The 72089-nt window shown below is 45.6% G+C and overlaps 1 long non-coding RNA gene across 1 annotated transcript; it reads left to right on the forward strand.

Annotated features, from left to right (window-relative positions):
* Nucleotides 1-31476: 31476 nt before the first annotated feature.
* LOC138772859 (uncharacterized) lies at nt 31477-57457 on the forward strand. The gene is made up of 5 exons (XR_011359837.1): nt 31477-31578; nt 46930-47053; nt 55089-55247; nt 55360-55428; nt 57280-57457. It is a non-coding gene; the product is annotated as an uncharacterized lncRNA (long non-coding RNA).
* Nucleotides 57458-72089: the final 14632 nt, after the last annotated feature.

Genomic DNA, 72089 nt, shown 5'->3' on the forward strand with positions numbered 1-72089 from the left:
GTAATACTGCTCCTATATACAAGAATATAACTACTATAATACTACCCCTATATACAAGAATATAACTACTATAACACTGCTCCTATATACCATAATATAACTACTATAATACTGCTCATATATACAAGAATATAACTACTGTACTACTGCTCCCTATATACAGGAATATAACTACTATAATACTGCTCCTATATACAAGAATATAACTACTATAATACTGCTCCTATATACAAGAATATAACTTCTATAATACTGCTCCTATATACAAGAATATACTATAATACTGCCTCCCATGTATCCTTCCCTACAGATATATAACATGTGGGCGGCCTGGTGAGTGAACACTCATTTGTCTAATAGTAACTTCATACTGTGCGGTCTCTTCTTTGTACAATTCCCACATCAGTCCCTGCGGTGAGGAGTCTAACATCTGGCAGCCAAGCTTTTGACGATATCTACTCCGGTCAGTGTTTTATCTCTATGTACAGTATCCCGCAAACCTGAGGTCGGGCTGCTAATACCAGATACTGACTCTTCGTTGATAGAAAACCTTTACCCAACTTTATAATAGAGAGAACCAACCTGACCGCCCCCCCCCCCCCCCCTTACTCCCATGGCTGTTTGGGACATTAGCCCAGGAGGCATCTGGCAGATGTGACTTCCAGGTGTAATAAGCCTGAGATGTGAACTTAAACACTCTGTTCTGCTTAGAAACCATAATATGAACCCATCAGTCATGTTTGGAAAAAGAAACCAGCCAGGGAGAAGGGTTAAACTCTTGTCCCTGTAGCTGTTTAGCCCTTCTCGCTGCTGTCTAAGCCCATAACATATCTAAGATCTCCAGGCTGGTTACACTGTATTTAATAGACATAGACAGTAATTGGCTCCAAAGAAAAATATTCCGACAGATGCAGAGCGGCCTGCTCTCAGCCATGCCTCTGACTGTGAGGAATCACATCACACCCACCGAGAGGAAGAAGTCAGTTTGCTCTCTGTGAAGGGCCCGGTGGGTGATCGGCACTCAGCAATTAGTTGGGTCAAACTGCTGGAGCTTCCCTGCCCAGTGACGGGAAGACGTGCAAGAAAATCCCGTAAACTGAAGTTAACATCTAATTGTGACAATATGTATCCATGGATGAAGTCAACCAAGGCCTAAACCAAGACGTCTACGGAAAGAAATGGAGAGAGACGTGTAGGGAATGGCCCCATGAGTTGAATAGAATGTCTTAGATGGTATTAAAGGATTGTGGGAGGGTTAACTAGAGAAGTGCTAACTATGATATTCTGGGGGCGGCAAGAAAAGGATTGGTGACAGCCATACCATGTCTATAGTGCTATAGTGCCAGAGGTGCTCCAAGGTGGGATAAGAGTACAATAGGGGATATTTGATGACTGGGTCGTCCCCTGTTAAAGATGTGGCATCAGGCCTTAGGAGCTATTCCTCTGAACTTAGGTGCAGGGGTACGGTTATAGTTTGTAGATAGAGGGTACAGCTCAGGAAAACATTTAAGGTTATTAGTGACCTGAGAAGGGACTATGTGTAATGTTAGACAGCAGTGGAGGGGGTATATGTAGGATAAGTAGAAAGAGACAACCAGGGTATGTGTGGGGTAAATTGAGGGAGGTTACAAGGTAATGTGTTAGACTAGTAGAAAGAAGATACATTATGTGTAGTGTACTCCTGCAGGAATGGGGGCTGGGGTATCAGACGAGGCTCCAAACAAAAGAGTGCCCTACAGGCAAGCAGTGGGGCCCCTGTTAGAGAGATAGGATATGCCCTCTCCATTGGGCAACTGTGCAGCAGCACATGTAGGGTTAGTAGAGATGATTGCAGGAGTACATGTAGGGTTAGTAAAGAGGAGTGGGGGGTATGTGTAGGGTTAGTGGAGGTAAGTGCAGGAGTACATGTAGGGTTAATAGAGAGGAGTGCAGGAGTACATGTAGCGTTAGTGGAGATGAGTGCAGCAGTACATGTGGGGTTACTATAGATGAGTGCTGGGGGACATGTAGGGTTAGTGGAGATGAGTGCAGCAGTACATGTGGGGTTACTATAGATGAGTGCTGGGGGACATGTAGGGTTAGTAAAGAGCAGTGCAGGAGTACATGTAGGGTTAGTAGAGAGGAGTGTGGTAGTACATGTAGGGTTAGTATAGAGGAGTATAGGAGTACATGTAGGGTTAGTATAGAGGAGTATAAGAGTACATGTAGGGTTAGTAGAGATGATTGCAGGAGTACATGTAGGGTTAGTAGAGAGGAGTGTGGGAGTACATGTAGGGTTAGTATAGGAGTACATGTAGGGTTAGTATAGAGGAGTATAGGAGTACATGTAGGGTTAGTAGAGAGGAGTGTGGGAGTACATGTAGGGTTAGTACAGAGGAGTAAAGGAGTACATGTAGGGTAAGCAGAGTGCGGAAGTACATGTAGGGTTAGTATAGAGGAGTATAAGAGTACATGTAGGGTTAGTAGAGATGATTGCAGGAGTACATGTAGGGTTAGTAGAGAGGAGTGTGGGAGTACATGTAGGGTTAGTATAGAGGAGTATAGGAGTACATGTAGGGTTAGTAGAGAGGAGTATAGGAGTACATGTAGGGTTAGTAGAGAGGAGTATAGGAGTACATGTAGGGTTAGTACAGAGGAGTAAAGGAGTACATGTAGGGTAAGCAGAGTGCGGAAGTACATGTAGAGTTAACAGAGAGGGTTGCAGGAGTACATGTACAGTTAGTAGAGAGGAATGTAGGAGTATGTGTAGGGATAGCAGAGAGATGTGCCTTTAGTATTAGTAAGAAAGATATCGGGTAGATGGAGCGTTAGAAGGTGTAAGGTGAGAAAGTAAAGAGACGTATTGTGTACGACTGGAGAAACTGGAATCCACATTTCGGAAGCAATGCTTTAGTGAGTTGCCCTATGGACAGGGCATATCCTGCCTCTCTATCAGGGGTCCCACTGCTTGCCTGTATGGCACTCTTTTGTTTGGAGCCTTGTCTGATCCCCCAGCCCATATTCCTGACACCATAAAAGTGACTGTGTTACAGGAGACACTGCAGTCAGATTACAGGACTTTCTAGTCGTCCAGTAAAGGTGAATCTTCTCATATGAAGAATCACTCATCCATGAAAGGGTTAAGGGATTGCGGAGTTCTTCGAGCTGCCATTAATTTGCATCTATTACTGCACCCAGCGTGGTCCTGTCATCCCAGGCTGAGGGATTTGAGTGTCACGGACCTGTAACTTATATACATACATATTCTATTAATTGACTGCATTATACCACTGCAGGTTCTGCCCAGGCCTTGACGCCACTCTGCGCTACCAAGGTTAATTTCAGAGGTTCCGGATGGAGAGACACATTCACTTTGTACAGAAGTGAGATGCTAATTCTGCTTCATTGGGGTTTCTGTTAAAACTCTTAAAGGAATTGTCCAGAATTTTCTTTTAAAAAAAGGCAATTTTTTTGAAACAGCACCACACCTGTCTGGAGTTTGTAGCTGACATATAGAAGAACTGCAAACTCAGGCACAACTAGATAGGTAGATAGATAGATAGATAGATAGATAAATAAATGATAGATAGATAGATAGATAGATAGATAGATAGATAGATAGATAGATAGATAGATATGCAGTGTCCCAGAACAGATTATTTATTTGTCACTTTATCTCTGTACCTTTATTATGGCCAGTTCTGTTCTGGAAAGCTATGGTCCACTGCAAACTGTGTGTATTGTGTCACCCCTCTCAGTGTTCAGGTCTGCTATTCCATTCATTTCTTGTATGCATATTCAGTTATCAGTGCCTAAGGGTATTATGTCGCCCCAAGTGTTCAAGTATGGTACTTCTCATGTATATTCAGTCCTATATGCCTAATGGTGTGATGATGCAATGGCTTGGTGTCACGTGACTGCCCCTGCTTCCATGGTAACCCCAATGACCGTCGAGCTTTGGCCGGGAATAACATGTGACTTCCTGTCCTACCTCAGTCCTGTCTTCCACCTTCAGGGGGACAGGGTGTGTGTTGCTGCTGCTCCTGTGTCACAGGAGCGCAACCTTGCGGTACCTGCTGCTGCACTTACCAGAAGTGTTCCTGGCTATGTTCTATTTTCAAGTTCTCATCCGGAGAGACTGCTGCTACTAGTTACCACCGATATAATACACAACTACCATTGTTTATGAACCTTGGCATTGGTGTGATGATTGGTGCCCTGACTAAGGACAACTAAGAATCGCATGCCTAGTCTCCGCTCGGTAAGGAGCCCGGTTTCCAGCTGTGACCCCTCGTGCCTAAACTGTGACAACCATCTAGCTAGCAGCTGCCCCGGTTCCTGCCCGCAACAACACCTCTCAGCGGAGTGGCCCCTAGGGGCCCGAGCATCGCAGATAGATAGGAGATAGATAGAATGATAGATAGATAGATCTGGATAGATATATGTTAATTTTATAATAATCCTCTCTCCTTTGTACATTATACCGCAGTAGTGCTCAATGACTGCTGATAATGCCGTATTTAACCCCTCACTTGCTGCACTATTCCTTCTTCAGTCTTATCATTCTTCCATTCCTCATTTTGTCCTATTTTACAAGGCATTTAAAGAACATTCCCAGAATGCCGTTCTCCATCTGCGGCTTTGATGTCTGCACTTGTGGCAGCTTTGCTGGACTTTCTCAGCGTTCACACCGAGAGGGGAAACTTCTGAAGCCTGTCTGATGCTGGAATCCATTGGTGCCAGACACCTATGGTTTTAACGCAGGCTGCCATAGAGCGTACACGGCACAGCGGCCCGGAGGGATTCATTCCACGGCTCGCTTGCATTTTACTGAATGTCGTGACTGTGATCTGCAGTTTGTCTCGGCCACAGGAACCTGACACTTTGTCATGGTGAATTTTAGACTAACTTGTAGATGGATGACAGGTCCGGATAATGAGTGCAGTGAGTGACAGCTCCGCACAATCCTCTATATCTACAGGAGATGCAATCAGGAGCAGGTAGTGATCAGCCAAAGGATACAGATCTACTGTCCTACCACACAGCTCCTCCAGGGGGCCCCACACACTTCTGTCCTACCACACAGCTCCTCCAGGGGGCTCCATACACTGCTGTCCTACCACACAGCTCCTCTAGGGGGGCCCACACACTATGTCCTACCACACAGCTCCTCCAGGGGGCCCCACACACTATGTCCTACCACACAGCTCCTCCAGGGGGCCCCACACACTACTGTCCTACCACACAGCTCCTCCAGGGGGCTCCATACACTGCTGTCCTACCACACAGCTCCTCCAGGGGGCTCCATACACTGCTGTCCTACCACACAGCTCCTCTAGGGGGGCCACACACTACTGCATACCTCCCAACTTTTGAGCAGAGGAAAGAGGGACAGTCACGGTAATGTGCCACGCCCCCCCATAGCCACGCCCCCCCCAAACGCATCACCTGTTACCATTACATAAGAAACAAATATTATCACCAGATCTTCACCGCATAGTGACGTATCCCCCCCTTATACTATTACTACATAACATCCAGTATACACAGAGCAGTACTCTCCCTCAGCAGTCACCATATAGCGGTAGATGAGGCTGTACACCTGCAGACCTTATAGGTGATTGTATTGCAGGTATTCAGTGAGTTCAGTTAGTATCCCTTTAGTATGCCCCTTAGTACCCTCTTAGAATGCCTCTTAGTATCCTCTTAGTACCCCCTTAGTATGCCCTTTAGTACCCCCTTAGTATGCCCTTTAGTATCCCCTTAGTATGCCCCTTAATACCCCCTTAGTATGCCCCTCAGTACCCCCTTAGTATGCCCTTTAGTACCCCCTTAGTATTCCCCTTCGTACCCCCCTTAGTACCCCCTTAGTATGCCCCTTAGTACCCAATCTCGTGGAGCTTCTGGTGCAGGCTTCCATAGTTGCAAACAGTATGACCCGGTAAGCCCAGACCCCATCGGGGTAAACCCCGCCCCCCGGCGCCCACCGCGGGGCTAACTAACCAGCAGAGTACACAGGGAGAGAGGAGGAGAGACGCCATGGACAACAGGAAATATGGTAAGTATAATGGATCAGTCTCTTACCATATTTCTAGTTGTCAATGGCGTCTCTCCTCCTCTGGCCCGGTGTACTCTGCTGTTTAGTTAGCCCTGCGCAGGGGGCAGGGCCTCCTGCGGTGGGGGCAGGGCTTACCGAGTTATACCTATGGGCTTCCTTTTCCAGCTCCACAGCACCTGAACTCTTCTCACATCATCTGTGCCAGGCAGAAGAAGAGTGCGGGCCCGCGGGGGTGGAAGAGGAAGCCTGCACCAGAAGCCTGTGCATCACCTCCTCGGCCTCCTCAGCGTCGGGAGCGGTGTCAGGGGGGGGGGCATACGCCCGGCCAGTAGGTGTCGCTGTGAGCGCTCATTAGGAGCGCTCACAGTGTAAGGGCCGCTGTCTGCACCCGATGCGTATGCCGGGGCCGGGGTGGAAGACAGCGGGACACATGAGGGCCGTTTCGGGACAGCGGGACATCACCCCAAAACCGGGACTGTCCCGCTGGATCCGGGACGGTTGGGAGGTATGCTACTGTACTACCACACAGCTCCTCCAAGGGTCCCACACACTACTGTCCTACCACACAGCTCCTCCAGGGGGCCCCACACACTACTGTCCTACCACACAGCTCCTCTAGGGGGCCCCACACACTACTGTCCTACCACACAGCTCCTCCAGGGGGCCCCACACACTGCTGTCCTACTACACAGCTCCTCCAGGGGCCCCACACACTACTGTCCTACCACACAGCTCCTCCAAGGGGCCCCACACACTACTGTCCTACCACACAGCTCCTCTAGGGGGCCCCACACACTACTGTCCTACCACACAGCTCCTCTAGGGGGCCCCACACACTATGTCCTACCACACAGCTCCTCCAGGGGGCTCCATACACTGCTGTCCTACCACACAGCTCCTCCAGGGGACCCCACAAACTACTGCCTTACCACACAGCTCCTCCAGGGGGCCCCACACACTACTATCCTACCACACAGCCCCTCATATCTATCTATAGAGGATACTGCAGTTATGGTGTCATATACGGCTGCTACAAGAACAGTAAGGTGGTAAATGCATTGATCCATGTCCTGTTATGTTCTAGCCGGGTGTCGCCCCTCTCCCTGTGTTAGCGGGGGTCCGCAGGATCGTCTGACCTGTCATGGAGGGGTCGCTGTGCGCTGAGGCTGAGCAGACAGTGTGAACAGACATAACTTCAATGTAAACATGTGTCATTTCTTACAATTAAAAGGCCGACCCTGGAAAGCATCCAAGGTGTCTCGTATTCGTCCAGCCTGCTCTGACAGTGTGCTCTCGCTGGGCAGGACAATGCCACTCTTCACAGGGCCAGACAGTGGAGGAAACCCTCCGAGCCTCCCCCTGCAGAGCGGCATTAATCATCCAGCTGACACTATGTATATAGAACAACACTGCTCTTTTCTCCGGCCCTTAGTGTTCATGGCGGTGGAGGCCAACACACGGCCACGGTGCGCCAGAGACGACGGGCACAGATGAAATCCACCTCTCACTGTATTATAGAGCTGCATTCCTTCCCTATAGAGCGTCCATTAGGGAACTATTGACATTTTTAAGGTTAAAAAGAAAAAAAAATCTACCTGTAAATTGTATGTGTGATTCTATAGACAATGTAATAGAATAGTATACAATTCTGTGGGCTATGGCATGATAGCAATGTTCAGTGTATATAATGTAATGTAAAATTGTTACAGTCCCCAAAGGGGACATAAAAAGTATTAAATAAAGAAAAAATATAAAAAAGGTTTTAAAAATACACCATAGCCCCTCCCCCAGTTAAAAATTAAATCATCCCTTTTCCCATTTTATAAATAAAACACATAAAAATAAATGAACATATTATATACTGTAGTGTGCGTAATTGTCTGATCTATTAAAATAAAACAATATAAAAATTGATCAATACATCTCATCTACACAAATAATAAACGCAATAATAAATACTAGAGATCATGGCGCAAAAAAATTGACACCCCATACAGCCTAAGGCTATGTTCACACTACATAAAAAGTACGCCCGTTTCTGCCATTGACAACAACGACCTTACTTTGTACAGTGTGGAACACTGCCTTATCTGCTATGGGATCCCGGCCGGAGCGTATACACATAGTATACGCTCCGGCCGGGACCCATGCGGCGCAGCAAAGAACTGACATGTCCGTTTTCTTTGGCTGCAATTCAGTGAATTGCAGCCGCAGAAAGACCGGTCAGTTCACACAATGAAGTCAGCGGCTCCGGAAAGATCATCCGGAACAGCCGGTCCAATACGTAGTGTGAACATAGCCTAATAGGTGAAAAAATAAAAGCGCTATAAGAGTCACAATGGGGCCTTTATAATCACCTTACAGTAGAGCTCCTCCAGTGTCTCCTCTCTCTGCTCTGAGCCCCAGAGCTATGGGAGAGAGCAGCCCCTTGTGGCAGGAGGCAGAATGACGCCTTTAGCCACAACTGTATTAACGGAGCAGGAAGTCAATGTCTCCTGCTCTGTCAGTGTCACAATGAAAGGGCACCTGACAGCTACTGGCTGTGGCAGCTCCCAGTGCGAGGGACAGGGAGAACTGTGGGCAGGCTGGGGTTGCTGCGGGACATGTGTGGGTGTCCCGGGACAGCGGGACATTACCCCAGTCGGGTCATTACCCCAGTCCCGCCGGATCTGGGACGGTTGGGAGGTATGTACGGGGGGTCCAAAAGTATGTGGACAGTATGCAGGCTCGGACCGGGCCACCGGGGGACCGGGGAATTCCCCGGTGGGCCCCAAGCAGTTGTAGGCCCCGCCCCCCAGTAAGGGGACACAGGGCTGGAGACCACATCAATGTGGTCTCCACCCAGCAAGCCCAGGGGGGGGGCCCCCGTGCTCCTGGGGGGGCCACTCGGCCTCCGGGTGCCGCACCTTGCCTTTTAACTGGAAGCAATCGCATTAATCGCTTCCAGTTAAATGTAGCAGGGTTCCTATTGACAGCGCGAGAAGCCATAGGCTTCCTGCCCTGTCAATCACTCTTGTGACCGCAAGCAGCGTTCTGCTTGTGGTCACAAGCGTGCCCCCCCGTCCCCGTCAGATCAGCAGCTCCCTGGTCCCGGGCTGCGCCACCACTGAGCTCCGTGTGCGTGCCGCGGCGGCTGGGACTTCCGGTACAGGGTGCGCATACCGGAAGTCCCAGCAGCCGCCGCAGCTCACAAGGAGCTCAGTGGTGGCGCAGCTCGGGACCAGGGAGCTGCTGATCTGACAGGAAAGAGAGAAGAAGAGACGCGAGGCCGACGGGGGAGCGTGTTGTAAGGTGAGTTGTTGTTTTTTTTTTTTATCAGAGGGGGACAGCACTGGGGGCTATAGAGGGGCTGGACAGCATGAGGGGGGCTATAGGGGGATGAACAACACTGGGGCTATAGAGGGGCTGGACAACATAAGGGGGGCCTATAGAGGGGCTGGACAACATAAGGGGGGGCCTATAGAGGGGCTGGACAACATGAGGGGGGCTATGGGGGGATGAACAACACTGGGGGCTATGGGGGCCTGGACAACATGAGGGGGGTTATGGGGGGGATGAACAACACTGGGGGCTATAGAGGGGCTGGACAACATAAGGGGGGCCTATAGAGGGGCTGGACAACATAAGGGGGGCCTATAGAGTGGCTGGACAACATGAGGGGGGCTATGGGGGATGAACAACACTGGGGGCTATGGGGGCCTGGACAACATGAGGGGGGCTATGGGGGGGATGAACAACACTGGGGGCTATAGAGGGGCTGGACAACATAAGGGGGGCCTATAGAGGGGCTGGACAACATAAGGGGGGCCTATAGAGGGGCTGGACAACATGAGGGGGGCTATGGGGGGATGAACAACACTGGGAGCTATGGGGGGATGAACAACACTGGGGGCTATGGGGGGGATGAACAACACTGGGGGCTATAGAGGGGCTGGACAACATAAGGGGGGCCTATAGAGGGGCTGGACAACATAAGGTGGGCTATAGAGGGGCTGGACAACATAAGGGGGGGCTATAGAGGGGCTGGACAACATAAGGGGGGGCTATAGAGGGGCTGGACAACATGAGGGGGGGCTATAGAGGGGCCGGACAACATAAGGGGGGCTATAGAGGGGCTGGACAACATAAGGGGGCTATAGAGGGGCTGGACAACATAAGGGGGGGGGGCTATAGAGGGGTGGACAACATAAGGGGGGGCTATAGAGGGGCCGGACAACATAAGGGGGACTATAGAGGGGCTGGACAACATAAGGGGGCTATAGAGGGGCTGGACAACATAAGGGGGGGGGGGGCTATAGGGGGGTGGACAACATAAGGGGGGGCTATAGAGGGGCCGGACAACATAAGGGGGCCTATAGGGGGGGTGGACAACATAAGGGGGGCTATAGGGGGATGGACAACATAAGGGGGGTTATGGGGGGATGAACAACATAAGGGGGGCTATGGGGTGATGGACAACATAAGGGGGCTATATGTGGGATGGAAAGGACTGGGGGCTATATGGGGGATGGAAAAGATTGGGGGCTATATGGGGGATAGGCTACATAAGGGTCTATATGGGGGATAGACTACATAAGGGGGCTACCTATATGGAGATGGAAAACATAAGGGGGCTATATGGGGGATGGACAGCACTGAGGGCTCTCTATATGGGGGATGGATAACACAAGGTGGCTACCTATATGAGGCATGGACAACTCTGGGGGCTATATATATGAGGGATGGACAATACGGGGTGCCATTTATAAGGGGGGCAACACAGGGGGACATCTATAAGGGGGACAATACAGGGGAGGCCATCTATAATGGGGACAACAGAGGGAAGGCGATCTATAAGGGTCACTACACAGAGGGGGACAACAAAGGGGCCATCTATAAGGCGCATTACATGGGGGGGAGCGTATACAATTGGGCATGCACAGGGGGGGGGGGGCATCTACTATTTTGGACTACACAGAGGACAGGGATAAAGAACCTTGGCTCTCCATATGTTGCAAAACTACAGCTTTTGCTTCGGCTGTCCAGGCATGATGGGAGTTTTGCAACAGCTGGAGAGCCGAGGTTCCCTACCCCTGATATAGGGGATGCACAGAGGTTGTCATCTACTATAAAGGGATTACACAGAGGGGGCTCTCTACTATAGTAGATGCACATGGGGCCATCTATATGGAGGACTGAACAAGGGACCATCTATAAGGTGTCTACAGAGAGGGGGGCATATACTATAAGGGATATATATGTCAGCCTACCCACTAAATGAGAGTGTAAAGGGGCCAATACAGATGTGCAGTGTGTATAGAGATGAGGATGGTGCCAGAGTGTGGAGCCTAATATCTTTCTCTGGCAGATTCTGTGGATTCGTGGCTCGGAGAAGTTCTCATAATGGCCCAGAGCAGATGGAGAAGAAGATAATAAGGGAAGAACTCCGATCAGAGAAGACGTCCCCTGTGAGTCACCTGATATAACTACAGTGTAATGTATATGGTGTACAGAACCTGTGTAGGGCTGGGTCAGCCTCTATATGACTGTATGAGGTGATAGTGATCTGTGTACAGTGGATTATTTAGTAGCAGCGGTGGTGTTAGTATGTGGTGGTATTAGTCAGTATGTGGCGGTGTTAGTCAGTATGTGGTGGTATTAGTCAGTATGTGGTGGTATTATTTGTTACTTTTTATGTGGTACTGTGTTTTATTGGATTTAGTATACTTTTGGTCAGTAACGATATGGTGGTTGTGGTGTAGCGGTAATATTTCCTTTCTATATACTGGTTATTGGTCATAGTACACAGGATTTGGTCAGTAACAGTATGGTGGTAATATGTGAGGTGATAATATTTCCCTCTTTTATACTGGTATTATTGGTAATATCAGTCTTGGTATACTGGATTTGGTCAGTAACAGTATGGCGGTAATATGTGTTATTGGTGGCTGTACAGGCTCGGACTGGGCCACCGGGGGACCGGGGAATTCCCCGGTGGGCCCCGAGCAGTTGTAGGCCCCGCCCCCCAGTAAGGGGACACAGGGCTGGAGACCATATCAATGTGGTCTCCACCCAGCAAGCCCAAGGGGGGCCCCCGTGCTCCTGGGGGGGCCACTCGGCCTCCGGGTGCCGCACCTTGCCTTTTAACTGGAAGGGATCGCATCAATCGCTTCCAGTTAAATGTAGCAGGGTTCCTATTGACAGCGCGAGAAGCCATAGGCTTCCCGCCCTGTCAATCACTCTTGTGACCGCAAGCAGCGTTCTGCTTGCGGTCACAAGCGTGCCGCCCCCGTCCCCGTCAGATGAGCAGCTCCCTGGTCCCGGGCTGCGCCACCACTGAGCTCCGTGTGCGTGCCGCGGCAGCTGGGACTTCCGGTACAGGGTGCGCATACCGGAAGTCCCAGCAGCCGCCGCAGCTCACATGGAGCTCAGTGGTGGCGCAGCCCGGGACCAGGGAGCTGCTCATCTGACAGGGAAGAGAGAAGAAGAGACACGAGGCCGACGGGGGAGCGTGTTGTAAGGTGAGTTGTTGTTGGTTTTTTTTTTTTATCAGAGGGGGACAGCACTGGGGGCTATAGAGGGGCTGGACAACATGAGGGGGGCTATGGGGGGAATGAACAACACTGGGGGCTATGGGGGCCTGGACAACATGAGGGGGGCTATGGGGGGAATGAACAACACTGGGGGCTATGGGGGCCTGGACAACATGAGGGGGGCTATGGGGGGGATGAACAACACTGGGGGCTATAGAGGGGCTGGACAACATGAGGGGGGCTATGGGGGGAATGAACAACACTGGGGGCTATGGGGGCCTGGACAACATGAGGGGGGCTATGGGGGGAATGAACAACACTGGGGGCTATGGGGGCCTGGACAACATGAGGGGGGCTATGGGGGGGATGAACAACACTGGGGGCTATGGGGGCCTGGACAACATGAGGGGGGCTATGGGGGGGATGAACAACACTGGGGGCTATAGAGGGGCTGGACAACATAAGGGGGGCCTATAGGGGGGCTGGACAACATAAGGGGGGCCTATAGAGGGGCTGGACAACATAAGGGGGGCCTATAGAGGGGCTGGACAACATGAGGGGGGCTATGGGGGGGATGAACAACACTGGGGGCTATAGAGGGGCTGGACAACATAAGGGGGGCCTATAGGGGGGCTGGACAACATGAGGGGGGCTATGGGGGGATGAACAACACTGGGGGCTATAGAGGGGCTGGACAACATAAGGGGGGCCTATAGGGGGGCTGGACAACATGAGGGGGGCTATGGGGGGATGAACAACACTGGGGGCTATGGGGGGCTGGACAACATAAAGGGGGGCTATAGGGGAGATGGACAACATAAGGGGGGGCTATAGAGGGGCCGGACAACATGAGAGGGGCTATGGGGGGATGAACAACACTGGGGGCTATGGGGGGCTGGACAACATGAGGGGGCTATAGAGGGGCTTGACAACATGAGGGGGGCTATGGGGGGGCTGGACAATATAAGGGGGGGCTATAGAGGGGCTGGACAACATAAGGTGGGGCTATAGAGGGGCTGGACAACATGAGGGGGGGGCTATAGAGGGGCTGGACAACATGAGGGGGGGCTATAGAGGGTCCGGACAACATAAGGGGGCTATAGAGGGGCTGGACAACATAAGGGGGGGGGGCTATAGGGGGGTGGACAACATAAGGGGGCCTATAGAGGGGGTGGACAACATAAGGGGGGCTATAGGGGGATAGACAACATAAGGGGGGTTATGGGGGGATGGACAACATAAGGGGGGCTATGGGGTGATGGACAACATAAGGGGGCTATATGTGGGATGGAAAGGACTGGGGGCTATATGGGGGATGGAAAAGATTGGGGGCTATATGAGGGATAGACTACATAAGGGTCTATATGGGGAATGGACAACATAAGGGGGCTACCTATATGGAAATGGAAAACATAAGGGGGCTATATGGGGGATGGACAGCACTGAGGGCTATCTATATGGGGGATGGATAACATAAGGTGGCTACCTATATGGGGCATGGACAACTCTGGGGGCTATATATATGAGGGATGGACAATACGGGGTGCCATTTATAAGGGGGGCAACACAGGGGGACATCTATAAGGGGAACAATACAGGGGAGGCCATCTATAATGGGGAAAACAGAGGGAAGGCGATCTATAAGGGTCACTACACAGAGGGGGACAACAAAGGGGCCATCTATAAGGCGCATTACATGGGGGGGGGCGTATACAATTGGGCATGCACAGGGGGGCATCTACTATTTTGGACTACACAGAGGACAGGGATAAAGAACCTTGGCTCTCCATATGTTGCAAAACTACAGCTTTTGCTTCGGCTGTCCAGGCATGATGGGAGTTTTGCAACAGCTGGAGAGCCGAGGTTCCCATATCTCTGATATAGGGGATGCACAGAGGTTGTCATCTACTATAAAGGGATTACACAGAGGGGGCTCTCTACCAGGGGCGGATTAACTTTACCATAGGCCCCGGGCTGCTCACCAAGCCTGGGCCCCCCCCACCCCACTGTAACTATGGCAGCACTAGCCTGGCGTTCATAGTACAGGACAGATAATGTCATGATGTCCTGATTTGTGCAAAATTGCCATAAAAAAACAGTGATTTTTTGCAAATCATGGCGGAAGTGTAGCCAGGAGACAGTACACCATTGAAAGTATAAGTCTTTTTGGGTGGTCATGGGCCCCCCAGGAGCTCAGGGCCCCGGCTGCCGCCCAAAACGCCCCTATTATAATCCACTACTGCTCTCTACTATAGTAGATGCACATGGGGCCATCTACATGGAGGACTGAACAAGGGACCATCTATAAGGTGTCTACAGAGAGGGGGGCATATACTATAAGGGATATATATGTCAGCCTACCCACTAAATGAGGGTGTAAAGGGGCCAATACAGATGTGCAGTGTGTATAGAGATGAGGATGGTGCCAGAGTGAGGAGCCTAATATCTTTCTCTGGCAGATTCTGTGGATTCGTGGCTCGGAGAAGTTCTCATGATGGCCAAGAGCAGATGGAGAAGATAAAAAGGGAAGAACTCCGATCAGAGAAGACGTCCCCTGTGAGTCACCTGATATAACTACAGTGTAATGTATATGGTGTATAGAGCCTGTGTAGGGCTGGGTCAGCCTCTATATGACTGTATGAGGTGATAGTGATCTGTGTACAGTGGATTATTTAGTAGCAGCGGTGGTGTTAGTATGTGGTGGTATTAGTCAGTATGTGGTGGTATTATTTGTTACTTTTTATGTGGTACTGTGTTTTATTGGATTTAGTATACTTTTGGTCAGTAACGATATGGTGGTTGTGGTGTAGCGGTAATATTTCCTTTCTATATACTGGTTATTGGTCATAGTACACAGGATTTGGTCAGTAACAGTATGGTGGTAATATGTGAGGTGATAATATTTCCCTCTTTTATACTGGTATTATTGGTAATATCAGTCTTGGTATACTGGATTTGGTCAGTAACAGTATGGCGGTAATATGTGTTATTGGTGGCTGTATCACTTTTGTATCTAAGTATACAGTGTTATCATGCAAAGAAAATTGTCTTATAGCGCGATTATACAGGCCAATTATCGGTAACAAGCGCTCCTAGGAAGCCCCATGTAAAAGTGCCAGAGATAAGCTGACAAGCAAATGTCCCATAGTCGGCTGATTTGATCTTTTGTGCATCTGTACAAATCATTGCTGGCGTCCGCACATCTCAGTATATTCCTGCCCTGCTGATTAGCAATGGTTTGCTGCTCTACGCTGCCCCATATCACGCCGTGTAACTGGAGCCTTATTAATGTTACCATAGATAAGTATGGTGGCAGAAGGGTGGGCCCCAAGTATGATTTCCCCTGGTGGGCCCAAGGACTCCAGTCCGACACTGTGGCTGTATCACTTTTGCATCTAAGTATACAGTGTTATCATGCAAAGAAAATTGTCTTATAGCGCAATAATACAGGCCAATAATTGGTAACAAGTGCTCCTAGGAAGCCCCATGTAAAAGTGCCAGAGATAAGCTGACAAGCAAATGTCCCATAGTCGGCTGATTTGATCTTTTGTGCATCTGTACAAATCATTGCTGGCGTCCGCACATCTCAGTATATTCCTGCCCTGCTGATTAGCAATCGTTTGCTGCTCTACACTGCCCCATATCACGCCGTGTAACTGGAGCCTTATTAACCCCTTAAGGTCAAAGCCTATTTTCGTTTTTGCGCTTTTGCTTATTCCATTTTAAGTTTAAAAGTCCATAGCGCTTGCATTTTTTCACCTAGAGACGTATATGAGCGCTTATTTTTTGCGAAACCAATTGTACTTTGCAATGACAGGCATTATTTTTCCATAACATATGCTGCGAAACCGGAAAAAAATCATTTGCGCTGTCAAATTAAAAAAAAAACAAATTTGTTTTGATTTCGGGGAGTTTTGCATTTACGCCGTTCGTCCCATGGTAAAACTGACTTGTTATGCATGTTCCTCAAGTCGTTACGATTACTATGATATATAACATGTATAACTTATATTGTATCGGATGGCCTGTAAAAAATTCAAACCATTGTTAACAAATATACGTTCCTTAAAATCGCTCCATTCCCAGGCTTATAGCGCTTTTATCCTTTGGTCTATGGGGCTGTGTGAGGTGTCAGTTTTTGCGCCATGATGTGTTCTTCCTATCGGTACCTTGATTGCGCATATACGACTTTTTGATAGTTTTTTATTACATTTTTTCTGGATTTGATGCGACCAAAAATGCGCAATTTTGCACTTTGGAATTTTTTTGCGCTGACGCCGTTTACCGTGCGAGATCAGGAATGTGATTAATTAATAGTTCGGGCGATTACGCGCGCGGCGATACTAAATATGTTTATTTATTTATTTATTAATTTATATTTATAAAATGGGAAAAGGGGGGTGATTTGGACTTTTATTAGGGGAGGGGATTTTTTATTAATAAAAACACTTTTTTACTTTTTTTTTTACTGTAACCAGAAGCCCCCCTGGGGGACTTGTATATACATAGCACTGATCTCTCATAGAGATCAATGCTGTCTATATACACAGCAAAGATCGATTAGATCGGTCATAGATTACTATGGCCTGCTGCAGGCCATAGCAATCTATTGCCGAGCCGGGATCAGCGTGGACGCTGAGGCCCGGCACGGGCAGAAGAACGGATCTCCCCCCCGCGATCGCATTGCGGGGGGGAGATCTGTCCCACTAGACACCAGGGACGTGAGGTCTGAAGCCTCTAAATGCAGCTGTCAGGTTTGACAGCTGCACTTAGAGGCTTAATTAGCCGTCGCGGCAACGGGACCCGCGCCGGCTAATAGAGCCACTGCCCGGCTGCACGTGTCAGCCGGGATCAGCGCCGTTCAGAGCGCGGTCCCGGCGGGACCCCGCTCTGAACACCCCGAGCGGCACCATGACGTATCAGATACGTCATGGGTCGCTAAGGGGTTAATGTTACCATAGATAAGTATGGTGGCAGAAGGGTGGGCCCCAAGAATGATTTCCTCTGGTGGGCCCAAGGCACTCCAGTCCGACACTGACAGTATGTGTAATAGGGTTGTGAATCAGGGCAGATTTATCAAACATGGTGTAAAGTGAAACTGGCTCAGTTGCCTCTAGCAACCAATCAGATTCCACCTTTCATTTCCCAAAGAGTCTGTGAGGAATACAAGGTGGAATCTGATTGGTTGCTAGGGGCAACTGAGCCAGTCTCACTTTACACCATGTTTGATAAATCTCCCCCTTCTTAACCCTGTTACACATAAGGCCACATGTATCATCCGGCGAACGGATGATTTTCGGCGGAAAGTGCCGATTTGCGTATTTTTTTATACGCAAATGGCCGATTTGCGAATAAAATATTCGCAAATCGGCACTTTCCGCCGAGTACGCCAGGAGGCGGAAAGGGGGCGGAAAAGGGGCGGAAAGCGGGCGGAATGGAGGGCGCGGACTCAGAGTCCGCGCGATTTATCATCCGTTCCGCCAAAATGTACGCCGAAAACCTACTCCAGTCCTCAGCTGGCGTAGGTTTTTGGCGGTGCGCAACGGCGCGCACGGGATTTATGTAGAGGCAGTCCGCCTCTACATAAATCTCCGTAGCGCCGGAGCTGCGGGGGCATTTTTACGTCCGGCGTAAAAAACGCCGGACTTAATAAATGCCTCCCATACTGTCCACCTACTTTTGGACCACCCTGTATATAAAATGTAATGTAAGACAATATAATATACATAGATTGTGGTATATAATAGATAATTATAATAATATAATATACAATGTAACAATTTAATGAAATAACATGGCATATAACGTCCTGTAATGTAATTGTATACAGCGTAGTATAAAGTGACGTTATAGAATGTGATATAACAGTGTACAATGTAAGATAATGGAATGTTCTGGAAACTCATATCTTTTAATGTGTCGGTAATAGAACGTAATGGAATGTTTAGAGAACCTAATAAGATGTTATGCAATGTAATATTAACATGATCTAATGCAATTACCTATAGGAAATTATTATCAATGCAATCCTATCTAATCTCATAATGGGATTGATTGGAATATAATAAAACATAATCCATGATGGAATACAAAGAAAAAATAAAGGATAACAATACAATGTATAAAATAATAGTACAAGAACATTCAATGTATGATATAAACACACTAACAAAATAGAATACAAGGTAACACAGTGCGATGTTATATAACACAATACAATAACATTCATTATCATATAAACACAATAACATAATACATGTAACCTAATACAATGCTATATGACACAAGACCATGGTAGGATATAATATACTACAATAGGATAGACAATGCTATAGTATATTATATGGTATACAGTGATCTCTCAGGTTACAGTAACCTTCCAGGACCATTAATATTTCATTCTACACAGAACGGACAGGCGTGATTGGCTGGAAAATCCGACCAACCAACAAGAGAATTTCCTGATAGCAGATAGTATGTCCGGTACTGCATGGATTAATGGAGTAATGGATGTACGCAGTGACCCCATCAGCAGAATAGTGAGTGCAGCTCTGGAGTATAATACAAGATCAGTAATGTAGTCTATGTACGCAGTGACCCCACCAGCAGAATAGTGAGTGCAGCTCTGGAGTATAATACAAGATCAGTAATGTAGTCTATGTACGCAGTGACCCCACCAGCAGAATAGTGAGTGCAGCTCTGGAGTATAATACAAGATCAATAATGTAGTGTATGTACGCAGTGACCCCACCAGCAGAATAGTGAGTGCAGCTCTGGAGTATAATACAGGATGTAACTCGGGATCAGTAATGTAATGTATGTACACAGTGACCCCCACCAGCAGAATAGTGAGTGCAGCTCTGGAGTATAATACATGATAGGTAATGTATTGTACATATGCAGTGATTTTTTTATGCAGAAGAATAGGGTTTAGCTCCATTCCCCTTGTCTTCTATGATGGATCTCTCTTGGACCTGCAGGATTAATCGTTCCCTTTCCCGCTCTCAGACTTTCTCTCAGCACCTTGCTGGACTCTAGACAGATTATGTGCAGTTCTGAGTGGCTGAGTCGCTGGGATATAAGAGCAGAATCCAATCACATCAACACGAGCGCACAGATGGGAAGGTCTTCTGGGTTGGGAGTATTGGCCGCGTCTAGCTCTGCTACTCTCTAGTCTAGCACACATAGAAGCTTAGGGACAGTTAGCTCACCACTACAAGTAACCATAGGACAGAACCAGAGTGCAAGCAACTGGCTGGTGCTCCGCATTGTACCCTTTTAAATGAACTGATGTCCGAAAGTGCCAGACATTTGTAATTTTACTTCTTTTAAAAAAATCTCGCCTTTCAGTACTTATCAGCTGCCATGTTTCCAGCTTTCCAGTCTGACACAGTGCTCTCTGTTGCCACCTCTGTCCATGTCAGGAACTGTCCAGAGCAGGAGAGGTTTTCTATAGGGCTTTGCTGCTGCTCTGGACAGTTCCTGACATGGACAGAGGTGGCAGCAGAGAGCACTGTGTCAGAATGGAAAAATACACCACTTCCTGTAGGACATACAGCAGCTGATAAGTACTGGAAGACTCGAGATATTTAAAAGAAGTAAATTACCAATTTTTGGCACCTTCTGACACCAGGTAATCTGAAAAAAAAAATACTGGACAATCCCTTTAAGTTTTTGGTCATGGCCCCCTTTTCCCTTCTTTACTTTACAAATTTAGTTCAGAATTAAAGACTTTAAAATAATTAGAAGATTTAAGATCTGAGGGATCAGAAAATCAGTTGTGGGGAGAGTACATGTTCATTTCCCCTACAGCGCCACCACAGGTGAAATCAAGTACTACATGCTGCCAATATAAATAAATGATTTGGAGGGGGGGGGGGGCTGTATTTGTTCAGAATACACTGTATATAGGTCTTTTAAAGGTGAGGTTGGAATGTTTTCGAGGTCATGCTCTGCTGCCCGATAAGCCAAGGGTGTCTCAGCTAAGATGTCTGCCATCCGAGATCTATAGGATATCAATGCTTCTGGTCTTAATAAAGATGCCCGGTGTCTCTGTCCAGTCTACAGGGCATGAAATGTTACAACAACAAAGGTCCTTAAAGGAGAGTCTGAGCAGTCAGGACGTCTTCTACTTTTACTGTTCTCAACTTGTTGCTCCAATTATTTCCATATATATTACATCAAAAATATAAGTTCTATTGAGGGGAATAAATTGAAGCTCCGTGTATATTAACTAGACACCTGCAGAGCGAGTGTGATATATCTATTACATGTACTGTTTATGGCCCTTTAGATTATGCCTGCAACACAAGACCTTTGTCAGCTGACAGCCAGGATATCTGAGAAATAAGGAGCTTAGTTTGATCCCATTGTGAGCTATGATAGACCTGAAGGTGAGTAGCAATTACATACAGTCAGTGATTTCTGCAGTTTATAAGAATCCTGCTATACCTGCTCTCAGCAATAGGGGGAGCCCATTTATTTTTATTGAATGGAAAAGATGAAAATATCGAAAAACACGCTTCATTAAATTCCTCCAAAATGTTACCACTATACACCACGATATTATTATTCAGCTTTCAAATATCTATAAAATTAATCTTGCACTAAGAGGCTGCGGACGTCAAATTAATGTTTTCGTCAATTATTTGCGGACGTTATTAGGCAAACAACAGGTATTTTGTTTTTGTTCACACGCATTTTTACTTTTCTTGCCCTTACTACTAAATTCAATGGACCTTCAAAAAAAATTACATCCAAAAGGGCCTAAACGAGAATAATCATTACACTGTAATCATCACTGTAATGACAGGCGCCCAAAGGCGAAATGACAGACGTCATTTTGAAGGAAAAAAAAAAGAAAGAAAGAAAAAAAACTTCATATGAACATAGCCATAGGAGGAATTGAATATGTACAAGAATATAACTACTATAATACTGCTCCTATATACAAGAATATAACTACTATAATACTGCTCCTATATACAGAAATATAACTAATATAATACAGCTCCCATGTACAAGAATATAACTACTATAATACTGCTCTTATATACAGGAATATAACTACTATGAGGCTGGGTTCACACTACGTATATTTCAGTCAGTATTGTGGTCCTCATATTGCAACCAAAACCAGGAGTGGTTCGAAAACACAGAAAGGATCTGTTCACATAATGGTAAAATTGAGTGGATTGCCGCCATATAACGGTAAAGAACGGCCATTATTTCAATACAACAGTCTTTGTTTTAAAATAACAGCAAATGTTTGCCATTAAATGGTGGCCATCCACTCAATTTCATGATTGTGTGAACAGATCCTTTCTGTGTTTTCAATCCACTCCTGGTTTTGGTTGCAATATGAGGACCACAATACTGACTGAAATATACGTAGTGTGAACCCAGCATAATACTGTTCCTATATACAAGAATATAACTACTATAATACTGCCCCCTATATACAAGAATATAATTACTATAATACTGCTCATATATACAGGAATATAACTACTATAATACTGCTCCTATATACAAGAATATAACTACTATAATACTGCTCCTATATACAGGAATATAACTACTATAATACTGCTCCTATATACAGGAATATAACTACTATAATACTGCCCTATATACCAGAATATAACTACTATAATCCTGCTCCTATATACAAGAATATAACTACTATAATACTGCCCCTCTATATACAAGAATATAACTACTATAATACTTCTCCTATATACAAGAATATAACTACTATAATACTTCTCCTATATACAAGAATATAACTACTATAATACTGCTTCTATATACAAGAATATAACTACTATAATACTGCTCCCTATATACAGGGATATAACTACTATAATACTGCTCCTATATACAGGGATATAACTACTATAATACTGCTCCTATATACAAGAATATAACTACTATAATACTGCTCCTATATACAAGAATATAACTACTATAATACTTCTCCTATATACAAGAATATAACTACTATAATACTGCCCCCTATATACAAGAATATAACTACTATAATACTGCTCCTATATACAAGAATATAACTACTATAATCCTGCTCCTATATACAAGAATATACTGAGAATACATAATGCCATCAGGCTTTTTATACTCTCTAGACGCTGAGCACTCTCCGAGCACATATGGTATATGGGATGTGGTTTTGATATGTGGTTTATGTTGTTATTATTCGGTCACATGGTAATTGCTCGGCTTCCATATGACATTATTGGGCTCTTTGTCTTCCCAATCTGATATTGGTTCTATGAGGGTTTGTCCTCCCCCCTCTCTGCTCTCGGCTGTGTCATCTCTGAATTGCATTACTGTATATGAGTCCTTACATACACAGGTCCCTATTGTACGCCGCTCTGGCTGGAAGGCTGCTCTGTCATCCATGCTTTCAATAGAAAAATAACCTAATACCTTTCCCTTGAGTTTATCGACCTCCAGATCCTGATCAGGCTGCATGGAAATAGCTTTACCTTTGTTTCTGTGTTATGCTATGGCGCTCTATACATTCCTCTCGCCCCCATCCCCCCCGCACTGTCTACACCGCACCTTTCGGACCCTTTTATAGTACCTGCACTTCTCCCATTAGCCTGATCCTAATCTCCCCTCCGTTTGGACAGCTGCCCCATGGATGGAGAAAATTCTATTTCTATTATTTTCTTAGGTAATTCTATATGTAGAATTTCATCGACACCATTGTTCTATGTGTGGGTGAAGTTTCTTTAGCCCCAAATGTAGCCAGAGTGCCCTCATATTAGTGCTATCACAGTGCCCCATAATAGAGTTAGTTACAGCGCCCCCATAAGATGGTTAGCGTCCTATTAGGTGGAGTGATTTTTCGTTTTCTCCAATTAACAATAAACGATTGCAAACCACCTGAAAACGTTCACCATAAAATACAGAACGATAGTCGTTAATTACGAACTAATTACTCCAGTATACGAACGATCGTAATAACAAACGAAAGATGTGCGCATACACCGAAAGATTTGTGAACGATTAGCGATGATTTTATGGTCAGATGAAAAGATGCGATCAACGACATACAAGCAAATTTCCGTTAGTTGTTTGCTCGTTGCCCGCATACACACGGGAAGATTATCGCTTAAATTCACACGATAAAACGTCATTTTTCAGATTAATCTTTCCATGTGATGAGGCCACATAATAATGACCACCTAATAATAATGACAACCATATTGCTCCGTAATAGAGGTAGCCTCAGTGCCCCCATAAGAGGGTAAGTCACATAATAATGATGGCAACCACGCTGCTCCGTAATAGAGGTAGGCTCAGCGCCCCCATAAGAAGGTTAGTCTCTTAATAATGATGGCAACCACACTGCTCCGTAATAGAGGTAGCCTCAGTGCCCCCATAAGAGGGTAAGTCACATAATAATGATGGCAACCACACTGCTCCGTAATAGAGGTAGGCTCAGCGCCCCCATAAGAAGGTTTGTCTCTTAATAATGACCACCTACTAATAATGGCAACCACAGTCCCCAATAATAGAGGTAGTCCCAGCGCCCCCATAAGAAGGTTAGTCACATATTAACGTTGTCTAATAACAATGATGACAAACACAGTGCCCGATAACAGAAGTAGCCTCAGTGCCCCCATAAGAGGGTTAGTTTCTTAATAATGACCACCTACTAATAATGACAACCACAGTCCCCAATAATAGAGTAAGTCTCAGTGCCCCCATAAGAGGGTTAGTCACTCAATAATGATGACAACTACCACAGCGCACAATAAGAGGGATTACCTCAGTGCCCTAATAAGAGGGTTAGTCACAAAATAATGACAACAACATTGCCCCATAATAGAGTTAGTCTCAGTGCCCCCATAAGAGGGTTAGTCACATAATAATGACCTCATAATAATGATGACAACCTCAGTGCCCCATAAAAGTGACAGTAACCATACAGATAAAACAGAGACAGCCATAGTGTCCCCTTAAAAGTGCTATCACCAGTACCCGATAAGAGGCCAGCCACTATGGCCCCATAATAATAATGACAGCCACACAGTGCCTCCATAATAGTGACAGTCACAGAAACCGAAAAACAGTGACAGTCATAGTGCGCATTTAATAGTATAGTGCTAGTCACTAAGCCCCATAAGGCTAGCCACAGTGCCCACATAGCTGTAACAACCACAATGTCAATATATTAGTGCCAGCTACAGTATCCACATAACAGTGATAGCCTAAGAGTCCACATAACAGTGTCAGCCATAGTCTTCTATAAAAGTGACGGTACCCTCTACACATGATACTACAGTCTATTCGCTGAATCCTACTTAAAGGGCACCAAGCAGTGGCAGACATACTTCCCTAGTATCAACCCCAATACCCCGACCACCACCACCCACCCATGACATCACCACCATTTATTGCCCAGCATAATTCTCCTGCACTCACTTCTCGAGATGTGCATGCTATTGCCGATCACATTGAAGGGTCAGTGACTCTCCAGAAGACCCCAATAACATCAACAGCTCCCCCCCCCCCAACATTATCGCTATTATTAATAATTTGTGTTGTTGTTTTTTGTTGTTTTTATGTTATTATTCCTTTATTATTATTATATTGTTATTTTTATTATTGTTTTTTAGACTATTGTTATAATATTTAGCATTATGATGTTACGATTAACCCCATCAACCACAATCCTGTAAACCTCCCCCAAGAAAACCTAAATCCCCTCCAGACGTGTCCCACGGGGCTGTAATCTGCAATATCGCCTTTGTTTAATTTCATGCTCAGCTGCTCGGGTTATTACACATTAATAATAAAATAGAAATAACACTGATTACTTTCCCCCCTGTTTGACATGAAAACCAGAAGAGGTGAGTGTGATGGGACCAGGCGGAGGGTGATGTGATACAGACAGCTTACAAATCACTGCATTAAGGGTGTATCCACTCTGTGTATATATATATATATATATATATATATATATATATATGTATATGTTCTACTCTGTATAATCAAACTTTTAAATCCCAAACCCCAAAAATTATAACTGAATATAAAATATCTCTCATTGACAGTATACTGTACTCACCTCCCCTGGTTCCAGCGCTGTGTTGCAGTGAGCAGCCATGGATCCTGCCAATCATCTCATCTTTACTAAATGTTTCCTCCTTTTGACTGTGGTTCGGTGCAGGACACGTCAGAGGCCACCAGTGATGGGTGACGATGAGAGATGTGGCGGACTCGGTGATGGGGAGGTGACATGCCATGCTTGGATTGGCTCCTGTTCACTGCTATTTATTGCTGGTGTTCTTAAAGGGGTTATCTAGCGCTACAAAAACATGGCCACTTTCTTCCAGAGACAGTTCCACTCTTGTCTCCAGTTTGAGTGGGGTTTTGCTGCTCAGTTTCATTGAAGTGAATGGAGCTTAATTGCAAACTGCACCTGAACTGGAGACAAGAGTCGTGTTGTCTCTGAAAGAAAGTGGCCATGTTTTTGTAGCGCTGGATAACCCCTTTAATCCTGGCAAAAGCTTTGTTCCCGGCTACCTTCCTGCCTTGTCTGTCTAGAAGCTGTGATCCATCTCTTGGTCCTGACTGTGCCCCTGTCTTACCTCATTCATGACTTGTCCTAGTGACGATACTGGGCAATGGTATTTGTCTTGACCTTGGCTTTGTACCTGACTATGCTCTTGCCTTGTCCTGTAGTCCAACTCCTGGTCTTGTCTGACTATTGCCATAATCCTGACTGCTCTCCTGTTCTTGATCTAAAACATTGGGAGAGATTTATCAAACATGGTGTAAAGTGAAACTGGCTCAGCTGCCCCTAGCTTTACACTTTACACCAGTTTGATAAACCACTTCCCCGGCTGCTCTCCTGGTGACAACCCTTCTTTGCTCTGTTCCTGATCCTCCCCTTTGCTCCTGACTACGCTCTTGCCTCATCCTTTCAATTGTCTGCCAGGTACTTGTTGTTCTTTTCCTAGTTCTCACCTCTGACCCCATTCTCGTGTTTGCTTCCATCTTGTCTCCCATGATGGCCCTGGCCTCTGTATCTGACTATGCGACTGCTATTTAGCTTCCACTGGGGATCCTTCAGTAACAAGCTCCAACTTTCATTGGTGGGTTCCTTAGTCCAGCGATCCCAGAATGGATTTTCGCTTAGTGGATCAACATCTCGGGTCCAGGATCGTAACACATCAATAATCAAGCCAATATATACGAATATTACGTATTTTCTGTCTGCCCCCTGGATGGTTTGTGAAAACCTCAGTTGGCGAGAACCAGGATCCATATTAGCGTTATTGTGCACACTACTGTGTGTCGGAATAATGTGACCTGTGTTTACAGTCTGGCGGCGATGTGAGTCCTTCACTAAACACTCCGTGGATTATGGCAGCCAGTGACTCAGCCGGGATTAACACGAGCACGGCATGAACATGGCGCTGGGGTTTAATGGATGTGGTGTTTATAATTAGCGGGGTGTCTGACAGCGGCGGCTCGCTCTATGGAACGGGGGCCGACAGCCAAAGTGACACATATAGCACTAAAGGGTAATAACGTAAGACAGATGGCTCCAGCCCCGATAGCATCTCCTCACCTCTGATGTTACAGCCTGAGCCGCACAGGAAGGGAGGACGGAAAGTATACAGCGCAAACATAGTAATCATAACAATAATAATAGTAATAATAACAATAATAGTAATAATGAGGCCTCGGTCATATATTGGATTTTGGCTCAGAATCTGCACTTCAATCTGCAAGAATTCTACTTCACAATCTTTATATGAAGTACGATTGAGAATTTTAAATAATGAATTTTTAAAAAAAAATCGGTATTGAGAAAAAAAAAATTGCCATGAATCCAAAACTATTCCGTCACACGTCTAATAGATGGACTTTCCTAATGAGTAAAATGAAACACGTTGTCTGACAGCTGCATTTAAAGGGGTTGTCCAGTGAAAATCTTTTTCTTTCAAATCAACTGATATCAGAAAGTTATATAGTTTTGTAATTTAAAGGGGTTGTCCGGCGCTAAAAAATTATTCACAGAATAACACACATTACAAAGTTATACAACTTTGTAATGTATGTTATGTCTGTGAATGGCCCCCTTCCCCGTGTCCCACCACCCCCACCCGTGTACCCGGAAGTGTGGTGCGCTATACATTACCTGTCACGTGCCGACCACGGTCTCAGATCCTCAGCAGTGACGTCTTCTTCGGGCGGACGGCGGATCTTCCCGAGTGCCGGCCGCCCTCTGCAGCGTCATCCGAAGCTCAGCCGCGATTGGCTGAGCATAACTGTGCCTATAATCATCATTATCATCATTATTATCATCATTATAAAAAAATAGCATTAATAGTAAGGAAAAAGACCCTGTAATAATTGTTCATTAAAGATATATAGAAAACATCACAACTTATAATAAAAAAAAGAATTGTAATAATTTTAATTATGATAAAAAAAAATACTACTAAAATTTGAAGTAATACTGCCAATAAGAGGTAAAAATAATGCCACTATGGTTATGATTAATTACTAGTATCAGCTGTATGACTAATAATAGGGGAAAAATGAATAAGCAAAAAAGAAGAGCCTGTGGAGCCTCATTTAAGAGTCTCGAAAGACAGGACTAGCCAGATATCACTCCGGGAAGGACCCAGACGAGGGGTGGCTCCTGGAGGGAAACCACCAAGACCATCATAATAAGTGGCCCTATAAGTCAATGTAATGACAAGGGACAAGTAACAATGTTGCAGATAAAGCCTGCCAGAGACTCAGCTGTCTCAGAAGGGAGGGGGGAGGAGGGGGAGACAGTGAGAAAGGTTCACACACAGATTTTTGTGTCTTCAGCAGAAAGCAGCAACTCAGAACTGGGGTAAGGACACTAAATAGATAATAACAAGTATGGAAGGAATTGTTAGTCTCACCATGGGCAGCAGCATATCAAAAGTTATGTCTGAGTGGAATACCCCTTTAATGTAAAGATCCATGTTCCATGCAGTGAAGGGATAAACGTAAGGATCCCTAATGGTCTATGGTAGGTATAGAGTTAATATAAGGGTCCCTGGTGGTCTATGGTAGGGATAGAGTTAAAGGGGTAGTGTGGCGGTAAGCAATTATTCACTAAATAACACACATTACAAAGTTATACAACTTTGTAATGTATGTTATGTTAGTGAATGGCCCCCTTCCCGGTGTTTGCCCCCACCCACACTAGACCCGGGTCAACACGAATCAGGTGAGTATAAAGCACTACACTTCCGGGTCTAGTGTGGGTGGGGGGAAACACCGGGAAGGGGGCCATTCACTAACATAACATACATTACAAAGTTGTATAACTTTGTAATGTGTGTTATTTAGTGAATAATTGCTTACCGCAACATTAACCCTTTAATATAAGGGTCCTATTACACGGGCCGAGCAGGGCCCGATCAACGGTGTAAACGAGCGCCGATCTGCTAGACTACGTTTACTAGGCCTATTCCACGACCCCGATGATCGTTTAGCGAGGGTTGCAGGGACATCATTACCGATGTCCTTGCAGCCCTTATTTTATACATTACCTGTCCGGGCTGCAGGTCTTCTCCTTCTCTCCCGATCCCACGCCGCAGCAGCTTCGGAGCGGGGCTGTCTGAACTGACAGACTGCTCAGCCAATCACTGGCCGCGGCGGTTCATCGACTGATCGTTCTCTCTATTCAACAGAGCGATAATCGTCCGAATCAGGCCGATTGGGCAGATTATCGCTCCGATTCGGCCAATTATCGCTCCGTGGAATAGGCCCCTAAGGGTCCCTGGTGGTCTAGGGCAGTGAAGTGGATTAATGTTAGTATTCCTACTGGTCTAGGGTATTGAATGGACGAAGGTAAGAATCCCTGCTGGTGTGCCTGGTGGTAAACAACATATGATCCCTTTAAGAGGTGACAAGAAGTCAAACTATGTCGCAACGCCTGCGGAATGACTTTCAATTAGCCTCGTATGGACTTAGGAAGCCGGACGCATCCCGGACCTGACAATATAAAGGATTTTCTTCACTACGTAGAAACGGCAGAAGTTTCTATACAACGAAAAACAAGAAAGTTGGAGGAGAGAATGGTTGTCTCCGGCCCGGCTCACCCCGTCCTGTACTATTTATATGGAACTGACTGCCCCCCCGACTCCCCATGTGGATGATTGGCCGCTCCCCGCAGTGACATTCCAGCTTCTACATTCACTGCCCCTCGGTGGTATTCCAAATATTATTCTAAGTGCTCCTCGTTCCAAAGTGTTAAAATTATTAAGCCTGCGGGAAGAGAGATTCTAAGGGGTAAGTGGATGGCTGAGCTCTCCGCCAAGAGAGAGAGAGAGAGAGAGAGAGAGAGGAGAAGAGGAGAAGAGGAGAAGAGGAGTCTCTTACATCCAGCTATGTATTATTAATACTCCAATTGTTCCCACGTGTATTTCTACCAGATTATCCCGCAGCTCAGTGTGTATACACCTACATGCAATGCAGAGACACCCCATAATCTGTGTGTAATGGTACATGCTGTATATCTCCTGTATATAATTATATATGTACAGCTGGTATAACCTGGGTATCTCCTGTATATAACATATATATGTACAGCTGGTATAGCCTGTATATAATTATATATATGCACAGATGGTATAACCTGGGTATCTCCTGTATATACCTATATATGTACAGCTGGTATACCTGGGTATCTCCTGTATATAATTATATATGTACAGCTGGTATACCTGGGTATATACTGTATATAATTATATATGTACAGCTGGTATATCCTGTATATAATTATATATATATATACACAGCTGGTATAACCTGGGTATATAATGTATATAAATATATATGTACAGCTGGTATAACCTGGGTATCTCCTGTATATAAATATATATGTACAGCTGGTATAACCTGGGTATCTCCTGTATATAATTATATATGTACAGCTGGTATAACCTGGGTATCTCCTGTATATAGGTATATATAAACAGCTGGTATAACCTGGGTATCTCCTCTCTATAATTATATATGTACAGCTGGTATAACCTGGGTATCTCCTGTATATAGGTATATATAAACAGCTGGTATAACCTGGGTATTTTCTGTATATAATTATATATGTACAGCTGGTATAACCTTGGTATCTCCTCTCTATAATTATATATATACAGCTGGTATAACCGGGGTATCTCCTGTATATAGTGATACAAAGCTTTCTGGTACACCTTCTCTTCTAGACCATATTTTCTCTCTCTTACATTGTAGCTTTGGATATGGACTCCCTTCACACTTCATTACACCATACCCGTTCATTGCTGGCACCTTGGCCTGGAGAAACGTTGCTATTCCTGTTTCTCATTACCGACTGGCAGCATCCCCCTCTCCCCCCAGCCCACCAGGGGTTGACTTTCACTTGTATTTTGTACTTGTATGTGCTGATTTTTCCTGGACTCGAATACTTGAGATTCTCACAGCTTCTGTCTCTCCAAGTAATACGGACCACCAAAGTGTTCAGGAATGTTCTACAGCGGGCAAATTGATTGGGCACCGGGCGCGGAGCACAGACGACGATGTGATACGACCATGGCAAAGGATGCCAGTCATTCATTGCCCCCCTGGCACCACATTAGCTGCAATAACATGGTTCTGAACTAAACAAATAGATAGTATATTACACGGCGGTGAAAGTCAACCCTTACCGGGGTCTTTTATGGTCTGGACGTGGCATTTATATTGGCATCTCTATTCATAAACCAAGTCACATCTTAAGAGGATTGATTTTAATGTATTTACATTGGACAGCGGGCGGTGGCACAGGCTACGGGTATCAATAAAACTAACACTATCACTTGGTCCTTTTACTCTGCAGCTACAATGTGGTTTCAATGGGCACCTGCACCGTCCCTCTCTCTCCCTCGCCTTCGGTCTGTATTTTGGATTCTGTCCAGCAGAACTATAACTCCGTCTAGAGAAGAAGGAGCGTCCTGCAGAGAGCAGATTCCTGAAATAGTAAGAGCCCCACCAGTCATTTCTATAGGACGGAAGATATAGCAGAGCTGAGAGGGTTATTAAAGGGGTTATCCAGAACTACACAAACATGGCCACTTTTCCACCTCTCTTGTTACCAGATTGGGTAGGGTTTCAAACTCAGTTCCACTGAAGTAAATGGAGCTTAATTGCAAACCACACCTGAACTGGAGACAAGAGAGGGGGAAAGTGGGCATGTTTTTGTAGCGCTGGATAACCCCTTTAATTACACATAATTCTTTATTATAGTAGTTATATTCTTGTTTATAGGAGGCAGTATTATAGTAGTTATATTCTTGTATATAGGAGCAGTATTATAGTAGTTATATTCCTGTATATAGGAGCAGTATTATAGTAGTTATATTCTTGTATATAGGAGCAGTATTATAGTAGTTATATTCTTGTATATAGGAGCAGTATTATAGTAGTTATATTCCTGTATATAGGGAGCAGTATTATAGTAGTTATATTCCTGTATATAGGAGGCAGTATTATAGTTTTTATATTTTTGTATATAGGAGCAGTATTATAGTGGTTATATTCTTGTCTATAGGGGCAGTATTATAGTAGTTATATTTCTGTATATAGGAGCAGTATTATAGTAGTTATATTCTTGTATATAGGGAGCAGTATTATAGTAGTTATATTCTAGCACATAGGAGGCAGTATTATAGTAGTTATAGTCTTGTATATAGGAGCAGTATTATAGTATTCTTGTATATAGGAGGCAGTATTATAGTAGTTATATTCTTGTACATAGGGGGCAGTATTATAGTAGTTACATTCTTGTATATAGGAGCAGTATTATAGTAGTTATATTCTTGTATATAGGGGGCAGTATTATAGTAGTTATATTCTTGTATATAGGAGAAGTATTATAGTAGTTATATTCTTGTATATAGGTGCAGCAATTTTTTCACCAAGGAATTACAGAAATCACTGCACCTTTACTTTTATATACTGCACAGAATCTGTACACCGATAACATGCAGAACGTTCTGTCTTCCATGTTCATTGGCATTACACCATTACCGTTAGCATACGCTGGAGTTCACTCCCATAACCTGATAACTGAACACGGTCCGTAGTCATAAATTATGCCTTGAAGTCATTCCCGTAACCAATTTTCCTCTGACACACAAGTTGGAACCAAGTACAGTAGCCTTCTGTCTGTGCACCTCAAAAACGCTACCGGAACAATATGTTTCCAATGATTTACTAAGAGGATTACTCCACATGATTTAGAATCTCGGCCATAAATCAAATCTCTGTACCCCCCTTCCCCCCCATCCTTTTTCAAACCTGTCCATGAACCGTTAACCTTTACCAGATACTTTATAGGTTCTGAGTCTCGTGGACGATCCTTTCTACTTTTATGTGTACCTGGTTTGGATTTGATACGTCACATTCAATCTATCAGGCGTGAGCTCCCAGGCTATGAGGATACAGATACCTGATTTTAGTAACATTTTTGTTTAGTTTTTTGGCGGAGTCAGCTACAGAATAGTTGGCGCTGATGCACTCCTCTTCTATTCGGAGGCTCCAGCTGGAAGCATTTGGGGTTGGCCGGTAGAGGGCTGTCATATAAGATTACACTAGGTATTCTACAGGATGATAAACTGCTTAAGGCTGTGTTCACATCTGCATGTAAATTTCCGTTTTTCCGTTCTGGAACTGAACAGGAAAATAATTGGAGCGGTGAACTGTCTGATGATACTGACAGCGCTGCCCCAGGGCCGATTCTAGGTTTTCTGCTGCCTGAGGTGAAACCTGAAATGGTGCCCCCTCCCCCCGGTGCCCACACAGCTCCATCACCACCCCTTCCAAATGCCATCATCACCACTGATCGCAGCATTTAGGCAGTTGATTGACTGGCGTCAGTGTGATCACTGATGTCAGTCATTGGCAGCAGGTATAGCAGAATGGAACCTGCAGCAGCGGTCACTATTTCCATATATGGATACATGCACCAATATTGTTTAGACTGATAATACACCCTCAAAGTATATTCAAAGGGGGCTAAGATACCCCAGCCGACACTAATTCTATTAGAGTGTAGGACGTTCTGCCGCACATCCTAACGAACGCTGGAAGTTACCTGACACACATCCCGCTGCACGCTCCTGGTCCCACTCATGCTGCACTCCTACACTGAGGACGTTGGTGAGTATGCCAGGGGGTTGCGGGGGAGACCTGGCGGGAGACCTGGGGGAGAGTCGGGGGGGAGAGAAATAAGACATTACCCGAAAATAAGACATAGTACCTCTTTGGGAGCAAAAAGTAATATAAGACACTGTCTTATTTTCAGAGAAACACGGTACCTCTGACATACATATATACCAGCAGTTGGCAGCATGCTTAAGTGTCTTTTCCATCTTATCCATCCCTTATCAGACCAAGTTGGACAAAAAATTACCTTAAAGATATCTGGTGAGTGCCGCTGTCACCATATACTTCGTCTACATTGTTGAAGCTTTCCGATACAGTAGAGCACCATCTCTGGTCACCCGATAGTCTTGCTTATGAGGATACTTCACAATATCCATTGTGGTTTGTGGTAGGGGAGGACATGCACTAACAAGGCAGTGCCGAGTTTTGTACCAAGATATTGTTGCTACTTCCACCCTCCTGAGCCAATTTCACACCATCTTTTGTTGGCTAACAATGCAGTTCGTTTGGAGAGCAGAGTCCTAACTGAGTATCGCCAAACAGATGCCCATGGGATGGGATCAACTGGACCCATAGCAGTCATATGCCCTTGTTCATACTACCATCTTGTAAAGTTCCCACTCTATAGATCGGCCATGTTTGTACTACGCTGGATCCAAAGGATTTCGGCGCTAACAGCACAACAAGTTTTCTACGGGTTTGATTTATTAGGTTTTGTAGTTTTGGAGATTTCGATGCGTCTGCTCTCTAATCTCTTGCAGCAGGCAGGTGTTTACAAAGGAACAGAGAGTCTAACAAAGATAGACTTCATTATGACTAAGGGGTCTGCTGAGCTGCCAACATGTTATGCTTGGGCTGCATCAGTCCTGGTGTAACCGTACAGGAATGTACAAAACACCGAAATAATCCTACACCATATGCCAAAGTATCAAATACTTCCCGGCCCACTCAACATAAACCCGGCGAGGAATGGGGCCAGTCACTCTAATGCTAAAATCCCAGAACTTATATCAGATTGGAATTTGGAAAAAATTAGCATGGCCCCTCGATCTCGACTTCATTCATCAAGCGGTTTCTTTGCCAGGGGTTGCAGCCCAAAATTGGCGAAGACCGTTCCCTGATTACTAAAGTCCTTCAGGCATCATTAACACTTCAACACTAATTTGAGGAGAAAAAAAAGCGCCAATGTGGAATAAGTTGTAACACGTTCCTGCCTAACATCCATCTTGGATTAGCGATGAATGGCTTCTTTTAGGACCGTAATACTGTTCCTGGTGATGCTTTATAAAACGAATGAACGCCTTGTTTGTTGTTGGATGAAGGATGGTTTTGTGTGTGGCAGGACTTTGGAGTGGGTTGTCATGTGGATGTGTCCACATTTCATGTATAGCAGTGCTTTCCTCTTGCATGTGGACAGGGAGGGCATCATGTAATACGTAACATTGGCAGATCTGGAAAGAAATAGTAAAAAGATCAAGAAGCCAGCAAATAGGTGCGAAAAAGCTTGTGACTGGGTGACCGTAACTCTTTAGAATTCCAAAATGGCCGATACGCTTGTTCCTAGGTGCAGAACTAGAAAACTTCGCAATACACCACTTACCAGTCCAGTTTACACAGGAAGATGTGCGGCGACTAGAATGTTTTTATGGGCTCAACTATGGTCAGCCAACAAAGAGGGAACTTCTCGGTTGATTACCGGTCCTTTGTCTGATTATTGGCAATTTGTGTTCCTATGTAAAAAGGCCTTATGAAATATTCTGTGCCGTCAGGCGCCCCTAAGACTGTGTCCATGTGTTCCCAATGTACTGGGCTGTTAGGCCCTGTTACACAAGACGATTATCGCCCTTATTCGGCGGCCATTATTGCCAATAATCATTTCATGTAATAGAAGACAACGATCAGCAGACATGCAAGATGTTGGCGGATCATTGTCTTTCAATAGGCTGAAACACCAGCGATCAGCCTGGCAACTCTCTGCTGCTGTGCTCTGTGTAATAGGAGCGTCGTCAGCAGCCCGCCACTATGGGCTCAGATGATCTGCCGATTGCCCAGTCAGCTCTCCATGCCTGACAGGTAGGCGCTTGCCTGCTCTCCACATCGTCCCGTGTAATAGGGTCTTTAGATGTGACCCTAAAATCCTTGTTAACCGTTCGCTAATCGTTCGCTGTAATTCCACATTTGTTCGCTGTAGTTCCACATTTGTTGACTAATCGTTCAGTGTAATTCATTGTTCATAGTTCGCTTATCATCCGCTGTAATTCCACTTGCGCTCGCAGTAATTCCGCATCGGGTCACTGATCGTTCAGTATAATTGGACTTCATTCCTTCTTTTGCTGGGATCAGGTGGAGTAAACGATCGTAGTAACGACCATCGTTCTGTGTAATATGGTGAACGAATTCAGGTTAACTATAAACAATCTCGTTTGCGATCGTTTATCGTTAGTCGTTAAAAATTGCTCATCTAATAGGACCCTAACTTTAGATAGCAGACCAGACCCCTTAATAAATTCAGACCCCAAATTCCTACATTCACTTATTACTCACCGCTCCTGGGACCGCCTCCGATGCAGTAGTCACCGCCCATGAGGAACTGCTGTTGATTTGCACCAGGACATAATAATGCTTGGCGCGTAGGGGGGTCACAGATCCAAGAGGGTAACTGATATTAGCTATTATGTGTTAGACTACATCTGGTGCCAGGTCACCTCGCGTTCCATAGCTCCGCCGCCAGTAGTTATGTCATTTACAGTCAGAAGGACAGCTCCGGAGCACAAACTGCAACATGGGAAATACTGTACACAGCAGGAAACCTAAGCAGCTCCAGAGTGGATATGAAGGGTATTTCCATCTGCTATACTGATAAATGAATACATCAAAGCCATCCATAGTACTTTTTTATGGAGATGATTGCGGCAAGCCGAAAGACAAAGCGGCCTTGTGGATGTGTAACCTCTGCCGCGGAGCCATCCCATTATCTTGTCCGGGCGCAGAGAAGCTGATTAGTTCTGCAAGAGAGAAGAGGAACCATCGCAACTAATAGACCATCAAGTAGCAACCATGTCTGCACAATTCTAATCAGGGCCGGGATACCCGACAGCTATATCAGTGTGTACCGCAGGCGGCCATGACATGAAGGGGTTAACGCTCGCAGACTTCACTGCATTATATCCCCAGGATTCTGTTTCAAAGACAATTTGGAGAAGAAGGGAGAAGTGGAAGGAAGTGTGTGTGAGCCCCGACCAGCGTCTCTATCGCTCTGTAATCCCCAAATCTTACCAAGACCTCACACAGTGACATAATGCAGTCCAGTCCTGACAGGGTAGCACACAGGATGTGCTTAGATACACCAGCTCAGCCAGCAGTGTCAAACATGGTAAGCTTAGATACACCATATCAGCATAGAGTTTTATATATGATAGTCTTAGACAGGGGCGGTCTTGGCATTTCTGGGGCCCCAAGCGAAGTTATGTCTGGGCCCCCCCCCCTCGACACTCGTTCCAAAACAATAGACCGCTGTGTGTTGCCCCCAGTAGTATATACCCCTTGTGTGCTACCGCCAGTAATATATACTCCTTGTGTGCTGCCCCCAATAGTATATACCCCTTGTTTGCTTCCCCCAGTAGTATATAGACCCCTGTGTGTTCCCCCAGTTATATATAGCCCCCCGTGTGCTCCCCCCAGAAGTATATAGACCTCCTGTGTGCTGCCCCAGTTGTATATAGACCCTCTGTGTGCTGCCCCCAGTTGTATATACCCCTGTGTGCTCCCCCGCTAGTATATAGGCCCCCTGTGTGCTCCCTCAGGGGTATTTAGCCCCCCCTTTGTGCTCCCCCACTTTGATATAGACCTCCTGTGTGCTCCCCCACTTTGATATAGACCCCTGTGTGCTCCTCCAGTAGTATATAAACCCCCTGTGTGGTTCCCTCAGTAGTATATAGGCCCCCTGTGTGCCCCACCAGTATTATATAGACCCCTTGTGTGCTGCCCCAATTGTATACAGACCCCTGTGTGCTCCCCCAGTTATATATAGACCACCTGTGTGCCTCACAAGTAGTATATAGACCCCCCTGTATGTTCCCCCAGTAGTATATAGACCCCCTGTGTGCCTCACAAGTAGAATATAGATCCCTGTGTGCTCCCCCAGTAGTATATAGCCCCCCTGTGTGCTCTCCCACTTGGATATAGACCTCCTGTGTGCTCTCCAAGTTGTATATAGACCCCTGTGTGCTGCCCCCAGTAGTATATAGACCCCTCTGTGAAGCCCCAGTAGTCTATAGCCCCCCTGTGTGCTCCCCCTGTTATATAGCCCCCCTGTGTGCTCCCCCCAGTTATATAGACCCCAGATGTGCGCTCCCCAGTTAAACAGACCCCTGTGTGCTCCCCCTCCCATATAGTATATAACACAATAAAACAAACACTTATACTCACCTGGGTCCGGGCGTCTCCTCTTCTCTTCACTCTTGTGGCCACAGGAAGGGTTTTCCCTGCGATCACAAGAGGCCGCACTCCCCTTGTCCTGGCGCCGATGCTCCAGTGATGTCACTGGAGCGCCGGCACCACAATGACAAAGCTGCCACTTGTGACCGCAGGGAAAACCCTTCCTGCGGCCACAAGAGTGACTGACAGGAAGGGGGCCAATGTCTCCCGCCCTGTCAGTGCTGCTGCATGTAACTATGAGCGCTCATTACGAGTGCTCATAGTTACAGTTCAGATGGCAGCAGCGAGCGCTGCAGCGGCCCTGTCCAGCGGTCTTGAGCACAAGAGCAGGGCGTGGGGGCCCCTCTGGATGTTGGGGGCCCCAAGCGATCACTTGGGGTGCTTGGTGCCAAAGACCGCCACTGGTCTTAGATACACAGCATTAGCATTAGATACACCAGCTCAGAAGACAGTATCAAACATGGTAAGCTTAGATACACCAGGTGGGCACCCAGTATAACACAGGATAGTGACACATTGGTACTTGGGGTACAGGATAATGACACTGACACCTGGGGTACAGGATAGTGACACGCTGACACTTGGGGTACAGGATAGTAACACGCTTATACTTGGGGTACAGGATAATGACACTGACACCTGGGGTACAGGATAGTGACACGCTGACACCTGGGGTACAGGACAGTGACACTTGGGGTACAGGATAATGACACGCTGACCCTTGGGATACAGGATAGTGACACGCTGACACTTGGGGTACAGGATAGTGACACGCTGACACTTGGGGTACAGGATAATGACACACTGATACTTGGAGTACAGGATAATGACACACTGACACTTGGGGTACAGAGTAGTGACACTTGGGGTGCAGGATAATAACACGCTGACACTTGGGGTACAGGGTAGTGACACGCTGACACTTGGGGTACAGGATAGTGACACGCTGACACTTGGGGTACAGGATAGTAACACGCTTATACTTGGGGTACAGGATAATGACACTGACACCTGGGGTACAGGATAGTGACACGCTGACTGACACTTGGGGTACAGGATAGTGACACACTGACACCTGGGGTACAGGATAGTGACACTTGGGGTACAGGATAATGACACGCTAACCCTTGGGATACAGGATAGTGACACTTGGGGTACAGGATAATGACACACTGACACTTGGGGTACAGAGTAGTGACACTTGGGGTGCAGGATAATAACACGCTGACACTTGGGGTACAGGGTAGTGACACACTGACACTTGGGGTACAGGATAGTGACACGCTGACACTTAGGGTACAGGATAGTAACACGCTGACACTTGGGGTACAGGATAGTGACACTGACACTTGGGGAACAGGATAGTGACAGGCTGACACTTGGGGTACAGGATAATGACACACTGACACTTGGGGTACAGGATAGTGACACTGACACTAGGAGTACAAAATAGTGACACTGACACTTGGGGTACAGGATAGTGACACGCTGACACTTGGGGTACAGGATAGTAACACGCTGACACTTGGGGTACAGGACAGTAACACGCTGACACTTGGGGTACAGGATAATGACACACTGACACCTAAGGTACAGGATAGTGACACTTGGGGTACAGGATAATGACACTTGGGGTACGGGATAGTAACACGCTGACACTTGGGGTACAGGATAATGACACACTGACACCTAAGGTACAGGATAGTGACACTTGGGGTACAGGATAATGACACGCTGACCCTTGGGATACAGGATAGTGACACATGGGGTACAGGATAATGACACACTGACACTTGGGGTACAGAGTAGTGACACTTGGGGTGCAGGATAATGGCACGCTGACACTTGGGGTACAGGGTAGTGACACGCTGACACTTGAGGTACAGGATAGTAACACGCTGACACTTGGGGTACAGGACAGTAACACGCTGACACTTGGGGTACAGGATAGTGACACTGACACTCGGGGAACAGGATAGTGACAGGCTGACACTTGGGTACAGGATAGTGACACTTGGGGTACAGGATAATGACACACTGACACTTGGGGTACAGGATAGTGACACTGACACTAGGGGTACAGGATAGTGACACTGACACTAGGGGTACAGGATAGTGACACTGACACTTGGGGTACAGTATAGTGACACGCTGACACTTGGGGTACAGGATAGTAACACGCTGACACTTGGGGTACAGGATAGTGACACTTGGGGTACAGGATAAGGATACGCTGCCACTTGGGGTACAGGATAATGACACGCTGACCCTTGGGATAAAGGATAGTGACACTTGGGGTACAGGATAATGACACACTGACACTTGGGGTACAGGAAAGTGACACTTGGGGTACAGGATAATGACACTGACACATGGGGTACAGGATAGTGACACGCTGACATTTGGTTTAGAGAATAGTGACACGCTGACACTTGGCGTTCAGGATAAGGACACTTGGGGTACAGGATAGTGACACACTGACAATTGGGGTACAGGATAGTGACACTTGGGGTACAGGATAGTAACACGCTGACACTTGGGGTACAGGAAATTGACACGCTGACACTTGGGGTACAGAATAATGACACGCTGACACTTGGGGTACAGGATAATGACACTTGGGGTACAGGATAATGACACGCTGACACTTGGGGTACAGGATAATGACACTAACACTTGGGGTACAAGATAGTGACACGCTGACACTTGGGGTACAGGATAGTGAAACGCTGACACTTGGGATACAGGATAGTGACACTTGGGGTACAGGATAGTGACACTTGGGGTACAGAATAGTGACACTGACACTTGGGTTACAAGATAGTGACACGCTGATACTTGGGGTACAGGATAGTGACACTGACACTTGGGGTACAGAATAATGACACTTGGGGTACAGAATAGTGACACTGACACTTGGGGTACAGGATAGTGACACTGACACTTGGGGTACAGGATAATGACACTTGGGGTACAGGATAGTGACACGCTGACACTTGGGGTACAGAGTAGTGACACTTGGGGTGCAGGATAATGACACGCTGACACTTGGGGTACAGGGTAGTGACACGCTGACACTTGGGGTACAGGATAGTAACACGCTGACACTTGGGGTACAGGATAGTGACAGGCTGACACTTGGGTACAGGATAGTGACACTTGGGGTACAAGATAATGACACACTGACACCTAGGGCACAGGATAGTGACACTTGGGGTACAGGATAAGGATACGCTGACACTTGGGTTACAGGATAGTGACACTGACACTTGGGGTACAGTATAGTGACACGCTGACACTTGGGGTACAGGATAATGACACGCTGACACTTGGGGTGCAGGATAATGACACTTGGGGTACAGGATAGTGACACTTGGGGTACAGGATAGTGACACATTAACACTTGGGATACTGGATAGTGACACTTGGGGTACAGGATAGTAACACGCTGACACTTGGGGTACAGGATAATGACACACTGACACCTGGGGTACAGGATAGTGGCACTTGGGGTACAGGATAAGGATACGCTGCCATTTGGGGTACAGGATAATGACACGCTGACCCTTGGGATAAAGGATAGTGACACTTGGGGTACAGGATAATGACACGCTGACATTTGGGGTACAGGATAATGACACGTTGACACTTGGCGTTCAGGATAAGGACACTTGGGGTACAAAATAGTGACACGCTGACACTTGGGGTACAGGATAGTGACACTGACACTTGGGGTACAGGATAGTGACACTGACACTTGGGGTACAGAATAGTGACACTGACACTTGGGGTACAGGATAGTGACACTGACACTTGGGGTACAGGATAATGACACTTGGGGTACAGGATAGTGACACGCTGACACTTAGGGTACAGGATAAGGACATGCTGACACTTGGGGTACAGGATAGTGACACTGACACTTGGGGTACAGGATAGTGACACTGACACTTGGGGTACAGGATAGTGACACTGACACTTGGGGTATAGAATAGTGACACTGACACTTGGGGTACAGGATAGTGACACTGACACTTGGGGTACAGGATAATGACACTTGGGGTACAGGATAGTGACACGCTAACACTTAGGGTACAGGATAAGGACATGCTGACACTTGGGGTACAGGATAGTGACACGCTGACACTTGGGGTACAGGATAGTGACACGCTGACACTTGGGGTACAGGATAATGAGACGCTGACACTTGGGGTACAGGATGAAACGCTGACACTTGGGGTACAGGATAATGAGACGCTGACACTTGGGGTACAGGATGAAACGCTGACACTTGGGGTACAGGATAATGAGACGCTGACACTTGGGGTACAGGATAATGAGACGCTGACACTTGGGGTACAGAATGAGACGCTGACACTTGGGGTACAGGATGAGACACTGATACCACATGACATGAGTGGATGATTGTTATAATACAAACCCACAAGTTTTTGAAGGTTTTTGCTGCATCTGTGAGGATAATTCTCTCGTCTCGCTTTCTCCTATTTCCTCATACAATCTCGTTGCTGAATCTATTTACATACATTACGGACTCCACGCTAAACAATCACAGGAATCTTTGCTCTTTTTACATCTTTTCCTCCTTCAATCCTGGAACCCGATCAGCAGTATTTTAGCTGCGTAAAAAACGACAGCAAAATCTACGACCCAAAACATCTTGTAACTTAATTAGAATAGGCGCTCATCGCTCGCCAAACGCATATGGAGCTTTATCGGCTAAGATGTGCAGGAATCCACAATGGATGATAGCGGCGCACGCCAACAGCAGTGATCTGTTCCATTCATTAACGCTTTCCGGTTCGGTATGGCTGAGTATAAACATAAAAAACAGCAACAATAAAAAGCAGACACTCTATATGCACGTCTCCCGTACGCCCAGCTCGCCAGATGGGCATGCTGGTGGAGCTTGGGGGTGTGTGATAAGGCGAGAGGAGGCGTGGCACAAATCATGACGCAAATCTCCACCTGCGCCTCTTAGTAAATCCTGCCGCGGAAAGGGGGTGGGGCCTAATATAAGAGCGGCATACTTGTATGCCAGTCTTCATAAATCCCCCCTTCTGTATTCAAAAAGATGCAGCCTAGAGCAATACAATGGGAACCAGTGACATCATCAACACACTAATTTAAAGGGGCCCTTCACCAAACTAAATTTTCTTTCAAATCAACTGGAGCCAGAAAGTGCCAGAGATTTGTAATTTACATCTCTTAAAAAAAATCTCGAGTCTTCCAGTACTGATCAGCTGCCGTATGTCCTGCGGGTAGTGGTGTATTATTTACAGTCTGGAGAGCAGGAGAGGTTTTCTATGGGGATTTGCTGCTGCTCTGGACAGTTCCTGACATGGACAGAGGTGAGACACTTCATAATCATAAGAATGACACCTATCAATATACGGGAAACCAGTGACATCATCGAGACGATTCATAATCAGAAGAATACACTGAGTAATTCACCAGAAACCAGTGACATCACTGGGTCATTTTATATTCATGAGAATACACTGGGGGAGATTTATCCAACATGGTGTAAAATGAAACAGGCCCAGTTGCCCCTAGCAACCAATCAGATTCCACCTTTCATTTTCCAAAGAGTCTGTGAGGAATGAAAGGTGGAATCTGATTGGTTGCTAGGGGCAACTGGGCCTGTTTCATTTTACACCATGTTTGATAAATCTTCCCCATCTATTCCATATAAATCAGTGGTATCAGATCACCAGGAACCAATGACCTCATGGAGACTCTTCATATTCATGAGAATCCTGTCAATCCACGTGATGACTGGAGAGCGTTATCTGGAAACTTCCACAGTATTAACTTTTTGAGTAAAGTCCCAGAGTCATCAGGGAACATAAAACAACATAGAATCTATAGGCAAATGTAAAACCCCCAGCTTGAGTCAATTAAACCATCCGGAACGTTCCCCAGTCCTCTCGCTCTTAGTCCGGTGAATTCAGCTACTTGAGGCTGTCAGATTTCCTCAGATGTATTTTGACATTCGGGATACGTTGTTAATTTCACTACACGCTCATTTTCCTGGCCGTCACTGACGTGCTGACTACATTATGGTGATTGCTATTTTTGGAGCGCTCACTTGCCGCTGAAAGTGGCAGAAATTGTTATTGTGAGACGCCAGAGATTTGGAAAACTACCCAGCGGTGGACCCTTTTTTTTTTTTTTCATGAATTCATCATCCTGCAGCTGCAGTACATTTTTAGGCTTTTCTTCAGTGGTTTGCAGATTTGGAATAATGCATAGACTGTAACCATCACGTCTGATAGACATTGGTATACCGATAAGTGCGACTATGGCGGACAGGCAGTGCATCCTCCAAATAGGAGGACAGGCAGCGCATCTTCTAAATAGGAGGACAGGCAGCGCATCTTCTAAATAGGAGGACAGGCAGCGCACCTTCTAAATAGGAGGACAGGCAGCGCATCCTTTAAATAGGAGGCCAGGCAGCACATCTTCTAAATAGGAGGACAGGCAGCAGATCCTCTTAATAGGAGGACAGGCAGCGCACCCTCTAAATAGTAGGACAGGCAGCGCACCTTCTAAACGTGAGGACAGGCAGCGCACCTTCTAAATAGGAGGACAGGCAGCGCACCTTCTAAATAGAAGGACAGGCAGCGCACCCTGTAAATTGGAGGACAGGCAGCGCATCTTCTAAATAGGAGCACAGGCAGCGCACCTTCTAAATAGGAGGACAGGCAGCGCACCCTCTAAATAGGAGGACAGGCAGCGCACCTTCTAAATAGGAGGACAGGCAGCGCATCTTCTAAATAGGAGGACAAACAGCGCATCTTCTAAATAGGAGGACAGACAGCGCACCTTCTAAATAGGAGGACAGGCAGCGCACCCTCTAAATAGGAGGACAGGCAGCGCACCTCCTAGATAGGAGGACAGGCAGCGCACCTTCTAAATAGGAGGACAGGCAGCGCATCCTCTAAATAGAAGGACAGGCAGCGCACTCTCTAAATAGGACAGGCAGCGCACCTTCTAAATAGGAGGACAGGCAGCGCACCTTCTAAATAGGAGGACAGGCAGCGCACCTTCTAAATAGGAGGACAGACAGCGCACCTTCTAAATAGGAGGACAGGCAGCGCACCTTCTAAATAGGAGGACAGGCAGTGCACCTTCTAAATAGGAGGACATGCAGCGCATCTTCTAAATAGGAAGACAGGCAGTGCACCTTCTAAATAGGAGGACAGGCAGCGCACCCTCTAAATAGAAGGACAGGCAGCGCATCTTCTAAATAGGAGTACAGGCAGCGCACCTTCTAAATAGGAGGACAGGCAGCGCACCTAAATAGGAGGACAGGCAGCGCACCTAAATAGGTGGACAGGCAGCGCACCTTCTAAATAGGAGAACAGGCAGCGCACCTGCTAAATAGGAGAACAGGCAGCGCATCTTCTAAATAGGAGAACAGGCAGCGCACCCTCTAAATAGGAGGACAGGCAGCGCACCTTCTAAATAGGAGGACAGGCAGCGCACCTTCTAAATGGGAGGACTGGCAGCGCACCCTCTAAATAGAAGGACAGGCAGTGCACCCTGTAAATAGGAGGACAGGCAGCGCATCTTCTAAATAGGAGGACAGGCAGCGCACCTTCTAAATAGGAGGACAGGCAGCGCACCGTCTAAGTAGGAGGACAGGCAGCGCACCTTCTAAATAGGAGGACATGCAGCACACCCTTTAAATATCCCTCTATCCAGTAGCGAGAATACACCTGTATATGGGTTGTGTCTTCTATAGCCATGTTTTTACATTTGCCTTCGGAATGTGATGAAATCGATGCCCTCCGTTCTCCTTCAGTAGCCGTGTGATGTTGTCGGGATCATCATCAACGTCGGGCAGTTATTAATGAAGAATTGGTACTGAACCCAAATGTTGAAACCCTGCCTATTGCAACTCAACTTATTTAAATTGAGTTGCAATACCACAAGCAACCTGTGGACAGGTGTTGTGCTGTCCTTAGAATAAAAAATAAGTCTTTTTTTTTCTAATCCTGTACAACCCCTTTAAGAACAATATTTTCCATCCCACAGCTTTTAACCATAGGCTTTTAGAAGTCCCGTCCCGTCCTTCCCCTGATGACCCCGGCCTCTTCAGATCTGAGGCTTTGTCGCATACACAGATGTTAACTCTTACAGTACAGAGCCTGATCTTTAATATTAATGGCCTGGGTCAGGCAGCTCTGAATCATCCCTGATGATCTGTGCCGTAATGAGGAGAGGTTACTTGTCCATGCTCGCAACTGCATTAAGCTTCTGGCCGGCCAAGCATGAATATCGTGGTGATTGCTGATTTTTGTAGGAGGGTTATAAAGTGTGACCAAGGAAAGGATATTTCCCGTCAAAGTCAAATGGAATGGTGTTACACTGTGCTTGTAATCCTTCCCCCTTTAACCATTAAACATTTGGGTTCAGTTATATTAAAAGTTTTTAAAAATCAGATTTTTTATATCCAGCATTCTGTGCTGCCTGCAACCACTATCATATTGCATATCATCCTATTATTGAATTTTGTATGCAGCATGCTCCTCAGCTCCCCCTAGTGGTGGCTGCAGTACACACAGGAAATGCCTGCTGCTTAGCCAATCACTGTTATGCTATGGGCACATTATCCTTTTTAGAGTCTTTGGAGGGAAACATTGATGTTATTATTTAACTTATTTAGAGCATACACTATGAGAAACTCTATTTGTCTTGCAGGAATGAAGCTATGAACAGTAACACTGATGGTCTGTACACTGAGAGTCTGCGATACATCGATGATATCTCTGGCTGATTTACATTGACAGCCACTAGATGACACATTGCATTAATACTTTCAGAGGTAATATAGCCTGAACTGTGAAAAGTATGCAAAATGGAGGCTAAAAATACCCAAGGGGGTGGGGGTGGGTGGTCTGATGACTGTATAATGGAGCCATCATTAATGCTGAGTGCACTCGGAGTGAGTGGGGGGAGTCCTTGATACCGTGGGAAATCTCTAGTATCATAACAGTCAGAATAGTTTTGAAGTTTTTTTCTTCAAAAATTTTTGAATACAGTAGAGACCAGCAGCTTGATCAGCCAGATTGAAATTTTACCAGCAATTTGCTGTGCATCCTGGACGCAGGCAGTATATGAAGCATCACTCGTGTACATGAGACAAGTGTACATGGAGATTTTGTAGAGAACGGCTGGTGATGAAATATTTATGTTGATATCATAGAAGCTATTATACTAACATACCCAATGCTATTGTTCCTGTGGGAGATAAGTCAGGGGTACAATCTGGTGGTGGTATTTTCCCTTTTCCCAATGGACACAAATGTTCATGTTCCATTCACTGCAGAGAAATTGTGTCCTACCTTCCAAAAAACAGGCAGTTAAAATCCAATATGCCCAACCCTTGACTTTCCCTAACAGCTGAAGCCTCTATACACATTAGATGTTTAGTTGATCCTGCCAAAACCAGCAAGTTCATCCAACTCTTGGCCACTTTATAGTAAACTAGTTCAGTGTACAGTATTATTAGCAAGTTTACTCACTGTATATACTATGTGTGTACCTCATAGAACTAAAATTAGACGCCCCTCCTGCAGGCTGTACTGTCCTGCTCTGTGGTGATTTCGTCCATAAGATGGCTGACATGGAGGAGCATGCCACCGTACCCTGCCTCCAGTGTCCTCCATAGGCATATACAGGCTCAGTGGTGGACACTGGGGTGGGGGGGCATGGTCACATGCTACTCCATGTCAGCTATCTTATGGACAGACCCTCCACAGAGTAGGACAGCACCGCCTGGAGGAGGGGAGTCTGATTTTAGTTCTATGAGGCACACAGGGAGCTGCTGTCAGTAAGTGCTGTGACTACACTTATTAATACTGTACACTGAGCAATTTTACTATAAAGTGGCCAACCCCTTTAACTATGTGTATGGCAGCCTTTATGTCTTTGACCAACTTTACTCCCTAGGTTTATAATTATGGTGGAGAGAGTCCACTGCCAGGTGTTTTGGTGCCCAAATGTAACAGACTGATCTCTTCTATCAAGTTTGATAAGTTACCCACTTGTGTTTTGGAATTGCACATTGATTGATACGCCATTGAAAAGTGATCCCAACTTCTGTGACCTTCATAGACCAAAGATACGAGAGTCTATGCCCAGTTTTGCAGCAGTATTAATACATATAGGGGGAGATTTATCAAACTGTTGTAAAGTAGAACTGGCTCAGTTGCCCCTAGCAACCAATCAGATTCCACCTTTTATTCCTCACAGACTCTTCGAAAAATGAAAGGTGGAATCTGATTGGTTGCTAGGGGTTTACACCATGTTTACACCTTTACACCATGTTTGATCTCCCCCATAGTCTCAAAGGAAATCCCCTTTAACCTCTTAGGCACATATGACGTACCAGTACGTCATATGTCCCCAGGAGGTGTTCAGAGCGGGCCGCGCGGCGACCCCGCTCTGAACCTCCGCTATCCCGGGTGCCGCGTGTAGCCTGGAACCGCAGTTATTAGCGGGTACGGTCTGATCGCCGTGCCCGCTAATCAGGTAATCGGAGGCAGCTGTAAAAGTTGACAGCTGCCTCCGATTACCGGAAGCAGCTGTTCCCTGGTGTCTAGTGGGGGAGATCGCTCCTCGCCCGAACTATTAATTAATCACATTCCTGATCTCGCACGGTAAATGGCGTAAGCGCAAAAAAATCCCTGAGTGCAAAATTGCGCATTTTTGGACGCATCAAATCCAAGAAAAATTTAATAAAAAGCGATCAAAAAGTCGTATATGCGCAATCAAGGTCCCGATAGAAAGTAAACATCATGGCGCAAAAAATGACACCTCACACAGCCCCATAGACCAAAGGATAAAAGCGCTATAAGCCGGGGAATAGAGCGATTTTAAGGAACGTATATTTGTTAACAATGGTTTGAATTTTTTACAGGCCATCAGATACAATATAAGTTATACATGTTATACTTGAGGACTTGTTATACTTGAGGAACATGCTCAACAAGTCAGTTTTACCCCAGGGCGAATGGCGTAAAAAAAAAATACCCCCCAAATAAAAGAAATGCGTTTTGTTTTTTTTATTTCACCACACTTTGAATTTTTTTCTGGTTTCGTAGTATACTTTATGCAAAAATTCAGTCTGTCATTGCAAAGTACAATTAGTGACGCAAAAAATAAGGGTTCATGTGGGTCTCTAGGTGGAAAAATGCAAATGCTATGGCCTTTTAAGCACAAGGAGGAAAAAACGGAAACGCAAAAACGAAAATTGTCCCCTTCCTTAAAGGGTTAAGTGTGGCATTCCTGGCATGGCTAATGTGGGTCAATGGTTGAATATTTTCCTTGAAGTGTCTATAAAAGCACCTTGAGTTTCCAACATGTGGTTCAGGTTTGAGACTTTATCGCTTATCTCCAGGCCGGGGATCTCCCTAGTAATGAGCCCTGGGACTTGTGTCACCGCTCCGAGCAGAGATGGAAGGGGACGTGAGGAGGTAACAGCCGGGGGTAACATGGTGTTACCGCTGAGGAGTCAGCGAGAAGAAAAGCTCTTATCTCATGGTTCAGCATCCATTTCCAGGGCAGCACATACAGGAAGAGCCGGGCAGAACTTGCCAGAAGGAATTACCACAAGGATGAAATTGCAGTGACAGAGGGGAGGCTGCACTTAGCGGGGAGACTAACAGCATCGCTTTACTGCATGTGGTTTATAATGGTCCCTGTGCACATTACTCATTGTAAAGGTGTGCGTATCCCCGGCCGGTCTGACAACTGCAGATAACATGCTGCTCGCTGTAACCCCTCACTGACTGCGCTGAGCGAGGGGAAAACTACAGGATACAGGCAATAACAATACTGTGTGCTTAATAGTACAATACAGGATTGTGTCATTATACCGTACCCCAAGTGTCAGTGTCACTATCCTGTACCCCAAGTATCAGTGTGTCACTATCCTGTACCCCAAGTGTCAGTGTGTCACTATCCTGTACCCCAAGTGTCAGTGTCACTATCCTGTACCCCAAGTGTCAGTGTGTCATTATCCTGTACCCCAAGTGTCAGTGTGTCATTATCCTGTACCCCAAGTGTCAGTGTGTCCCTATCCTGTACCCCAAGTGTCAGCGTGTCACTATCCTGTACCCCAAGTGTCAGTGTGTCATTATCCTGTACCCCAAGTGTCAGTGTGTCACTATCCTGTACCCCAAGTGTCAGTGTGTCATTATCCTGTACCCCAAGTGTCATTATCCTGTACCCTAATTATCAGCGTGTCATTATCCTGTACCCCAAGTGTCATTATACTGTACCCCATGTCAGGGTGTCCTTATCCTGTACCCCAAGTGTCAGTGTGTCATTTTCCTATACCCCAAGTGTCAGTGTGGTGACCCCATGGGATGTTATGTAGGCGGAGCGGACAGTCCCCTGCCAGATGTTGAAGAGTGACGCCACTTCAGTGGTGGTCGGCCGAGATACAGCCTGACCTTAGGGTGTTACTTTGTGACGCCAGTGGCGGTTGGGTACACAGGTGTGATGGCACACCCAGTGTAGGACTAGGGTATCTGGGGCCCACCAGAGGAAATGACCCTAGGGGCCCTCCAATCAAGAAACAGTGAGAAAAGACATGTGAATCAGTATTTATGCATGTTGTAAAGCTGGGGGCCCACCAGAAGACCAGAAAATCCTCAGGTGGGCCCCCAGCTTTACAACATGCATAAATACTGATTCACATGTCTTTTCTCACTGTTTCTTGATTGCAGTCCGACACTGGGCACGCCTGCTTTTAGTTTAGGAGGCCGGCTGTACCCTTTTCCCCTGTGGACAGGGTCCTGCCGGGCTGCTACAGGGTCCCTTGGGATGATATCACGATGGGCCGGAGTGGTGTAGTGACCCTCCCGGAACTGCGACCCACAGAAAGGGGAAATGTCCCAAGGCTGTAGTGTATGCTGTGTCGGTGTGGGGTGAAGAATCACAGAGTCTCTTTAGCATAAATAGGCTTAGTTTTACTTAAAAGGTACTTGTGTGCAGCAAGACATACAGCTGTTCATTGACAAGACAAGTTACACTTGACAGTTCCCTTGATAAAGCACTAGATAATACACTTGATAATACGATAATTAGTTCTGCAACAGGAATAGTGAGGAGTACAGTCGTGCTTACTGAGTAGTGTGTTGAAGGATACAAAGAAACAGAGTAGCAGAGAGGAAGACGTGAGAGTCTCAACCCAAGTAGTACTGTGCTCTGCCGGGATGTTGGAGGATGAGATAGAAGGATAATTAGAAGAAGAAGAAGAGAATACTCGTTTATAGACTTTTGAGTCTTCACAGCACCTTATGTCCACTAGATTTGGCTGAACCATCCTAGAGGGTGACACAAGCCCCAGACCTTGTTACCTGGGATGAGTGGAATGCTGAGGGTTCCCTGCTGACAACCACGCTGCGAGATACCGTTCCTAGGCTTATTGCAACTTTGCTCTATCTGGATCAGTTCCTAGTTTACTGCTGTCTGTGGATACTGTCCTGCTCTGTGACTCTCCTAGTTGTCTTTGACCTGTCCTCTCTTGGAAGGGGTTTAACACTGCATAGTGTTGTGTAGCATCACTGAGGAGAAACTGTTAGCTGTGTATTGTCTGACATCCTACCCATACGGGGTTCTGACTAGAGATGAGCGGACCATCAGGCTTTTGGTCCAACGGCATCGGCGCTCTCTCGTCATGCCTGTGATCCCGGCCGCATAGTTGCGATCCCGCGAATATGCAGCCAGGATATTCCAGGGAATTCCAAATCGATTCCCTGGAATATCCTGGCCGCATATTCCCAGGAGCGCAACTATGGGGCCAGGATCACAGGCATGATGAGAGAGCGAACTGCTTTCGGACCAAAAGTTCAAACTGTTCACTCATCTCTAGTTCTGACTAAGACTGAACCTTGAGGGTACGGGGACCTGGCAGAGGGCCAGGGCCCAGAGAGGACCACTGTAGAGAGCTGTCTAGCTTGCGTCCTTCCTCTACAATGTTCAACACGAGAAAAACCCATGCACTTCCTCCACCCATGTCACCTACTTCCCCAGTGTATCTAAAGTGCGCTGTGAGTGGGTGAAGAGTGCAACAGAAGAAGTAAAGAGAGAGGTGATAGGAGAGAATAAGAACAGATTCCTGTTGGTCCGCAGATCCAGGTGACATACAAACAAACAATAACCTTTTACACACGTCAGCCGTGCAGCATCTAAATACACACATCTGATACAGGGACATCTAGTAACAAAACTTTATCACTACTTTCATCACCAATTTGGTACAATAAGTACAGACTTTTCTGAAGAGTGTAACCAATAGCAACACCCATGGTGGGACACCACATCAGTGTGTCACTATCCTGTACCCCAAGTGTCAGCGTGCCCTTACCCTGTGCCCCAAGTGTCAGCGTGTCATTAGCCTGTACCCCAAGTGTCAGCGTGTCACTATCCTGTACCCCAAGTGTCATTATCCTGTATCCCAAGTGTCAGCGTGTCACTATCCTGTACCCCAAGTGTCATTATCCTGTATCCCAAGTATCAGCGTGTCATTATCCTGTACCCTAAGTGTCAGTGTCACTATCTGGTACCCCAAGTGTCCTTATCCTGTACCCCAAGTGTCAGCGTGTCATTATCCTGTACCCCAAGTGTCAGTGTGTCACTATCCTGTACCCCAAGTGTCAGTGTGTCACTATCTTGTACCCCTAGTGTCAGTGTCACTATCCTGTACCCCAAGTGTCACTATCCTGTACCCCAAGTGTCATTGTGTCACTATCCTGTACCCCAAGTGTCATAGTGTCACTTTCCTGTACTCCAAGTGTCAGTGTCACTATCCTGTGCCCCAAGTGTCACTATCCTGTACCCCAAGTGTCATTATCCTGTATCCCAAGTATCAGCGTGTCATTATCCTGTACCCTAAGTGTCAGTGTCACTATCTGGTACCCCAAGTGTCCTTATCCTGTACCCCAAGTGTCAGCGTGTCATTATCCTGTACCCCAAGTGTCAGTGTGTCACTATACTGTACCCCAAGTGTCCTTATCCTGTACCCCAAGTGTCAGCGTGTCATTATCCTGTACCCCAAGTGTCAGTGTGTCCTTACCCTGTACCCTAAGTGTCAGCGTGTCACTATCCTGTACCCCTAGTGTCAGTGTCACTATCCTGTACCCCAAGTGTCACTATCCTGTACCCCAAGTGTCATTGTGTCACTATCCTGTACCCCAAGTGTCATAGTGTCACTATCCTGTACCCCAAGTGTCAGCGTGTCACTATCCTGTACCCCAAGTGTCAGCGTATCACTATCCTGTACCCCAAGTGTCATCGTGTCACTATCCTGTACCCCAAGTGTCATCGTGTCACTATCCTGTACCCCAAGTGTCAGCGTATCACTATCCTGTACCCCAAGTGTCATAGTGTCACTATCCTGTACCCCAAGTGTCAGCGTGTCACTATCCTGTACCCCAAGTGTCAGCGTATCACTATCCTGTACCCCAAGTGTCATCGTGTTACTATCCTGTACCCCAAGTGTCAACATGTCCTTGCCTCAGATACTAGATGTCATTGAGACTTGAATACATAGATTTTTTAAGTAAAGTCTCATAATATCTAATAATATATCAGGCAGCTGTACAGAAGGAATAAATCAGAATTTGCTTCTCTCAGTTTAAGGCATGAAAACAAGGTCAAAGATTTTCTCCTTTCCCCATTTTTCTCCTTGTCCTCGGAGCCTTTAGACAGATTTACAAATCTTATTATGCAAACTTAGTCTTAGGTTATATTTTTCATCCTAATTGGCCTCGGATGCTGATCGGCTTTGACAGCACAGTTGTGTATTTCATCTAATTTTTCTTTGCAAAAACTCTGGATTTCTTCATGAAGAGCAGAAACACTATTAATGAAAAAGTAGAACTTTCCTGAATTTATTAATCCTTTCTATGCCGAAAGTCCATGGAATGGAACCGGAGTCTGTGCTGTTAGTTCTGGGCAGTCTACTCACAGTGTAACCTTCCATTATTCAACGTCTTCTCAATAACATCTCGGAGCTCTACGAGTGACAATCTAGAACAACATTTACATTCTCTCCCAATAGATTAGGGAAATGGTCTGGTGTCAATCACCATATGTTGTGTCATATTGGGCATAGTCAGATCTGCTGGTGACCATCAGTATTGATGAAACTATGGAACTAAGGATGTATTTGGAATCACTTTGGATTCTGGAACCCAACTGAAGTGTTTTAGTGCCAACCAACTAGCTATGAAAACTAGGATGGTACTGTGACCTTAGGGTCCTATAACATCAATTACTAGTCAGGCAGAATTGGGCAGATATCGGTCTGTGTAATAAAGACAATGATCAGACGAGGAGCTGATCATTGGCTGATCAGTTGTATTTCAGAATGTTAGAAAAACTTTGTCTGTCGATCATGCATTGTAATAGAAGGTGCACGGTCGGCGGCTGAGTAAAGTATATAGAAAATAATAAAGATGTATACTTACCTGTTCATGGTGTCCTCCTGCCTGTTCCCCGCTGCGCAGAGCCACCGCTGAAGCTTATACACCCGTGTTTGAAGTCACAGGCTGCTCAGCCAATCACTGGCTGCAGCGCTGTCTCGTCTCATCAGTGATTGGCTGAGCAACCTTTACTTTAAAAGCTTCAGAATTGGTTCCAGTCAGCAGGAAACAGGCAGGAGGCCACCAGGGAGTGCGGACAGGTAAGTATACATCTTTATTATTTTCTATATAAAGCAAGGGCTGCACGGGCGTAATTAACAATGCAGCCCTTGCCGTACAATAATTGAGCCATACAATAGACTCTGTAAGCGAGTTTATTGGCCCCTAGTCTACTTAATTCTCATCTACTTTAATAACTCCTAGGTCCAGGTTCATATTTACCAGTAACCCTTTTACAGATACTTTCACCATTGTTGAGGTCTACTTAAGAGGAAGACTATGCTAGCATATGAAGAGTAAAGAGACCCACAGTGAACTTTGGCTTGGAACTCCTCTACGAGTATTGGTTGGCATGTTCCCCAGGTATGACCTACAGTCTTCTACAATCCTGGCCCACCCTGGGATTGAGAAGAGATTAAAGCGTTTAGCCATTGATTCCCTCCAGAGGGTGAATTCTACATCTGTCTTTTGAAAGGGGACAGTTTGGCATTGGACTCCTCCATCTATGACCCAGCATGGCTTCAACTATGTCAAGCATTCCAAGGTATGCATCCAAAGCAATTTTCCGCTTGATGAATATTGCAGAAATGGGTTCATGTGCTTTAGTTCTGTAGAGGGGAGTAGCAAATATCCCAATGTGTGACTATATTTGCTGACCTCACCCATTACGGTAAATAAACCCCCACCTTGGCCGCTGTCATTACCTCATGTGACGAAAAGCCAGAGAAAGAAATGAGATGACTCTACAAGTGTCGGCAGAAGTTCTTACATGGTTTAATAACTTCCAAGAGTAAAAAGACACATAAAATGTAATCATTTCCCGTCTGTGGATGTAATACAGGGCACCCCGGAGAGTATCAGGGTACGAGACGCCTTGATATATCATGTGTGCAAAATAAATCAGAGAGGTGAATTCTATGGTGGATGTCATAGTACTCTGACTATATACAGCTCACACATCATCTCACAGAGCTGCTTCATACCGCTGACACGCCACCACTGATGTCTGGATGCCTTAAGTTGTATGGGATCATCCACCCTCTCAATGCCCTTGGCAGACGATCTGTTTTCCATCTATTGGAAAGCTTTTCACTGTGAAAAACACATTTATTTATAATTCTGGTGATGAAAACGTCCTGAAGCTAGGGGGATAAGGTTACCATTTACAATGCAGATGTCAGACCTTAAATATGTGTCTTTTTTAGGGGTCGAAACAGGATGAACTGGTACAATAAGCTTACAAAAAGGGCATCGCTACAGGCATGCTCTACACGTCTTAACCAAAGGATGGGTTAGGGCATTATTGTAACTTTTTACCCAGGAGCCGGCATATGCTTGAAGCTGGCTCTGTGTTTTACCTCGAAGGGGTTGTGCCATTAAAGGTGTATTCCAACTTAAAAATAACTCCATATTGGCCCCTGGCTCCTTAGCTCTTTATACAGCCAGACCCATGGCTCTGTTTATTCTCTATGGAGCCACCAGAAAGAGTTGAGTGCTGTACTCAGCTCTCTCCGGTGGCTCCATAGAGAATAAATGGAGCTGTGGGTCACATGCCATACCCGTGGCAGTATTTAAAACAAAGGAGCCGGGGACCAATATGGAGATTGCCAAAACACTACTCCTGATCCCTCCACACGTTTGGCTCAACACAAATGTTGTTTAAGGAAGCAGAATTCTCCCCTCCTTTCAGTCAAAACACAAGATCAGGCAGTTGGAATCCCACTTGCCCAGTTTTTCTCTGCTTAATAACCAAGTCGGGAGGGATCCATACACATTAGACGGTTGGCCATATCAACCAGAATTGTCAGGTCTGGCCATTATATATCTAATGTATATGACCAGCTTCAGTCTTGTTGGAGTAGATAAATGGAGCAAGGAGATATCTGCTTACACAATGGTTGCATGGGAAAAAAAATGTCCACCAGGTCAAGCTCATGTAATAACACCCAACCCCATAAGGATATAACATCAGTAGGTTAGCAAAATGAGACCACCGCCAAGGGTCCGTTCACACTGTATAATTTCAAATGGAAACCACATTGCAGACTTCACTTGACATGTGGCGGAGTCCCCCTGAGACATCCTATTGAATCAATGGGCCAGGCGAAGCTTCAAGCGGAGTCCGCGACGCTTGAAATTCCTCACAAATTCCACAGTATGAATAGTCCCTAATAGTAAAAATAGTATTTTTGGTGCTTTATAAAACATCTCTACCCTCTTGGTACCAGCCCAAGATAAGTAGTAGTCACCTTAGTGTTATTTCAGAAGTGGACATAAAGATGGCCAATGGCCCCTTTTATTCTGTAGCGACCCCTGCTAATAAATATTACAGCATTTCCCTATGACGTATAGTATAAGCCTGGATCGGTAAAACAGGAACATTTCTCCTTGACAGCAGCATTATAACTAACTGAGGTCAACCTCGAGCTCTTGACATGACGGAAGCCATGTTGGATTGTGAAGACGACTCCCATCTGGCCACTGCGGAATCCATTCAGAAGGCAAGAAGCTGACGACTGCAATTTGTTCGCCTGACTCTTTTCCAAACGGCAGGAGAAAGGTTTCCTTTGTGTAAAGCGATGTAATGAAATAAAAATGTACAAATGACATGGCTGACTTGTAAGCTGCTTCTTTGCTTTTTCAGATGGAAAAAATGGCATATTTCTTGTGTCCTCATATACAGATGTTTTATGTGAAAGGAGGTGAAATTGTTCTTTGAGGGTAAGAGTCGAAGTCTTGTAGAACAAGTTACCACATTCCAAGTCTTTGTCTGGAAAAATGATTGAAGAACACAAGTCAGTCTCCATCCTTACAGGTCGAGGAAAGAAAGCATTGCGGCATAAAAGGCAGATTATAGGATTTCCCAAAGCATAAGTATCCGACAACTGTAATTCTGATGGTCCAAAAAATATTAAGATTCCAATTCTAAAGAACCTATTGATCTAAGCACAGGATAGTTCTGGATGTATGGCGTGTCGATCTCCGCTTGGCTATTTCCTGCTCCTAATTATTTCCTTATACGATCCATCAGTACTGTTTCTTAGTTTTCAGGTTTCTACTTCCAGTGGCCATTTGAGTTAACTTTTCCTGAAATAAGAACATTGGAGCTGCTCTCACGACAGCCACTTTTTTTCTGTATCGTTCCAATATCACAAACCTTTGTGAGTTATAGTCTTGGCTTTTTTATAGATTTTAACGGCCCTATTACACGGAGCGGTAATTGGCCGAATTGCTCCGTGTGATAGAGACAACAATCAGCTGATGAAACAACCATCAGCTGTTCGTTGGTTCAGGTTTGGCCGACAGCCCCTTGCTACGTGTAATAGCGATGTGCGGCCAATGGCTGACGATTGTCCAAACACCTGGCACCTTACCTCTCCCCGCTCCCGGTCTTCTCTCCTGTACTGCACAGCTTCCCGGTCCCAGGAAGGCCACTCAGCCAATCACAGGTTGGGACTCAAATGCAGATGCCGCCGGGAAGCTGCGAAGCACAGGAGAAAAGACTGGGAGCGGGGAGATAAGGTATCACGATGACCATGCAGCCCTTACTGCCCAATTCTTGGGACGTCTAATAGGTCCAGTAAACGAGCGCCAATCTAGCAGATCAGCGCTCGTTTACTACCATGATTGGGCCGTAGTTGGCCCGTGTAATAGGACTCTAACGGTCTTGGGTTTTTAATAGTGCTAACTCTTCCCTGATCAAACCATCACAATATTTAATTGAAGGCAAGTCTGACCATGTGTGCACAACTCGGGCCACATCGATTTGCATGGTATTTATCCAACAAACAAATAGAGTAATATAGTATGGTGCATGACTATTACTATTGTAAGACTGGAATAGTAAATCACTCTGTATAAATAAGTGCTGAGGGTTCGGGTAGATACCAAGTAATCATGAGACCCTTACATTAAATCTTGGAACATGCCACTTCTGCTATTAGCCTCAGCAACAAAAATGACCAGGGAATGAAAGTTGTGTTCTATTCCTTTGTTTTATCTTCTCGCTTCCTCTTAGTGGTTTCCACCATTTCGCCCTTTTTTTTACTAGTATTAGGCTCACTATGTGCTGTGCTGGATGCAAGATATGATGGTTCCGGGTGGAGTTGGCTCAGAGAGCTAGACTGTAAGAGACAAAACAGTGTTGAGTTAGTGTAGTATCATTTGTCATCGAACAAAGTAACTATCTTGGAGACACTCAACCAGCGGAGGTGACAGCAAGCTTTGACAAATGATGAAGTGACCTACAAAGCAATGTCATAGCAGGTGGTCCCGATGCATCAGAGGAGCGAGTGTGTTGGTTCCTCTAATGTTGCGTTACCTATTGGGCTCATCAGCATCTTCTATCTCAGCATCTTGATCCAACAAAGACTTTTGCTTTACACCATTTATGTGGATTACACCAGTTACTTTCATTGCTTCCTTGCTATTCACACTCTTGCTGGGGTAGTTGTCAAACAGAAGTCAATAGTAATGTACAGTAATTCTCCTATCCTGGACATCTCCTTGACCGATTGTATTATAGACCAAGATTGTTACCTAATCTGGGACGGTACAAACAGAAGTAATCAGGCATAGCTCAGATGGTGCGTCCTGTGTTGTCTATCACTAGTAAAGGGGGCATCACCGGCCCTGATATTATAAGCACCTCAAGCTAGCACCCCCTATCCCTATTTTTCTTCCTCAAGCTAGCAATATAGTGTAATTTATTTAACACTTTGGCGGTATTACTCTGGTGTCTTACAACTATTTTATTGGGATGTTGTTTGATTGAAGAGAACACCACGTTAGTTTTTTTTTTATTCAATAATAATAATTAGGTAGAAAACCCTTTAACTTAAAGGGGTAGTTTTACCCCGCAAAAAAAATTATTTTGCCAGAGATTTTTAAAAAACCTCAAGTTATCCAGTACTTATCGGTAAAGATGATCGAACATCGGGAATTTTCAGGTTCGTTCGAACTCGAACTATCGGCTTTCAATTCAAATTGAATGGAAAGCCGATGGTTCGAGTTCGAACGAACCAGAAAATTCGATCATCTCTGTTTATCATCTGCTGTTTGTCCTTCAGGAAGTCTGACACAGTGCTCTCTGCTGCCACCTCTGTCCATGTCAGGAACTGTCCAGAGCAGTAAAAAATCCCCATAGAAAACCTATCCTGCCCTCCAGACTGGAAAGAATACACGACTTCCTGCAGGACACACAACAGCTGTGAAGTACTGGAAGATTTGATTTTTTTTTTAAATAAAAGTAAATTACACTGGCACCAGTTGATTTGAACGAATTTTTATGTTTTTTGTGAACTACCCCTTTAAAGCAATTTTGTACAAGGCTATTCTGTGCAGAAATCATTAATAGCATTCTATGTGGGAAACAAGTCAAGATGTAATATGTTGACCCAGTGTTCGGGAATGACATGAACGTAAGGCCGAACAAGCAAGCAGCTCTGCTGTCTGTCAAACGGTCTAAGGTATCTGCCAGAGACGGCGCGCTCTGTAGACATTGTCTGGTTCCGCATGGGGACACTGACTCACAGCTTTGTTTATGGAAGTCTCTATACCGTTTAATGGTTTCTACAGATAGTTGTGAGTCTTTCTTCAGATTCGGATTCTTCTATATTCTGACTGATGTATACATGGGTGAACTCACTGAATATGTATGATCAGCATATGTATTTATTGCTCCAAATAGGGGAACTTTTCCATCCGCATACCCAGAATAAATGTATCCTTAATGATTATTTACATTTTTACAGAGCAAAATCCCCATTTAACTAAAGAACGATATCTGGACTACAAGGTAAAAGCTTTCAGTTGTTGACCTAGATAATAAAAGTCTCTTTGCATAGCCCCCTGACCCCAGGAGGACAGCAGGGGGTGTGACTGGTACAGGTTCTTAGTAGAGTCCAAACTGCCAACCAAAAGCATATTAAATATTCTAGTTTGTACAACTTAGCTCTTATAGCAGACAATGGCTGGTTTCCCAATGAAATGCTAAGCGATAAAACCAACAGCTATAATTCATATTTCACAGACAGAAAGTCAACGTAACAGTGAACGGAGCCAATAAGGAGTAGAAAATACACTTTTTCTAAAGAAGGAATGAGGGTTCTGTTTAGGTGGAAACTTATAACAGTCTGGACAGGGCATTAGGAGAGCATACAACTACTAAAATACTGCCCCCTCTATAAAGGAATATAACTACTATAATGCTGCCTCCTATATACAAGAATATAACTACTATAATACTGCCCCCTATATACAAGACTATAACTACTCTAATACTGCTCCTATATACAAGAATGTAACTACTATAATACTGCTCCTTTATACAAGGATATTACTACTATAATACTGCCCCCAAGATACAAGAACATAACTACTATAATACTGCCCCTATATACAAGAATATACTACTATAATGCTGCTCCTATATACAAGAATATAACTACTATAATACTGCTCCTATATACAGGAATATAACTACTATAATACTGCTCCTATATACAACAATATAACTACTATAATACTGCTCCTATATACAACAATATAACTACGATAATACGAACTGGAGAGAATGGAACGGCTGCACATCCCATCTATGGCTGATACTAATGCCGCCAGGCCTATATTAAAAATCAACACCAGAGTGTCTGTATATGAATTGATCAAACCATATTGCCCCGTGTACCACCGCGCAGGTCCTCTGGTCCACACGGGTCCCTACGCTAACTCCACACCGTGTCGGTCAGCGACCGCCAACCCCGCAAAGCGTGCACGTGCAGGGAAGGGAGGCCATGGAACGGCCCTGCAACCCCAATGTCACAGGACCAGACCCAAAAAGCCCCACCAAAACCCAGCCAGCACCACCGGCGGGGAAGGCTGCCCCCAAACGACACAAGTATGGATATGGTATTACACTTACCATTGCTGCTCTCACAGAATGGGGAAGACATAGGGTCCAGACATGTGAGCACAGACATATCCTGCTAATTTTGGTCATGTGGGTCTTATAAAGGAGTGCTAGCTGTTCAGAGAGGGAGAATTGCAAAACACGAACTGGAGAGAATGGAACGGCTGCACATCCCATCTATGGCTGATACTAATGCCGCCAGGCCTATATTAAAAATCAACACCAGAGTGTCTGTATATGAATTGATCAAACCATATTGCCCCGTGTACCACCGCGCAGGTCCTCTGGTCCACACGGGTCCCTACGCTAACTCCACACCGTGTCGGTCAGCGACCGCCAACCCCGCAAAGCGTGCACGTGCAGGGAAGGGAGGCCATGGAACGGCCCTGCAACCCCAATGTCACAGGACCAGACCCACTGTGCACGCTTGCGGGGGTGGTGGCCACTGACTGGCACGGTGTGGACTTAGTGTAGGGACCCATGTGTATCAGATACCTGCACGAGGTACATGGGGCAGTGTGGCTTGATCAATTCACATACAGAATTCTGATGTTTTTTATGCAGCCGAGAGGTACTAGTATCAGCCATAGGTGTGAGGTGCAGCACTCTTTTTCTTCCCTGAACCGTATTTTGTTTCTCTCTTTTCTCCGTGTTTTGCACTCCTCCTGGTGAGACCCACATGACCGCAATTAGCAGGAGACATCTGAGTGCTCATGGTTTTAATCCCTCCTGTCTGTCCCATTCTATCTTTGATAGCTATGGTGAGTGCAATACCTTATCCAGACTTGTGCTGTTTGGGGGCAGCTTCCTCCGCCGGTGGTGCTGGCTGGGTTTTGGTGTGGCATTTTTGGGTCTGGTCCTGTGGCATGGGGGTTGCAGGGCCGTTCCATGGCCTCCCTTCCCTGACTGTGCACGCTTGCGGGGGTGGTGGCCACTGACTGGCACGGTGTGGACTTAGTGTAGGGACCCATGTGTATCAGATACCTGCACGAGGTACATGGGGCAGTGTGGCTTGATCAATTCACATACAGAATTCTGATGTTTTTTATGCAGCCGAGAGGTACTAGTATCAGCCATAGGTGTGAGGTGCAGCACTCTTTTTCTTCCCTGAACCGTATTTTGTTTCTCTCTTTTCTCCGTGTTTTGCACTCCTCCTGGTGAGACCCACATGACCGCAATTAGCAGGAGACATCTGAGTGCTCATGGTTTTAATCCCTCCTGTCTGTCCCATTCTATCTTTGATAGCTATGGTGAGTGCAATACCTTATCCAGACTTGTGCTGTTTGGGGGCAGCTTCCTCCGCCGGTGGTGCTGGCTGGGTTTTGGTGTGGCATTTTTGGGTCTGGTCCTGTGGCATGGGGGTTGCAGGGCCGTTCCATGGCCTCCCTTCCCTGACTGTGCACGCTTGCGGGGGTGGTGGCCACTGACTGGCACGGTGTGGACTTAGTGTAGGGACCCATGTGTATCAGATACCTGCACGAGGTACATGGGGCAGTGTGGCTTGATCAATTCACATACAGAATTCTGATGTTTTTTATGCAGCCGAGAGGTACTAGTATCAGCCATAGGTGTGAGGTGCAGCACTCTTTTTCTTCCCTGAACCGTATTTTGTTTCTCTCTTTTCTCCGTGTTTTGCACTCCTCCTGGTGAGACCCACATGACCGCAATTAGCAGGAGACATCTGAGTGCTCATGGTTTTAATCCCTCCTGTCTGTCCCATTCTATCTTTGATAGCTATGGTGAGTGCAATACCTTATCCAGACTTGTGCTGTTTGGGGGCAGCTTCCTCCGCCGGTGGTGCTGGCTGGGTTTTGGTGTGGCATTTTTGGGTCTGGTCCTGTGGCATGGGGGTTGCAGGGCCGTTCCATGGCCTCCCTTCCCTGACTGTGCACGCTTGCGGGGGTGGTGGCCACTGACTGGCACGGTGTGGACTTAGTGTAGGGACCCATGTGTATCAGATACCTGCACGAGGTACATGGGGCAGTGTGGCTTGATCAATTCACATACCGAATTCTGATGTTTTTTATGCAGCCGAGAGGTACTAGTATCAGCCATAGGTGTGAGGTGCAGCACTCTTTTTCTTCCCTGAACCGTATTTTGTTTCTCTCTTTTCTCCGTGTTTTGCACTCCTCCTGGTGAGACCCACATGACCGCAATTAGCAGGAGACATCTGAGTGCTCATGGTTTTAATCCCTCCTGTCTGTCCCATTCTATCTTTGATAGCTATGGTGAGTGCAATACCTTATCCAGACTTGTGCTGTTTGGGGGCAGCTTCCTCCGCCGGTGGTGCTGGCTGGGTTTTGGTGTGGCATTTTTGGGTCTGGTCCTGTGGCATGGGGGTTGCAGGGCCGTTCCATGGCCTCCCTTCCCTGACTGTGCACGCTTGCGGGGGTGGTGGCCACTGACTCGCACGGTGTGGACTTAGTGTAGGGACCCATGTGTATCAGATACCTGCACGAGGTACATGGGGCAGTGTGGCTTGATCAATTCACATACAGAATTCTGATGTTTTTTATGCAGCCGAGAGGTACTAGTATCAGCCATAGGTGTGAGGTGCAGCACTCTTTTTCTTCCCTGAACCGTATTTTGTTTCTCTCTTTTCTCCGTGTTTTGCACTCCTCCTGGTGAGACCCACATGACCGCAATTAGCAGGAGACATCTGAGTGCTCATGGTTTTAATCCCTCCTGTCTGTCCCATTCTATCTTTGATAGCTATGGTGAGTGCAATACCTTATCCAGACTTGTGCTGTTTGGGGGCAGCTTCCTCCGCCGGTGGTGCTGGCTGGGTTTTGGTGTGGCATTTTTGGGTCTGGTCCTGTGGCATGGGGGTTGCAGGGCCGTTCCATGGCCTCCCTTCCCTGACTGTGCACGCTTGCGGGGGTGGTGGCCACTGACTGGCACGGTGTGGACTTAGTGTAGGGACCCATGTGTATCAGATACCTGCACGAGGTACATGGGGCAGTGTGGCTTGATCAATTCACATACAGAATTCTGATGTTTTTTATGCAGCCGAGAGGTACTAGTATCAGCCATAGGTGTGAGGTGCAGCACTCTTTTTCTTCCCTGAACCATAACTACGATAATACTGCTCCTATATACAACAATATAACCACTATAATACTGCTCCTATATACAACAATATAACTACTATAATACTGCTCCTTTATACAAGAATATAACTACTATAATACTGCCCCTATATACAAGAATATAACTACTATAATACTGCCCCTATATACAAGAATATAACTACTATAATACTGCCCCTATATACAAGAATATAACTACTATAATACTGCCTACGGGTACAAAAATACACATGGTATAATATTGTCCCCTATTGGCAAGAATATACAGTATAAAGGTGATGAATGTACATATCTCGGAGTAGTTCCTCTTACATGCACAGTATAACTCTGTCCTCTATGAACACGAGAGAATTTTCTGGCAGATTACGTTCCTTTTTTTTTTTTTACGCCTTTGAAATTTGACAATCTGCATTAATGATGACTTTTATAGCCGCCTTCAGAAATGCTACATAAACTCATAAGTCAATGTTCGAGCGAAGCCGTAATGTGTCAGGGCAGAATCGTCTCACAGGAAAACGTGTTCTCCAAGTCTGCCTGGAGAAGGTGGTGCGGAGGGCTGGAGCGCTCACACTGCCACGGTTTTGGCACAGTCAGCGGTGACTGGCTCCATGAACAATACATCTGATGGGCTGTGCCTGCCAGATCTAACGCTAACATTCCTCCCACATTAAAAGCAATTGAGTGAATGATTTACTTAAGCTGACCATCGCTACACGTACTACTCACATGGCTGCACAGTATTGGCTCTTAGGAGATGTTTTGTTGAAGGAACTTGCCTTTTATGACTATGTTTTATTTGGGAGATTATTTATTCTATGCGGACATTAAACTTTATGTATCATTCGGATTAAGGTTGATTTATTACCCACTACAAAGATCCCAGGCAACTGTGTGTGCTCCACTTACCGTGTTTCCCCGAAAGTAAGACATCCTCCAAAAGTAAGACATACAGGAGGATTTACAGGATAGCGAAAAATCAAGCACCCCCCAAAAATAAGGCACCCTCCAAAAACAGGGCATCCCCTGAAAGTAAGACTTCCGCTTCCCTCTGCCACCCTTCTCCATCAGCCCCTCCACAGGTATACCGCAGGTCTATGACCTCCATGTCCTGCCGCACACTCAAAGTCAGGTTCCGCCGCACGCCCGAGGTCCTGTCTTGCTGCATGCCTGAGGTCACTTCCTGCCACACTTTCTGCCAAACCTCATGCAGCACGTGCGAGGTTACAAAACGTCGAACGTCACGCCGCAGAACGTCCTGCTCCAAGCCTGAGGTCCCAGCACACTGATCTTCCTGTCGCACACCTGAGGTCACGGCTCGATGAACGTCCCACCGCAAGCCCAAGGTCCCAGCATGCTGAACCTCCCGCCACACTCCTGAGGTCATGGCCCCATGAACGTCCCACTGCACGCCCGAGGTCCCAGTGTGGTGTCCCACCACGGGTGTTGCTATTGGTTAAACGCTTCGTAAAAGCCTATACTTTTAAGTACTACTTGGGATGGGACTCTCTCGACATCCTCCTCTCTACTCTTCTGATCTTCTCTTTTACTTCTCATCACGCAACTCAGTCAGCACGACTGTATCACTCTCTCTACTCTCAGTGCAGATCAGGATCCTAAACTATTAGATATCTTATCAAGTGTAAAGTATTGTATCAAGGCAAAGCTGTATTATCTGCTGCCTACCTTAAGTATCTTCAGAGTAAAGAAGATTATATTTATGCTAAAGAGACTCTGTGATTCCTCGTCAAGCACCGACACAGCACACACACTCATTGGGTCATCTCCCCTTTCTGTGGGTGGCAGTGCCAATAGTCCGGGTGGATCGCTACTCCACTCCGCACCACCGTGATAAGTACCCAAGGGACCCCGCAACAGCCCGGCAGATCACTGTCCACAGGGAAACAAGGTATAGCCGACCCATTAAAATAAAAGCAGGTGTGCCACCATACCTGTGTGCCCAACTGGCACTGGCATCACAACAAACTACCATCATTGGGCTAGGCTATATCTCGGCCAACCACCATAGAACTGGCGTCACACCTAACCATCTGGCAAGTGACTGGCCGTGCCTCCACACTGGGGGTGTACACCACACCAGCATGCTGAATGTCCCGCCACACTCCTGAGGTCATGGCCCAATGAACGTCCCGCCAAACGCCCGAGGTCACAACCCGATGAACTTCCTCCTGAACGCCCGAGGTCATAGCCCATGGTCCGCCCAGGGGTCCCACTGCAGTAAGCATCTACTGAGAACTTTAGTGACTATTCTTCCTTTTAAAATAAGACATCCTCCGAAAATAAGACACAGCACATCTTTGGGAGCAACAATTTATATAAGACGCTGTCTTATTTTTGGGGTACCACAGTAGACGCACCGGATGTTAGAGGTTTAAAGGGGCTGCCCACTTTGGACGTGGTCCCTCAGTGATACACTGAACAAGAAGCCCCAGCCAGCGGCTTTTTACACAATTCCAGGAGGAATAACAGAGGGACGCCAGGTTCTAAGAATTGTTATTTTATGGGGAAGGAAAGTTTTTCCATGCACATGAAGCACATGCGGCGTGTTGTTAAAGGGAGCATGAAATTGGCATGTTGTGGCCACTTCAATAATGGATGTAATGTCATTATAAATGTATATCTTTACATTGCAATATTAATAGGTGGAGGAGGGTGAACTCGGTTATTGTTGCTATGTAGAAAATGTACAGAATATTAGAAACGCTTTGGAATAAAGCTTCTTCTTCACTTATATATCAGAGGATTGCTCGATGAGACAAACGACATAACTAGTGTTTACAGTGCTGGGGACAGTAGCTGTGAGGGACAATTGTCCATGGCCCCCATTTACAAGGGCAGTCCCTATGCAGTGTCCCAGTACCTGTATCCCCACCTAAAGTGGTTGTGGTTAGCGTCTTATATTGTGTTTGTGAATTGTATATTACTTCTCTATACTAGTAATATACTTTTCACACCACTAAACACTTCATACTGAAGTATTTTGTGCAATGGTTAACTTTATTGTGTATTGGTCACATGATGTGAGAAAGTAAAGATTTGGTCACATGACACTTTTTCAGGCAGCTTCTTAGTGTTTCTGACGAAAGAGTCTATCAGATCCTCCATGTAAGAACCAACCTCAACCCAGAATGATGGACATTTGTACCTAGTTTGGCTCTAGCCAGAGAAGTGTAATTATAAAAGGTGCTGCTATTAAAGGGAGACTCTATGGGCCACATGTATCATCCGGCGAACGGATGATTTTCGGCGGAAAGTGCCGATTTGCGTATTTTATTATACGCAAATGGCCGATTTGCGAATAAAATATTCGCAAATCGGCACTTTCCGCCGAGTACGCCAGGGGGTGGGAAGAAGTGGGCGGAACGGAGGGCGCGGACTCAGAGTCCGCGCGATTTACCATCCGTTCCGCCAAAATGTACGCCGAAAACCTACTCCAGTCCTCAGCTGGCGTAGGTTTTCGGGGGTGCGCAACGGCGCGCACGGGATTTATGTAGAGGCAGTCCGCCTCTACATAAATCTCCGTAGCGCCGGAGCTGCGGGGGCATTTTTACGTCCGGAGTAAAAAACGCCGGACTTAATAAATGCCTCCCTATGTGTTTTGCACTATTATTTTTAAGGCACAATCTAGCACTCTCATTTATGGTATGCGTGGCACTATGTTTGCTGGAGGATAACTATAGTTATGATATTATTTCTAAAGGATTTGGGGGCAGCATGTATAGTAATAGGGGCAAAAGCGGGATGGGGAGTGTGTAAAGTTTAGTAAAGGTGGGGAGGGTTCTGGAAAAAAAATACTGTGCAAAAAAGTTATGCCCAGAAGAAGTCTTCATGACATTATGGGCTGAACAGGAAAAAAAAAACACAGGAAAAGTAAATGATTCCAATTAGTAAAGATACCCACTGTAAGTCACTGGATGTAACTGCATTGTAATCACTTATGCAGTCTAAAGGGTTTGTGTGGGCACTGTATGGGGGGATAGTGGTATGTAGTATAGTGGTTTTTATTCAGTGGTGATAATATCCAGTCACTATGTGGTGGCAATAACAGTGTTCATGAAATGTTTGCATCATATAAGCCGTTTATAGTGGTATTATTGGTGACTTTTTGTCTTTGTACAGTGACTTTATTATAATATGTTACAGTGTTGTGAATACTGCAGCATTCATGACTCCAGTTTTCACTATAAAAAATCTTTAGCTCTGCTCCATACATACAAAAATGGCCATAGGTGTTACAGGTCTGAGCTAGGGTCATGATCCATGCCTCAAAAAATGCTGGCCTGCCCTAGTATAGACCACAGTTGCGTTACAGATCATGATTCACCTATGAAAAGGTCAATGCAATTGTGGACGTGTAGGGATGCATTTCCATAGTGCTGTCCGTACCTGTACAGTATGTCCGTGGCCACAGAGAGCAGTACAAATGCATGTACTGGGCCCAACCTACTGGGCCACTGGCAGCTGCATAAGGGGGACACATGTCTGCCCGGGTGAATACATTGTACTGCTATCAAATGCTATGGCATACCCTATGAAAATGCAAATTACGTAAAAAGACATATTCCACAGCTGAGGTTTTGCTACACCTGTATCCAGTATAGAGAATCGCAGTACATTATAATGGGTGCACGCTAGACATTGTCCTTTTCCAACATTTAGGAATCTACTGGACTATAAACATAGAAAACTAGGAATCAGAGCACAGGGTTTCCCAGCCAGACCTTCTAGGAGATGCCAAGGAGAGTTAGTAGAAGGACAATAAATGGAGGAGACACTGAGGTCTACAGCTATTTTAAAGCTTTCCTCTTTGCAACTTGATCGTGTAATTTACAGCTTGGCAACAAGCTCTCCGAGCCTGGGAATTCTTAAGTTTTTTTCTCGCCGCACTTTCAGCCTTTTATGGTGGAATCGTAATAATACTGCACTTTGGTTAAAACATTCGTGAGCAAGTGTTCCCCAAATCTATGCAAACTGAACTGCAATTTGCAACCAGCGCTGGGATGTAGCGCAGTGCGTGACAGACCCTTACAGTCTGCTAAACCTATGTACAGTGTTGCTCTTGGCATTCGCATACTATGTGACATAAGATCTTCCTGCAGAAGACCATGAAATTGAGTGTAATTTATGGCATCCCCGTCTGGAATCAGCCAGTCACATTCAGCTTTTCCGCAGGCCCAGTGGCCAAATCTGCACTTATGCAATGCTCCATCTGCCAGTATAGGAAAGACACGACTCCTGACCACCACCAATAAATCGTCATTTCTGGATTCCTGCTCAGTCTATAGGGCTTAGCCATTTCTGTTTTCATTTCAGCGCTGCCTTCCTGCTCCCAGGGTCTTATATAATTAAACAAGCAGGGAACTGAGAGGTAACAAGTTACATGCCGGTTTTATGAAGTTTCCATGAAGAAGTTTTTAATGTAATGATGGTTTTAAAGGGACATGGTCAATTGTGCTCAGAGAGTATTTACTGTAACGAGTCATATTTGCATCAATGGTGTAGATTTAATTCTTAGGTTACATGACAGACATACAACTACTTTAAAATTGCCCCTATATACAAGAATATAACTACTATAATACTGCCCCTTTTACAAGAATATAACTACTATAATACTGCTCCTATATACAATAATATAACTACTATAATACTGCCCCTATATACAGGAATATAACTACTATAATACTGCCCCTATACAAGAATATAACTACTATAATACTGCTCCTATATACAGGAATATAACTACTATAATACTGCTCCTATATACAAGAATATAACTACTATAATACTGCCCCCTATATACAAGAATATAACTACTATAATACTGCTCCTATATACAAGAATATAACTACTATAATACTGCCCCCTATATACAAGAATATAACTACTATAATACTGCCCCCTATATACAAGAATATAACTACTATAATACTGCTCCTATATACAAGAATATAACTACTATAATGCTGCTCCCTATATACAAGAATATAACTACTATAATGCTGCCCCTATATACAGGAATATAACTACTATAATACTGCTCCCTATATACAAAAATATAACTACTATAATACTGCTCCTATATACAAGAATATAACTATTCTGTGCTGCTACCCATTAACAACAATAGGATATATAGTAAGTAATTTTCATGCCACCAAGTGAGAAACAACGGTTCAAAGAGAGAGAGAATTGCTCTGCAACTACCGAAATTGCATGGACAATGATTTCTCATGAATCCTGAGACATTTTCATACATTGTCTCAGCCCTGATGTCACTCAGTAATCCCGGAGAATGTCTTTCCCACATGAGCCCCTTATGATCTTTTCGAGGACGGAATTCCAATGCGCTTTTCTCAGAATATCACAGTCTCATCATAAAACCAATCTTTGCCCCCCTTCTCCCATACACACTGTTAGAGAACGAATGGCGTCCACGTTTCTGTGCTACGCGTCTCTTCTTCGTGCTATTTGCCTGAATAGGCCGCCATTTAATAAATATTTCAGCACTCTGTTGCTCTTTGCAATTTCGCTAACAACCTCTGATGCGTACCGGCACATTTTAACGCTGACAAAATGTGCATCACTTATTCACTAGCGCTGTGTTTTAGGGACTAAATGGCTCTGCTCATTATCCAGTCCCCTGGTATTACTCCCGAAGAACTGATATGAAATGCCATTATGGTATAATGTTCCCTGGGATCTTACAATCATATTAGTAAACACAGAAGCTTATACACATTGTGTATAATACGTGCTGACAGTTATGGCTTTATTAAATCAGCGGCACGAGTGCGCAGGGGGGGGGGGGGAGGTACGGCTGCACCAGGAGTCTGATTATAGAAGACTATGGAGAAGCTTTGCCTACCAGTGGCCGTGCGTCTGTCGGCACGCTTAGTTAACCAGAGGTGTCTATTTTTAATATGTTCATGAAGCTCTTTAAAGTTTAACGTGCGGTTATTCGAACTGATTCTAGAACTAAATCTTGCTTAATAATTGATTGCGGGCATATTCATAAGAAATCACTTTAAATTTAAAGAAGAAGTCCAGTGAAAATTTTTATTAAAGTATTGTATTGCCCCCCAAAAGTTATACAAATTACCAATATACACTTATTATGGGAAATGCACATAAAGTCCTTTTTTCCATGGACTTACTACTGCATCAAGGCTTCACTTCCTGGATAAC

The sequence above is a fragment of the Dendropsophus ebraccatus genome, chromosome 14 (genome assembly GCF_027789765.1).
Source record: "Dendropsophus ebraccatus isolate aDenEbr1 chromosome 14, aDenEbr1.pat, whole genome shotgun sequence".
NCBI classification, from domain to species: domain Eukaryota; kingdom Metazoa; phylum Chordata; class Amphibia; order Anura; family Hylidae; genus Dendropsophus; species Dendropsophus ebraccatus.